This window comes from Bos indicus x Bos taurus, chromosome 25, assembly GCF_003369695.1.
Source record: "Bos indicus x Bos taurus breed Angus x Brahman F1 hybrid chromosome 25, Bos_hybrid_MaternalHap_v2.0, whole genome shotgun sequence".
In the NCBI taxonomy this organism is placed as follows: domain Eukaryota; kingdom Metazoa; phylum Chordata; class Mammalia; order Artiodactyla; family Bovidae; genus Bos; species Bos indicus x Bos taurus.
The window spans coordinates 33,100,714-33,172,489 of record NC_040100.1 but is presented as its reverse complement, the minus strand read 5'-3'; the positions used below and the strand labels follow the sequence as shown (position 1 = coordinate 33,172,489).

General features: G+C 48.7%; 1 protein-coding gene across 1 annotated transcript; it reads right to left on the bottom strand.

Moving 5' to 3' along the window:
- Window positions 1-15,716: 15,716 nt before the first annotated feature.
- On the bottom strand, window positions 15,717-65,235 carry TEKT5 (tektin 5). The gene is made up of 7 exons (XM_027528096.1): window positions 64,581-65,235; window positions 58,859-58,942; window positions 57,740-57,810; window positions 53,968-54,111; window positions 49,182-49,404; window positions 19,470-19,624; window positions 15,717-16,123 (listed from the first exon to the last, which is right to left on the bottom strand). Exons 1-7 carry the CDS (start codon window positions 65,154-65,156, stop codon window positions 15,907-15,909), a joined length of 1,470 nt encoding a protein of 489 aa, XP_027383897.1. The 5' UTR covers window positions 65,157-65,235; the 3' UTR covers window positions 15,717-15,906.
- Between the last annotated feature and the right edge of the window lie 6,541 nt (window positions 65,236-71,776).

Below are 71,776 nucleotides of genomic sequence, written 5' to 3'. Positions count from 1 at the left end.
GTGGGGCTGTCTGGGCTGGCTGGAGCAATAGAGCTCTTACAGGGAGGGCCCCCAGAATGGCTCTTCTGGCCTCCCTCCAAAGGCCATCAGGAGACAGCCTGGGAATCCAGAGATTAGGCTCTTCTGTGAAGAGGTTTTGCAACATAAGCCAGCATGTTGACCTCGGGGAGCTGACGCCCGTATTTCTGCATAAGGTGCCCCAGCCCTCGCACCTCACGCCACAAGGCGGCACTGCAAGCCCCTCCCTCTCACTCTAAGCCTGCGGGGGAGGGGGTGTGACTTGGGGTGGAGTCAACAAGTGAAGCAATGCAGGAGACCCCGGTTCCACTCCTGGGTCCGGAAGATCCGCTAGAGAAGGGACAGGCTACCCACTCCAGTATTCCCTGGTGGCTCAGCAGGTAAAGAATCCGCCTGCAGTGCGGGAGACCTGGGTTCGATCCCTGAGTTGGGAAGATCCCCTGGAGAAGGGAAAGGCTACCCACTCCAGTATTCTGGCCTGGGGAATTCCCTGGACAGTATAGTCCATGGGGTCACAAAGAGTCATGAGGCTGGAACCCCAGTTCCCTTTTGGTGGTTCCCCATCTCAATCAGCCCTTCTAGAGCCCCCAACACACACTGCCCCCATAATAATAATACACTAAAATAAGAGTAAATGCAAACACCACAGCAAAAAAGCACAAACGTCTCTTTAAAAAACTTGGCTCCATTGTTTGACACGGAATAGAACAACTAAAGGAAAGCAAGCTGCTTGCCACACAGAACAAGGAATGGCTGGGTTCAAAGCTCAGTTCTGCCACTCGCTGTGATCTGGGGAACCGTACACATTTTGTGCCTTTGTCAACATCTCTGTAAAATGTGGCTGAGGACGGTCCCCACCACACCCCATAAAATTGTTATGAGGATTCAAGAAACAACATCAATAAATGCCCAATAACAGTAGCAACCAGGTGATGGTGGCAAGTGGCTCTGGGAAATGAGTGGCAGCCACGTTGCAAGTGAGGGGAGGGAGAAATTGGGAAAACTCTCTGAAGTAGCATAGTGCTATTTGAAAGAAGACTTAGGTTAGTTGTCATGGATATTGTAAAACCTCGAGGGCGACCACTAAAAAATTTTTTAGTATATTTGATAGGCTAAGAGGAGAAAAAAATGAAATCATAAAATATTTTAAAACAGATGGCAGAAAAATAGGGGAAGAGTAAAAAAAGAATTAAGTGCACTGAATACATTTACAAACATGGTAGATATCAATCCAATTCTGTCATTATATTAAATGTGAATGGTATAAATATACCAATTAAAAAACAGAGGCTGTCAGAATGGCTGTCAGAAAGACAAGACTCAACCACATGTATACAAGAAACCGACTTTAAATCTGAACAAATGGGAGTTCTAGCAGAAGGTAAAGGGCTGTGGAGTCGAACTGCCCAGGTTTGATTGATAGCTGTTTCTTTAACCTCATTGAGACTCAGTTTTCTCTTCTGTAAAATGGGATCATAATAGTTATGATTGTGTAGAGATGTTTTGAGCATTCGACGAGCTGATTCATATAAAGCATTTAGAGCAGTGACTGATGGGGCTTCCCTGGCAGTCCAGTAGTTGAAACTCTGTGCTTCCACTTGGGGAACATGGGTTTGATCCCTGATCAGGGAACTAGAATCTCACATGTCACATGGTGTGGTCAAATGTTAAAAAAAAAAAAAAAAAGGATAGTGACTGGCACACAGTACTGTTAAGAGCATGGTGGTTTTGCTGCTGCTGTTATTATTATCAAGTGTAGCTTCAGGACAAGTTCCAGCCAGCTTTTCGCTTCCAAGCTTCCCCTAAATAGAAACTCTACAACCATCATTTTTTCCTTGAGTTTTAGGTCAAGATTACCTGCATAATTTCCAGGGTCTAGTGCAAAATGAAAGTGCAGGACCCCCTACTCAAAATATTTAAGAATCCCACATTGGTCCTGGCAGGGCATTAAATCGAGTGCAGGGTCCTTTTGTGTGACAGGCCAGGTCTCATGCCTATGAAGCTGGCTCTGCTGAAGATCCACAGACCGAGGGGGCAAGGTCAGAATCCAGGAGGCCAGCCATGCCTCCCCTCCCGCTCCCGGCCCCAACCTGCTCCACCTGACAGGTCAGAAACTCGGGGACCTCCTGCCTGTGGGCACACCTCACTCCTCCGACCCGACCCATGGAACCTTGGCCCAGATGTGTGCCTTGCCAAAGAAATACCTTGCTGCCTGCTTCCTTTTGAAATCCTGAACCCAGGATTCCGAGGGGGCCTCCTTTCTGTGAACCCACTGGAGCAATTGGGAAGGAGAATATACTGGGGGTAGCTAACACTGATTCAGCTTTGCTCAGGGGTGGGCTGAGCATTCCTGGTTTCAGGGGGATGCCTGCTCCTAGGAGCCCCGGGCAGGAACAAGTCCCAGCCTGTCCACGTGCTCCCCACCTTCCAGTCACCCAGTTGGCCATGTACATTCACCACCCCCTCCCCCAGGGGAGGAGGGAGGCTGGCAGAGACTTCAGGGCTTTTTGCCTCTCAGGGGCTCTGTTTACCTAGCCTGGCAAAGTCCAGGGGCTCCAGCTGTCCCTGGACCCTCTCTCCCCTGTCCTAAAGGTCACCACTCACAAGCCCTTGACCTCTGGGGCCCTTGGAGCTGCTCCCAGGGAGACAGGGTGCAGGCAGGGCAGGGGAGCAGGGAGCCCGGCCGGCTGGCACAGGCAGTGGCGTAAGTGACAGCTCCAGGGTGCCCAGCCGCCCGGGCGATTCCCGGCGAGCGTGGGCAGCCGGCGAACAAGCCTTCAGTGTCCGTGCAGCCCACCCGGCTCCGAAACACGTCCTCTCTGTTTTCTGGGGGGTGGGGCCTGATCGTAACCCCTCAGGGCCCAGTGACTGCAGGATACCCGTCATCTCCCACCTCTATTTTATATCCCCATCCATCCTCTCCTTCATCAAGAGGGAGGGACTCCCTGTAGACCTGGGTGCAAGCCAGCTGGTTTGTTTTTTTTTTTAATCTCAAAGATCTTGTCCATCCCAGCCTGGGCAGGGCCCGGGAAAAGCCTCTGGCTCCATCCGTCCTCTCTTTCCATTCCCTACCCCCTCAGAAATGAACGTCGCAGGCGTTCTGCCAAGCTCAAAATCCTGAAATGCAAGCCACCGCCTCGTGGGTGCCCAAGAAGAGTCGGGGTGGGGCTGGCTCCCTCGGTGGCACCAAACCCCTCCTCCCCTTATACTTTCCACTTTGGCATCAGACATAGGGCCCCTCCCCCGAGACCCACACCCTGACTCTAGGGCGTGCATGCGTGCTAGGTCACTTCAGTCGTGTCTGACTCTTTGCGACCCCATGGACTGTAGCCCACGAGGCTCCTCTGTCCATGGGATTTTTTAGGCAAGAGTACTGGAGTGGGTTGCCATGCCTTCCTCCAAGGGCAGGGGCGGGGGTCCTTCCTGATTCAGGGATCAAACCCACGTCTCCTGTGTCTCCTGCCTTGGCACGCAGGTTCTTTACCATTAGCGCCATCTGGGAAGCCCACTCTAGGGCAGTGAGGAAGTTTTCAGGACCCCAGATCCAGAGAGTGGTATGAGAGGCAGGTGTGCTCGCATGTAGAGATGGGGTGGGGTGGGGGGACAGACTGTTTGAAATCCAGGACCCCCAGGTGGAGTGGAGGTATGGAGGATGGATCTCTTTCAATTCAGACCTTAACACTTGGTGGGAGTTGAGGGGGAGGAAAGGGAGAGCAAATGGGTGCAGGGCAGGAAATCAAGGTGCTATCTCTGCCCAAACAGCTACCAGATTGCATGAGCTAACTTGCGGAATCTCAGAACAGGGATGCCAAAACTGCGTATCTTAATTGTGTTTATTATTATTGCTGCTGTTCCTGTTGTTACCCTGTCTTCTTTCTGGGGCTTCAGTTCCCCACAGGGGTGCACGGTGTCTCTGTCTCTACCTGTGCTGGGGAGGGGAAGTTGCCTTCCCAGAGAAAAGAGTGGGTTTAGCTGCCCCAGGACCGTCCCCAGGACACTTCTGTCCTCTGCTCAGAGCTCACAGGCCAGGCAGGGTTGGGTTTGTTCCCAGCTTGGGTTTGTTCATATCCTGTTCACTCTCTCATCAGGGACACATCAGTCCATCTTGGGATTCTCCTAGTGTTCTGCTCTTGTGTAGGAAGGGTAATAAATACACTTGGAATTGAATTAAATTTAGTCACTGGAACTAATTCTATTCATTCTATCGACATCCATGCATTTAAGAAATATTTCTTGAGGCCTGTCATGTGCCAGATGCTGTGCTGGAGGTAAGGGTGCAAAAATAAAGAGGATGGTGCCCACCTTTGGGGACTCAGAACTGAGTGGGAGTAGGCACAAACCTATCAGCCCCCCACCTACAGTAATGGAAAGGATCCCCCAAGGGGCTCATGCCCAGAACCCCTTGCTGGGCTTTCTGACTCTAAGGCTGAGAAGAGCCCAGGAATCTGCATTTTACAAAAGGAATTCCCTGGTGATCCAGTGGCTAAGACTTCACATTCCCAACTCCGGGGGCCCAGGTTCAATCCCTGGTCAGGGAACTAGATCCTGCATGCCGCAACTAAGAGTTCACATGCCACAACTAAGACCTGGTGTAGCCAAATAAATAAATAAGAACTTCACAAGGGAGTTTGGAAAGGCTGGCCTAAGGAATAGGATGTATACCCAGAGCTGAGAAGGAAAGGAAGCTGCAAGGACCCATCAGGGACAGCAAGCTAGCCCTTCCTGGGGGACTGACTGGGAGCTGTGAACTAAACACCAGGCCATTCACTGGGTGGAGAAGGGACTCATGTTCCTGGAGCCAGAACAGCATGAGCAAAGGTCCTGTGGTGAAAAAGTGAAAGACCAGGGTGGATGGAGCACAGGAGGAAGGGGACCTGGAGAGGCGGATCAGCGTTAAAGTTGGGGTGGGGGATACCCTAGGAGTCTGGGGAGCCCTGGAAGGGTTTTGTGCAAGAGGGGCTGACATGATTGATGCTTTGAAAAAATTTTCATTTTTCAGATGAACTTATGGTTGCCAGAGGAAGGGATAGTTTGGGATGGACAGGTACACACTGCTACTTTTCAAATGGATCACCGTCAAGGACCTTCACTGTACCACAGGGAACTCTGCTCAATGTTCTGTGCCAGCCTGGATGGGAGGGGAGTCTGGGGGAGAATGGATCCATGTATATGTGTTGCTGAGTCCCTTCTCTGTCCACCTGAAACAATCACAACATTGTTAACCAGCTATACCCCTATACCCCAATACAAGGGCTGCCCAGGTGGCGCTTGTTAACCAGCTATACCCCTTATACCCCAATACAAGGGCTGCCCAGGTGGCGCTAATGGTAAAGAACCTGCCTGCCAATGCAGCAGACATAGAGACATGGGTTCGATCCCCTGGGTTGGGAAGATCCCTCGGAGGAGGGCATGGGAACCCACTCCAGGATTCTTGGCTGGAAAATTCCATGGACAGAGAAGCCTGGAGGGTTACAGTCCAGAGGGTCACAAAGAGTCCGACACGACTGAAGGGACTTAGCACGCACCCCAATACAAAATAAAAAGTTCAAAAAAAAAAAAAAAAAAAAAAAACCCCAAGCTTTTTCATTCCCCAGATGCACACACGGAGCCTTGCAGGTCCATCCAGCTACTGGCAAGATCAGGCTTCTCTCCCAGCTGCCACCTCCGTGGGGCCCTGCAGAGGGAGGAGCATGGAGCACACGTAGTCTGGAGTCCCACCTCGTTAGACGGGAGGCTCCGGACTCAGTGTCGGCTTTCATGGGCTGTGCCCACCTCTGTGTCCCCCGGGGGTTGCCCAGCAGCTCCAGAGGGAGAGGGAAGCTGTTTTCCAGTCTCGCTGCCAAGATCCACCTCTGGTTCCCCTGCCCCGCCCTCAGACGGCAGTGCCAGGACCGATTCTCCCCTCGCTGCCATTCCACCCACCTCCTCTGCCTCTGGAGTCACCTGCCAAGGTGCTAACAGATGGGGGGACAAGCCAGTGCCGCAGAACAGACGTTCACGCCCTCAGGAGACTCTCCTCCGAACCCCCAGACTTGAGCGAGCCCCTTCTCCTACCACCCACATGCCCTGAAGTCTGGCTGGCCGAGAGGAAAGGGGGCGTCCTCAGCCCCTCCTCAGACCCTCAGCGTTTGCTGGGTAGGAGGCTGGAGGGGAGGTGGGCAGTGCCCACAGGGGTTGGGCCGCCAAGCACGATTGGCACGGAGTTGACGGGATGCCCGGACATCCACTCAGGGGCGTGGGGGTCAGGGCACGGCTCAGGGGGCGGGGCTACACAGCGGGCCTCATTTGCATACAACCCTGAGGGGCGGGGCCAGGCCGCTGGCGTAATTCTTGACGCCATCTCCCCAACCTCCGCTGCGCCCGGGTGCACTGCCCCCGTTACCCCTGGGGGACGCTCTTACCCACCCACCCAGTGTCTTTATCTCCTCTTTTGCATAGATTTAAAGCTCCTGGACCAGTTCCTGGAATCCAGGGAGGGTGGACGGGAGGGGAGAAAAGACATCCATTCTCCGAACTGATGAAAAAAGCTACTAAGATTTCTGGGAAAAGTTGAAGCCACTGGGGTTTATGAGGAACCAAGATGGGGAAGGGGGTTCCCAAGTGGCGCTAGTGATAAACAACTCGCCTGCCAATGCAGGAGACTAGGAGAGGCGGGTTCCATCCCTGGGTTGGGAAGATCCCCTAGAGAAGGGAATGGCAACCCATTCCAGTATTCTTGTCTGGAGAATCCCATGGACAGAGGAGCCTGGCAGGCTATGGTCCGTAGGATCGCAGAGTCAGACTCGACTGAAGCAACTGAGCACGCACTCAGGATTGGGGAGGTGGAGTGGGACTATACAGGCTTTTTCTGCACTGTTCCTTTCTACAGGTGATCCACGCCTCCTGGGGTCTCAAAAGTTCTCCTTTTGTTCTGGGTCAGCTTCAGGACCCCAGTCACCAAGCTCACAACATGATTTGCTAAGTCGGTGTGTGGATCAGCAAGTCCTGGGCTGGCCAGGCCTCTGAAGAGTCCCCCCTGGCCTGCAATTCTCTGACTGGTGGGGGTCCTTAACAGATACTGAGAAAGCAGGAGTCCCCCTAACTAACCCAACCAGCAAGGCGCCTCTGCTATGCGCCAGTCTCTGTGGCCTGCATTTCATAGACATTACTCCAGACAACTGGCTAAGCCCCCACAAATAGAAACTATTCTTGTTATTCCCATTTTACAGATGAGGAAACTGAGGCTTGGGGCAGTTACATGAGTTGTCCATAATCACCCAGAGAATGAACTGCAGTGCCTGAATATATTTAAAGCTCCTGGACCAGTTCTTGGTGTTCTGTGGTTCCCTGTCAGGATGGTCCTGCTTTGGAACAGGAGGCTGCACACCCATTGGAAAGGTCAGTTCTCTGACTCACATCCTCCCCTGATGGGTCTCACTCATCTGAGACCACCAACAGCTGGGGTTGAGCTGTGGGCACTGCAGAGACGCCCTCCAACACACACACACACACACACAAACACACACACACTCTCTCACACTCTGCCAGGCTCAAACCCACTGGGCTTGTGGCAGAGGAGGGGCTGTTCCAGGAGCCCCTTGGCCACCCTCACCAGGCTGTCCTGGGCTCTGCCCCCTGTGGGTGCCCACACCCTGGCCTGCCCGCGGAGGAGCGCCAGGAATCCCAAGCAGCATATTTGGGTGGGGAGGAGGGAAGGACCAGCCATCCCTGGGACACAGAAAACTCCTCCCAGGAGCCCATTTGTAGTTACAAGGGACCCAAGAAGGTGTAGCCAGAGGCTCAAAGCCCAGCCCAATATAGAGACCAAGAATTTTCTGTGAGTTTTCAAGGGAGGAATTGAAGGACTCCACATAGTTCCTTAGGAATTTTAATCATGTGCCTTGAACCTGCTTCCTTTCCTGCCCCGCCCCGCCTCAGCCTATGTGAGGGGACACTTGTCAAGGGTGCCCCAGGAACCACAGAAGCAAACAGCCAGGACTTTGTGTGTTGGTGACGCACTGACATTTCTGGTCAAGGCAAAAAATGCAGCCGCCTCCCTCCCAGAGCCTAACAGCCTGACGCTGGCTGGGGAAGGATGAAGGGAGGGGAGCCCCCTGGGGCCAGTGCCAGTTCATCCTAACTGTACTGCTGTGGGCACCCCATAACGTGTGGTTGGAAGCCTGGACTCAGCCTGATTGCCTGGTTATGGATCCTGGCTCCACCATCTCTGTAAATTTGGATGACTTCCTAAACTGCCCTGTGCCTCAGTTTTGTTATCTGTAAAATGGGGACAGGCACAGCAGTGACTTTGAAGGATGAATGTGGGATTACCTGAGATAAGAGGGTAGCACTGGGCATCTCACAAGCGTTCAAGATGTTATCTTCAATTATTATTATTATTATTGCTATTTGTTAGCAGAGAACAGATAAATGCTGTCCCACCATGTCAGCTGCTTGGTGAGTAGGGCTCTGGGGTCCTCTGTCCATTAGACTACCCTGCAGTGATTGCCAGTGGCCTTGCCAGACCCCTCTTGGGGTCCCTCCAGGTCCACTTAAAGTAGTAACTTTTCTTTTATTTGGGAGGCTTGGGTCAGCAGTTCAGACCCTAAAGTCACATACCTAGACTCATGTCCTGTCTCAGCCATTTATTCACTGTGTGAGATTCTTAACCTCTCTGGGCCTTGATTTCCACTTCCATAAAATGACAAGGTAAATAGAACCCATGTTCCAGGGCTTAGTTCCCTGACCAGGGACTGAACCCACACCCCCTACAATGGACGTGCAGAGTCTTAACCACTGGATCACCAGGGAAGTCCCTGAAGCTCACTTTTAAAAACCTCATATGACTCTTCAGTGAAACAGAAGTGTTTTCCCCTGGGTTGTTTGACTGAAGACTGTGGCTTGAAGTTCTGTGAAGGCAGGTGGAGTCCCTGCTAGAGCCGCAATGCCCAGCACAGGTGTTGACACATGCCAGGTGTTCCATGAATATGTCAAATGAAGACGTGAATGAATGAATGAAAGCTTACATGGAGTGACCCAGTGTTCAAGGGTAGCCCTTCTATGCGTCTTACTAATCCACAGTCACCTTCAGTCCCAGACCAGATGGCACAACTCTCGGCCCTTCAGTCATCGAGCAAAGACAGGCTCGGTGTACCCTCTTAGCTCTCCCTAACCTGGGGGGAAAAGTGGGTTCTGCAACAGGCCTGGGAGTTCTGAAGAGGACAGAGCACCGGCTCCAGCTCTAACTGACTGTGTGACTATGAGCAAATCACTGTGCCTCTCTGGGCTTTCTCTTCTGAAAAATAAGGGCTTGAAAGTATCACCTCCCGAGGCCCTCGTGAGCCCTATCTATTCCTTCATCCATTCACTCAAGAAACATCTGGTGATTCTAAAGGTTAAGACCAAAACAGAGGGTCGCCTCTGAATCATTCTTGTTAACCAGAAAATGAAAAAACCCCAGGACCTTTGCATTCCTAGAGCATTGCTTTTGAGGTTTTACTTTTTCTGGCTTCGGTTTTGCTGAATCTGTGAAATGAAATTGGGAAAGAGAATACAACAGCATTCAAATTAGTGAGTATCCTGGCCCCCAACAGCTCCAGCCTTGATATCTCAGACCCTATGTCCCTTCTTTTATTTTTTTGTAATTTTAATTTTCTTTTTTTGTTTTTTTTACCCCTTCTTTTGAAGCACCCCTATTGGGAAATAGATAGATAGCAAGGTCAGAGAGTGACTTTTGGTGTCAAACATGATAATAAATTCTGAACAATTCACCCAGGAAGAAACCTGGGGGTGTAGGAAATCAACCAGACAGAAGACAAGCAGCCTGGTCCCCACTGCATATCTGCCTTGTCTGTATCATGTGACCCCCACTTGAAATGTGACCCCCTTCTCCTCTCCAGCCCCTGGGCCTCAGTTTTCTGGATCAGAGGATCTTTCAGGAGCCTCAGCAAAGCAAAATACCAAAATCAGCTGCCTAAAGTGTCAGCGAGCGAGCTGTGTGAGTGAAGCAGGACTGGTGTGAGACAAGAGGGAATGGTAGGGACTGTGGTAGAATGAAGGCTGCAAGCTCCGTATATCAGCTTCAGGGAGAGTGTGCAGACAGGGTAGCCAGATAATCCCCTTTAATACAAGCCAAATGTGTGTGTGCACGTGTGTGTGTGTGTGTGTGTGTGTGTAGAATGTATTATTTAGTCATTGGCAATTAATTCAATACATTTTTGAAAGCTTCCTGATCATTGAGACTCGGGTCCATGCCCATCAGCCTTCCATCTTCAACCCTGTCTCTCTTCTGTGGCTTCTCACGTTGTCCCTGAAGCCTGCTGGATCTCTGCACCACAGGTCTGGTCTCAGAAATGCTAAAATGCTGGGTAAGGCCATGGAGACACAAAAGGCTACAAGTGTGAACCTATACATGCGCACACACACACACATACACACACACATACACATATGCACTGCTTAGGGAGTGGTCTGTTCCTTGGAGCCAGCTGGACAGGATCCTCCTGAACTCACTGGAAAGCAAGTGCACTGAGAGATCCTCCAGTTTCTCCCAGTTTGCTCCCAGGCCTGGCACAGAGCCAGCTCTTGGTCGTGTCTCTAGGATTTCCTGCCTGGGCTGCAGCAGGGAAGACACCCAGTGACCTGTGATCACCATGCCAGCCTCTGAGAGCCACAGTGGGAAACACCTCACGGGTCCCTAAGCTGTAAAAGCAGATAGGAGACTTACCTTCCCACAGCAAAATGCAACTACATCCTTTTTCTTCTAAAATTCAGAAGTCATCCCTTCTGTCCAAGATGAATGTACATGCATTTTTATGTACTTGTTTGGTTATTTACAATTCACCCAATCAAGTACTGCACGTGCATGCGTGCTCAGTCGTGGCCGACTCTGTGCGACCCAGGGAACTCTTGTGTCTCCTGCATTGGTAGGCAGATTCTTCACCACTGTGTAAAAGAATCCGCCTGCCCAGGTGGCGCAGTGGTAAAGAATCTGCCTGCCAATGCAGGAGATGCTGGGTCGGAAAGATCCCCTGGAATAGGAAATGGCTATCCACTCCAGTATTCTTGCCTGTGAAATTCCATGAACAGGGGAGCCTGGTGGGCTGCAGTCCATGTGGTCGCAGAGAGTCAAACATGACTGAGTGACTGAGCACGCAAATACAGTAAACTATTTATGGAACACCCACTTTTACAGCAACTGGGGTGCAGAGCTGACTAAAAGCTCAGGGTGTCCCCAGTTCTCTCCACTTCACTTTCTGACCCAGTTGCTCTGCCAAAACACCTTTTCTCACAGTTCATCCAAAGACCCCTGGGCACTAAACCCAATGATCTTTTTATTTTCTTATTTAAAAAAAATTCCTAATGATGAGCACATCCAGTATCATTAGGGAAATGCAAATCAAACAAATCTCACAGATACCATCTCACTCCCATTAAGATGGCTAAAAAAAAAAAAAAAAAAAAACAGAAAATAAGTTTTGACAAGGATAGTCCCACCAGCCCTTGTTAGTGGGACTAGTATGATGGCTCTTCAAAAAATTAAAAATAGAATTGTGTTATCTAACAATTCCTATTCTGAGTATATACTCAAAATAATTGAAAGTAGAGTCTCAAAGAGATATTTGTATATCTGTGTTCACTGAAGCATTATTCATAAGAGCTAAAACATGGAAGCAAACCAAGGGTCCATTGATAGGTGAATGGATAAGCAAAATTCAGTACAAGGGAATATTGTTTAGATTTAAAAATGGAAGAAGTTTTGCAATATACTACAACCTGGGTGAACCTTGAGGACATTATGCTAAGTGAAATGAGCCAGTCACAAAAAGACAAATACTGTGTAGTTCCACTTATACATAAGAGTTACTTAGAGTAGTCAAAATCATAGAGACAGAAGTAGAATGGGTTGGCAAGGGGAATTAGGGCGAGTTACTGTTTAATGGATACAGACTTTTAGTTTTATAAGATAAAAAGAATTATGGAGATGGATGGTGGTGATAGCTCAGTTTAGTTCAGTTCAGTCGCTCAGCTGTGTCCAACTCTTTGCGACCCCATGGACTGTAGCACGCCAGGCCTCCTTGTCCATCACCAACTCCTGGACTTTACTCAAACTCAAGTCCATTGAGTCAGTGATGCCATCCAACCATCTCATCCTCTGTCATCCCCTTCTTCTCCCACCTTCAACCTTTCCCAGCATCATGGTCTTTTCCAATGAGTCAGTTCTTCACATAAGGTGGCCAAAGTATTAGAGTTTCAGCTTCAGCATCAGTCCTTCCAATGAGTATTCAGGACTGGTTTCCTTTAAGATGGACTGGCTGGCTCTCCTTGCAGTCCAAGGGACTCTCAAAGAGTCTTCTCCAACACCACAGTTCAAAAGAATCGATTCTTCGGTGCTCAGCTTTCTTTATAGTCCAACTCTCACATCCATACATGACTACTGGAAAAACCATAGTTTTGACTAGATGGACCTTTGTTGGCAAAGGTAATGTCTCTGCTTTTTAATATGCTGTCTGCTGCTGCTAAGTCACTTCAGTAGTGTCCGACTCTGTGCGACCCCATAGATGGCAGCCCACCAGGCTCCTCCATTCCTGGGATTCTCCAGACAAGAACACTGGAGTGGGTTGCCATTTCCTTCTCCAATGCATGAAAGTGAAAAGTGAAAGTGAAGTCACTCAGTCGTGTCTGACTCTTAGCGACCCCATGGACTGCAGCCCACCAGGCTCCCCAGTCCATGGGATTTTCCAGGCAAGAGTACTGGAGTGGGGTGCCATTGCCTTCTCCAATATGCTGTCTAGGTTGGTCATAAATTTTCTTCCAAGGAGCAAGAGTCTTTTAATTTCATGGCTGCAGTCACCATCTGCAGTGATTTTGGAGCCCAAAAAATAAAGTCTGTCACCGTTTCCTTTGTTTCCCCATCTATTTACCATGAAGTGATGGGACCAGACGTCATGATCTTAGTTTTCTGAATGTTGAGTTTTAAGCCAAGTTTTTCACTCTCCTCTTTCATCAAGAGGCTCTTTAGTTCTTCTTCACTTTCTGCCATAAGGGTGGTGTCATCTGCATATCTGAGGTTACTGATATTTCTCCCGGCAATCTTGATTCCAGCTTGTGCTTCTTCCAGCCCAGCGTTTCTCATGACGTACTCTGCATATAAGTTAAATAAGCAGGGTGACAATACACAGCCTTGACGTACTCCTTTCCCTATTTGGAACCAGTCTGTTGTTCCATGTCCAGTTCTAACTGTTGCTTCTTGACCTACATGCAGATTTCTCAGGAGGCAGGTCACGTGGTCTGGTATTCCCATCTCTTTAAGAATTTTCCACACAGTATTATGAATGTTATTTGTTACCAATGAATTGTACAACTACTTTTAGGTTATTTTTAGGTTAAGATAAATTTTACATCACATGGATTTTATCATAGTAAGAAAAATTGAAAAAAAAATCCTAATAGCGCACCGAGCACCCCAGACTTTGGGTTTCTAAATACCGTTCTCCAGTAAAAGGAAACAGGGTTCCTTGGAGAAATGGCTGATTCCGGGACTGGAGCAGAAAAATTTGAAATGAGCCTGGAGCATCTTATAGGGCCAGGAAGTAAGGAAGTGCTCAAAAAACAACAGGACGGGGGCTGTCAAAGGGACATAGGAACCACAGGATGTAGGATCCAACCCAAAGAACTCCCAATGCTCAAAGCTGGAACAATTTGAGCAACACAATAAATAATGTAGTATTGGATTATAGCCCAGAGTGTAAAATATATATCCATGAGTAATATTGACATAAATAAATGATAGAATAAATAACAGTGAAGATACTTTTCTTAGAGAAGAATTACAAATAATACATGTACATACATATATTACAAATAATACATGTACATACATACATCTCCCAGAGATGGAGCTTAATCCCACCCCACCTTGGGTGTAAGCTGGACTTAACGACACACTTTTAAAGAGTGGAGTATGGAAAGGGATGAGCAGTAACGGGCATAGAGGAGAAGTTTGGCAGATGCCCCCTTAACCGCATGACCAGTTTAACCTCTACAGGGATGTCACGCAGACATCATGAATGCCTTCACAGGAAGGAATGAGAAAGACACTGCATCCCTGGTCTTCCCTGCCAAATCTGTAACCCCATACTAATCACAAGAAAAGCATCAGACAAACCCACGTTCAGGGACATTTAACAAATACCTTCAAATACCAACAAATAGAAGGACTCTTCAAAACTGTCAAGATCATGGAAAACAAGGAAAGATGGAGATACGGCCATCAACAGAAGAGAGCTGATAACGAAGTACAGTGTAATATACCCTGGATTGGATCTTAGAACAGATAAAGGCAAACAGGAAAAACAAATTCTGGAGTTTAGTTAATAGTAATACACTAATGTTACTTCTTAGTTTTAACAAATGAACCATAACAAACAGTTCCAACAGTTATTAGAGGGCGATGGGTGAAGGGTACATGGAAATTCTCCACCTTGTCTTTGCGACTTTTCTAAGAACCTAAACATATTGCACAATTTAAAAGTCTATTTAAAAAAGCATTTCCTCCTGATTAAAGAGGAACACATGTTCACTGTAGATGATTAAATATAAACAAATAAGAAACCAGCAGTTTCAATGCCATCTTATTCTGCACTTTTTTTTTTGACTTGAAGTATAGTTAGTTGGCTCAGTGGTAAAGAATCTGCCTGCCAAGCAGGAGACCCGGGTTCGATCCCTGGAGAAGGAAATGACAACCCATTCCAGTAATCTTGCCTGGGAAGTCCCATGGACAGGGGAGCCTGGTGGGCTACAGTCCACGGGGTCTCAAAGAGTCAGACACAACTTAGTGACTTTGCAACTCCATGGACTGTAGCCCATCTTCCTCTGTCCAGGGAATTCTCCAGGCAAGAATACTGGAGTGGGTTGCCATTCCCTTCTCCAGGGGATCTTCCTGACCCAGGGCTTGAACCCAGATCTCCTGCACTGCACGTAGATTCTTTACCATCTGAGCCACCAGGGGAGCCCCCAACAACAACAATACTCTATAACAATAATGTAATGGATTATAGATAATTATACGGTGAAAGTGAAGTCGCTCAGTCGTGTCTGACTCTTTGAGACCCCATGGACTGTAGCCTACCAGGCTGCTCCCTCCATGGGATTTTCCAGGCAAGAGTACTGGAGTGGGCTGCCATTTCCTTCTCCAGGAGATCTTCCCAACCCAGGGATTGAATCCAGGCTTCCTGCATTGTAGGCAGATGCTTTACCATCTGAGCCACCAGGGAAGTCAATTATACTGTAACAATACTCTATTACAAAATAAAAGTAAATAAATAAGTAAATTTGTCTATTAAGGGCAGGATTCAAACCCAGGACTTCTGGCTCCAGTTCCTAATTTCTTTTGCACTGCCCCACATGGCTGACAGTCACCTCCACCTTGGACCAACCTTGTTTTATAGAAACAAGCTCAGTCTGGGAACTTGTACAAGGCCCCTCGGCTCCTAAGTCACAGCTGGCCTCAGGACTCCTAGCTCCGATGTCCAGTCTTTGGACACCATGGTCTATGCTGTGCTCCTTAACAGACAAACAGGTTTTTAAAAATGCGGCCTCTTCCGTTCCTGGGGAGGCTGACAACCTCACAACATTCGGTCCCCGACGGGTAACAGCATGTCTCCACCCTGGGATCCATCGAGAGGCCGGTTCCGCAGCAAGGAACAAGCTCCCAGATCTCTGGTTTGGGCACATTTATTTTGGCTCTTTACATATATATATACATATTATTTTTTTTTTTTCATGATAGGAGGAAAGGGAGAAAAATGACACTTTCTTTTATTTTTGTTTTTCTGCCTTTGCAAATTCTGTGTTATGTAAGGAGCGTGCGTGGAGCGGGGCGGGGTGGGGGTGGAGGGAGGGGCAGGCTCAAGGGCAGATGCCCATGCACGGGGTGCTGGGGAAGGTCTTCCTCATCGCCATGCACTTCTCCTTGTCAATGCACAGGGTGTTGGCCTTGATGGCCAGTTCGTGCTCCAGCCGGCACTTGGTCATGACCAACAGCTGCATCGTGTCCCGGGTCTCCCGCAGCCTCAGCTTGAGGGTCTGCAGGGTGTCGTCGATGGTGAACACCTCGTTCACCAGCCTGGGGAGAGAGCAGAGGGGAAGGTGGGTTCGGCCAGCCGGAGGCCATATGTGCCTTTCCCATGTGCCAGGCGCTGGGGAACTCAGAGAACCAGGTGGGTGGGGCTCAGCCAGCAGGAAAGACAGAGGTGGGCAGGCAGGTGGGTGAACACCCTGTAGAGTTGCTGAGGATGGTGAGCACAAAGCGAGACACAGACGGGGTGTTCAGGAAAACAAGCCGGTGTTTCCTCACTTAAGCACAGACTCAAGACAGGACCCACAAGAACCAAAAGTGAAGTGAAGTGCAAGCCGCTCAGTCATGTCCGACTCTTGGCAACCCCATGGACTATACAGTTCATGGAGTTCTCCAGGCCAGAATACTAGAGTGGGTAGCCTTTCCCTTCTCCAGGGGATCTTCCAACCCAGGTCTCCCACATTGCAGGCGGATTCTTTACCAGCTGAGCCACCAGAGAAACCCAAGAATACAGAAGTGGGTAGCCTATCCCTTCTCCAGGGGATCTCCCCAACCCAGGAATCAAACCAGGGTCTCCTGAACAGCAGGCAGATTCTTTACCAGCTAAGCTACCAGGGAAGTATAAACAGACACTCAAATCCTTACACAAATACTCGTGTGGCGCGAATGAAAAGCCAGTGAAAGTGTTAGCTCCTCAGTTGTGTCTGACTCTTGCAACTGCATGGACTATAGCCGGCCAGGCTCCTCTGTCCATGGAATTCTCCAGGCAAGAATACTGGTGTAGGTAGCTATTCCCTTCTTCAGGGTATCTTCCCTACCCAGGGATTGAATCCAGTCTCCTGCATTTCAGGCAAATCCTTTACCGTCTGAGCCATCAGGGAAGCCCGCGGCACAAATAACAAGAGTCAAAAGGTCAAAACAACCCAAATGTCCATCGAAAGATGAATGGATGCACAAAATATGCTCTGTCCCCACATGAGGATATTATTCAGATGTAATGAAAAGGAATGCAAAGAACAGACTTATTGGAAAAGACTCTGATGCTGGGAAGATTGAAGGCAGGAGAAGAAGGGGACAACAGAGGACAAGATGGTTGGAGGGCATCACTGACTTGATGGACGTGAGTTTGAGCAAGCTCCGGGAGCTGGTGATGGACAGGGAAGCCTGGCGTGGTGCAGTTCATGGGGTCGCAAAGAGCTGGGCATGACTGAGTGACTGAACCGAACTGAACTGAACTGAATGAAAAGGAATGAAGTGCTGATATGTACCACAACATGGATGGACCTTGAAGACATGAAGCTGAGTGAAAGATACCAGACACCACGTCTGAACCCCAGTACCTGTGATGTGATGCTTTTTGGAAGAAGGATTTTTGTGGATGGAATTCAGTTAAGCATCTTGAGATGAAATTATCCTCCATTAAGTGTGCTGTGCTCAGTCAGTCAGTCCTGTCTGACTCTGTGTGACCCCATGGACTGTAGCCTGCCAGGCTCCTCTGTCCATGGGATTCTCCCAGAATACTGGAATGGATTTACCTGCCCTCCTCCAGGGGATCTTCCCGGCCCAGAGATCAAACCCGGATCTCCCCCATTACAGGCAGATTATTTACTGTCTAAGCCACCAAGGATGGACCCTAAATCCAATGACTGATCTCCTTATAAGAGAAAGGAGTGGGAGATTTGAAACACAGACACACACAGGGAGGAAGGCCATGTGAAGATGGAGGCAGATGCAATGATGCAGCTACAAGCCAAGGGCTGCCAGCCACCACCAGGAGCCAGGAGAGGGGCCGGGTGAAGATGCACTCTCAGAACCCCCAGAGAGAATCAACCCTGCCGATACTCTGATTTCAGAGGTTTGGCCTTTGCAAGTTTCAGAGGAGAAATCCTATTGTTTTAAGCCACCCAGCTTGTGGTCATTTGTCACAGCAGCCTTGGGTCATGAATACACCTGGTGAGCTGTGATGGTGGGTTGGTTGTGGGGCTGGGACCCACCTGGAGGTTGGGGGAGAGACAGTGCTCAGAACTGGAGGACACGCTGCTGGGAGGACCCAGGTTGATATCAGGGTGCTTCCCAGTGACAAGCCTGAGCTAGAGAGAGGTGACAGCAGCAGCCTGGAGACCCTTCTTTCCTTAGGGCTCTCTCAGCCAGCACTGTCCAGCAGAATTTTCAGCAGCGATGGAGATGGTCCATTGCACGCCTCCAGCCACACATAGCTTCTGACCACTTGATATGCAGTTTGTGCAAATAAGAACCTGAATTTTATTCCCAGGCAGTGACCAAGGCTGTAGAAACCTCAGCGCACGGCACCACTCAGCATTTTCTCTCTGAATATTTTTCTTCCTCCTCTTTCTCCTCCAGCTCTGTTTGCCTCATTATCTCAGCTCAGAAGGAAGACGAGCCACTGAGTTGTGGGGGAAGCCTGTCACATGGCCACAGAGAATGAAGACAGTGTCCTGAGCTTGGAGGGGACAGAGCAGTCAAGCGACCAGCCCCAAGTCACACAGCAGGTCACAGGAAAAACACTCCCCAAGTCCAGTGGCCATTTCCTTCCTTGCCTGATCATCGTGCCATCTCAAACCCCCACCCCTAGACTCCAAAAACCCTGTTTCTGGGCCTGCAGTGAGCTTTGTGCCACTCTCCCGTCAAAAGAAGCAGGTCCTCCTTAGCTAAGTGGGACGGGCAGGATTGGGCTGTTCCAAGGCGATGGCACCCCACTCCAGTACTCTTGCCTGAAAAATCCCATGGACGGAGGAGCCTGGTAGGCTGCAATCCATGGGGTCGCGAAGAGCCGGACAGGACTGAGTGACTTCACTTTCACTTTTCACCTTCATGCATTGGAGAAGGAAATGGCAACCCACTCCAGTGTTCTTGCCTGGAGAATCCCAGGGACGGGGGAGGCTGGTGGGCTGCCGTCTATGAGGTCGCACAGAGTCGGACACGACTGAAGTGACTTAGCAGCAAGGGCTTGCAGGTGAGAATTTCACAGAAAGGGCGCTGGAGGATGGGTGAGGTGTGGGCTGGGCATCTCTTTCACAGGAGCCTGGAGAGACGGGGCGGGGATTGGGGGCGCGGAGGGGCGGGGTGGGGGGCGGTTGGAGCGATCAAAGGGCAAGGACCACGCCTCCAGGCTGGGCGGCAGCTTCTCATGGGCTTGGAGAGTTCCCGCAGCAGAACAGGCCTACAAAACCGTCCTCATTTAGATGAGAAGGCGGCAGCGCAAAGGGGTGGCCTCCATTGGTGGGGAGACTGCCAAGGGCATCCTCAGAGCCCCAGGCCCCCAGTGCGCTGTGGAGTCGTAGACCCCGGTCTCCTGATGGGTGGAGGGTCCATTTCCCAGTTCCTGAGACCTGCCCCTCCCCTGCCGGCCCCTGACCCCCACCCCGCGACTCACTTGAACTGGGGGCTGTCCCTGCACAGCTCCACGTTGGGGCGCCGGGTCCGGCACTCCAGCCTCGTCTGTGCCACCTTCAGCGGGCACTCCTTGGCCATGATGGACCTTTCCAGCAGCATGATGGTGTTCTCCGTCTGGAAGATCTCCTGCAGCGTCTGCGGGGAACATTTGCGGTATCAGAAGGAACCTGAACTTGCATTTGTGTGCTTAGTCGCTCGGTCGTGCCTGACTCTTTGCCACCCCGTAGATCGCAACCCGCCAGGCTCCTCTGTCCATGGGGATTCTCCAGGCAAGAATACTAAAGGGGGTTGCCATGCCCTCCTCCAGGGGAATCTTCCCAACCCAGGGATCGAACCCAGGTCTCCTGCATCACAGGCCAACTTTATCAACTGAGCCACCAGGGAAGAACTTGCACTTAACCAACCATAAGTGCCCCCCAGAACTGAGTGTACTAAAGGTATGACACGCCACCATGTATAAAACGTCCGTTCTCTTCCCTGTCATCTCCGGCAGCTCTAGATCTATGTATGAGCAGTTCTAATTTTCATGGTGCCCCTCACCTGAGAGAAGGTTCTTTAGAGGTGGACTGCGCTGACACCCTTCCCAGACTTGTCAGGGCCCAATGGGGAGGTAATGTCAACCCACTCCAGTATTCTTGACTGGGAAATCCCCTGGACAGAGGAGCCTCGCGGGCTATAGTCCCTGGGGTCGCAAAGGAGTTGGACACGACTCAGCAACTCGGCAACAACAAATAACGAGGTGACGTGTGCTCTGTTCTGGACAAGCCTGGAATGGTACCCTGCCACAGTGTCCCTCAACACCCTTCCTTCGATTAATCTATGGGCTTGTCTGTCTCCCTCCCTAGCATGTGAGCTCCAAGAGGTCAGGTGCTTTGCTTTATCCATTGCTGCATCCCCTCCACCCATCGCCAGGCACAGAGCTTAGTGCAGAGTGAGGGCTGTCAGATAAAATACCGCACACCCAGTTACATGTGAATTTCAGATCAACAACAAAGCATTTTTAGTACAGTAAGTCCAATTTGTTTCTAAATCCAACAAGATTAGCCTAGATACCCAATTAACACAGTTGGTGATACAGTACTGTACTATAATAGGTTTATAATACTTTTCACACAAATAATAGATAAAAAAATAAAATAAAACATTTTTACTCTTACAGTACAGTACCTTGAAACTACAGTACTACAGTACTACAGCTGCCATACAGGGGCTGGCATCAAGTGAACAGGCAAGAAGAATTACTGACTCGAGGAAGCAGAGGAGGTGGGAGATGGTAGAGCCGAAGGACCGTCAGTAATAGGAGACAGTGTGTGCATAGTCGCTTAGTCGTGTCTGATTCTTTTCGACCGTTTGGACTGTAGCCCACCAAGCTTCTCTGTCCATGGGATTTTCCAGGCAAGAATACTGGAGTGGGCTGCCATTTCCTCCTCCAGGGCATCTTCCTGACCCAGGAAGGCAAGCTGCAATTTCACTCACTCCTGATGTTAATGCAATGCACGTTCACATCTTTGAAAGTTCACAACTTGAAGGTTCATATGTAGGGGATTTACTGATATGTCTCAATATTGCATAACACATACTTACACTAGAAAGTTGTTTGCTGTTGATCTGAAATTCAAGTTGAACTGGACATCCTGCATTCTTATTTGCTAAATATGGCAACTCTACTCATAGTAGGAACTCAATAAACATCCATTGAATGAACGAATGAATCACGGTGGGACCTCGAAGTCTAGATTTTTAGTTAGTTGCCCAAGGGTCCTTATGCACACTGAAGTTTTGGACCAGTGTGCCCTGAAATGTATATGGTCCTGTCACAGATTTTAATATGCAGAGAACTGTTACATGTGAGTATACCAGTGCTCCTGAATGCGGTGGGGACTGCAAGTCTAAGACCCTGTCTCACTTTTAGGGACTTTGTAACCATATTGTTTTTCTCTTTGACATGAGAAAGAGAAACAACTGATGCCGAACAACTGATGCTTTTAAACTGTGGTGTTGGAGAAGACTCCTGAGAGTCCCTTGGACTGCAAGGAGATTAAACCAGTCCATCCTAAAGGAAATCAGTCCTGAATATTCATTGGAAGGACTGATGCTGAAGCTGAAACTCCAATACTTTGGCCACCTGATGCAAAGAACTGACTCACTGGAAAAGACCCTGATGCTGGGAAAGATTGAAGGCAGGAGGAGAAGGGAATGACAGAGGATGAGATGGTTGGATGGCATCACCGACTCTTTGGACATGAATCTGAGCAAGCTCCTGGAGTTGCTGATGGACAAGGAAGCCTGGCGTGCTGCAGTCCATGGGGTCGAAAAGAGTCGTACGTGACTGAGCGACTAAACTGAACTGAACTGATGAAATACTCACAAATCATAACATGACTATTTTACCTGGGTTGGGCCCATATTTTATGGACAACAAGAAATTGCTTAAAAGAGATTTTTTTTTCCCAAAGAAGTAAAGTCCTGGCTTCCCTATTACCTTAACACGTTATTGACTGGAGACGTATTAATATATCTTTTATCACCCAAATGTTATTGACTGGAGATGTATCAATACGTTTTTAGACAGTGATACAATTAACATCACTGCGTGAAGTTGTTAGAACTTAAAGTTGATCAAAGATTCATTATCCAACTTCTGTCATTATCATTCACATTTTTCTCCCTCAGGGGTTTTTGATCCAACCTTATTGAGAAACCTATATGCAGGTCAGGAAGCAACAGTTAGAACTGGACATGGAACAACAGACTGGTTCCAAATAGGAAAAGGAGTATGTCAAGGCTGTATATTGTCACCCTGATTATTTAACTTCTATGCAGAGTACATCATGAGAAACACTGGGCTGGAAGAAGCACAAGCTGGAATCAAGATTGCTGGGAGAAATATCAATAACCTCAGACATGCAGATGACACCACCCTTACGGCAGAAAGTGAAGAGGAACTAAAAAGCCTCTTGATGAAAGTGAAAGAGGAGAGTGAAAAAGTTGGCTTAAAGCTCAACATTCAGAAAACGAAGATCATGGCATCTGGTCCCATGACTTCATAGGAAATAGATGGGGAAACAGCGGAAACAGTGTCAGACTTTATTTTTGGGGGCTCCAAAACCACTGCAGATGCTGACTGCAGCCATGAAATTAAAAGATGCTTACTCCTTGGAAGAAAAGTTATGACCGACCTAGATAGCATATTGAAAAGCAGAGACATTACTTTGCCAACAAAGGTCCGTCTAGTCAGGCTATAGTTTTTCCAGTGGTCATGTATGGATGTGAGAATTGGACTGTGAAGAAAGCTGAACGCCGAAGAATTCCTGCTTTTGAACTGTGATGTTGAAGAAGACTCTTGAGGGTCCCTTGGACTGCAAGGAGATGCAACCAGTCCATTCTGAAGGAGATCAGCCCTGGGATTTCTTTGGAAGGAATGATGCTAAAGCTGAAACTCCAGTACTTTGGCTACCTCATGCGAAGAGTTGACTCGTTGGAAAAGACTCTCATGCTGGGAGGGATTGGGGGCAGGAGGAGAAGGGGACGACAGAGGATGAGATGGCTGGATGGCATCACTGACTCGATGGACGTGAGTCTGAGTGAACTCCGGGAGCTGGTGATGGACAGGGAGGCCTGGCGTGCTGCGATTCATGGGGTTGCAAAGAGTCAGACATGACTGAGCGACTGAACTGAACTATGTATATTATAAATGCAAGTTTATTACCAAAAATTTTCAAAAGTGATGTATTACAAAATTTTGAGTAAAGAAGTATTTTTCATTGAATTTTATGCAGATACTTTTTCTGATTGTCTGAGCAACACATATACCAGTATCTTAGAAGATGACAGTTCTTCAGATTATAATTCTGATTCAGATGATGTGAATATTAGACCAAAAAAAAAAAAGACAAAAAATCTTAGTGATGGATTCTGAAATGGAAAGTGAAAATGAAACTCATGGTGCTGGAGAAGACTTTACAGGTGTGGCTTCTCAAGTGGCACAGTGGTAACGAACCCACCTGCCAATGCAGGAGACACAAAAGACACAGATTCAGTCCTTGGGTCAATAAGATCCCCTGGAGGAGGTCATGGCAGCCCACTCCAGTACTCTTGCCTGGGAAATCCCATGGACGGAGGAGCCTGGTGGGCTACATTCCATAGGGTCGTAAAGAGTTGGACACGACTGAAGTGACTTAGCGCGGACACACACAGTGGAAACTACTGAATATAATAACCCACAGAGTGTTAGTGAAATAACAGGAATTAATTTTGGCCAGCCAAAATAAAAATCCCTAGCCACAGGCACTAGTTTCTGGAAAAACCACTCAGCATGCCCTGGTCAATAATGAATTTGCATGAGGCTTAGTCACTCAGTCGCATCCAACTCTTTGTGACCCTATGAGCAGTAGCCTGCCAGGTTCCTCTGTCCATGGATTCTCCAGGCAAGAATACTGGGATGGGTTGCCATGCCTTCCTCCAGGGGATTTTCCCCACCCAGGGATCAAACCCAAGTTTCCTGTATCTCCTGCAATGGCAGGTGGGTTCTTTACTATTGAGCCACCTGGGAAGCCCTATGTTACGGAAGGAAAAAAAAAAAAAAGCCTACAAAAAGAACACGTCTCTGTTTCAAGAGAACAAAAGGATGCCCTTTTCCTACTTGGGCTGAGACAGAGGCAGAGTTATCTGAGGGTGGGGTAGGAGGGGGTGCTACACTGCCTCTTTCAAATCCCAAGGAGGGAGACTGGCCCCTCACCTGGTCCTCAGTGGGCCACCCAGACCAGAGCAATGCCAACCAGAGGCTGGTTAAACGCTATCCCATAAGAATGTTCCGTGCCCAGCATGGGAAGGTAAACACTCCACTGAGCGGGGAGAACAGCTCCTTAGAAGCCCAGGGGATTTTTCTCAGAAACTTACCCTTTGGATATGCAGGTATGCAAAGCTCAGAGAGCATGCCGAACACACTGTAGAAGAAAACTGGGCCTTCCAACCCAGGTGGCTCAGTGGTAAAGGATCCATCTGCCAAGCAGGAGGAGTTTTGGCAGGCAGGTTCTTTACTACTGAGCCACCTGGGAAGCCCCCTTATGCCTCATTACAGGATACTGAACACAGTTCCCTGTGCTGTATAGGAGATCCTTGTTGTTTATTTTATACATAGAAGTGTGTGGACCCTCAACTCACACCACCAAAGTGAAAGTGTTAGTAGCTCAGTGGTGTCCAACTCTTTGTGACCCCATGGACTATAGCCCACCAGGTTCCTCTGTCCACGGAATTCTCCAGGCAAGAATACTGGAGTGGGTAGCCATTCCCTCCTCCAGGGGATCTTCCTGACCCAGAGATCAAACCTGGTCTCCTGCATTGCAGGCAGATGTTTTACTGTCTGCGCCACCAGGGAAGCCTGTATCTGCTCATCCCAAACTCCTCATTTATCCCTCCCACCCCCTTCCCCCTTTGGTAACCATAAGTTTGTTTTCTGTGTCTGTGAGTCAGTTTTGTAAATAAGTTGACTTGTATCATAGTTTAGATTCCATGTATAAGGGCCATCATAGGGTATTTATCTTTCTCTTTCTGATTTACTTCACTTAGTGTGATAATCTTCTCTAGATCCACCCATGTTGCTGCAAATGGCATTCTTTCATTGTTTTTTATGGCTGAGTAGCATTCCATTCACCCCACTCCAGCACTCTTTCCTGGAAAATCCCATGGACGGAGGAGCCTGGTAGGCTGCAGTCCATGGGGTCGCTAAGAGTTGGGCACAACTGAGCGGCTGACTTCCCTTTCACTTTTTACTTTCATGCATTGGAGAAGGAAATGGCAACCCACTCCAGTGTTCTTGCCTAGAGAACCCCAGGGACTGTGGGGCCTGGTGGGCTGCCGTCTATGGGGTCGCACAGAGTTGGACACGACCGAGGCGACTTAGCAGCAGCAGCATTCCATTATATACCACGTGTTCTCCCCATTCATCTACCCATGGCGCTTTAGGTCGTTTCCATGTCTTGGCTTTTGTGAACAGTGCCACTATGAACATTGGAGTATATGTATCTTTTTGAATTAGAGTTTTCTCCAGGAATGGGATTGTTGGATCATATGGTAACTCTATTTTTAGGTTTTTGAAAAGCCTCCATACTGTTTTTCCACAGTGGCCGCACCAATTTACATTCCCACCAATGGTGTAGAAGGGTTCCCTTTTATCTACACCCTCTCCAGCATTTATTTTCTGTAGATTTTCTTTGATGATGAAAGGGCCTATCCCTTGACTCTAGCGAATGGGCGGACATTCATTCACATGCTCATTGATTTCTTCATTCACTCACTAATTTATGGATTCACTGATTCAGTCTTTGACTTAACTGTGGATGAGGCACCTATTGGGTGCTAAGCACTGTTGTAGGTAGTGGACACAGCAGTGCACAGAACAGGTAGAAAACACCATCTTCAAGGAGTTACATTCTAGTACAGCGGTCCCCAACCTTTTGGCACCAGAGAAAAGTTTCATGGAAGACAGGCTTTCCATGGACCAATGAGGCAGGGTATGGTTTCAGGAGGATTCAAGAGCATTACATCTATTGTGCACTTTATTTCTACTATTATTACATCAGTTCCACCTCAGATCATCCAGCATTAGATCCCCCAGAGGTTGGGGACCCCTGTTCTAGTGGATTATTTGCCCACTTCTTTAGGCAAGATTTATTAAGCACCTGGGCTTCCCAGATGGTGCTAGTGGTAAGGGACCTGCCTGCCAATGCAGGAGATGTGGGTTCAATCCTTGGGTCAGGAAGATCCCCTGGAGGAGGGCATGGCAACCCACTCCAGTATTCTTGCCTGGAGAATCCCATGGACAGAGGAGTCTGGTGGGCTGCAGTGCATGGAGTTGCAAAGAGTTGGACACAACTGAAGTGACTAAGCACGCACACACATTTAGCACCCATAAGCCCTTACTACAACTGCAACCGTCTTTGTGCTGTGCTAAGTTGATTCAGTCGTGTTTGACTCTTTGCAACCCTATGGACTGTAGCCCGCCAGGCTCCTCTGTCCATGGGATTCTCCAGGCAAGAATATTGGAGTGAGTTGTCATGCCCTCCTCCAGGGGGTCTTCCTGATCCAAGGATTGAACCCATGTTCAATCCTCTTACGTTTCCTGCATTGGCAGCTGGGTTCTTTACCACTAGTAGCATCACCTGGGAAGTGACCATCTTTGCCATCACAGAAGTTCAAGTTCCTCTCTCCCCGTTAACAACACAAATTTGAATGCCTTTAGTGTGCAGGATATTGGTGGGAGATGCCATCACTAGGAGGCATCCAGTACATTTCAGTTTTCTGGGAACTCTCATGTGAGCCCAGCAGTGAGGCAGGAAGACAGCAGCTCCCAGGGAAAACTAAAGCTTACTAATTGTTTTTCAAACCTGAGGACCACTTCCAGGGGCATGAGGCCAGTCTGTCCTGGCACAGCCTCCCAACACTTGCTCATCTCCCTTGATTGGCAAAGAGCAGCTGGGGGATCCAGAGACTTCTGCAGGCAACAGGCTCCAGTTACATGTTAACAAGCCTGCTCTGCTTTCGTTATATGTATCTTTCTACCGTGTGTGTGTGTGTGTGTGTGTGTGTGTGTGTGTGTCCGTGTGTGTGTGTGTGTGTGTGTGTGTGTGTGTGTCAGAATCTTTGCGACCCTATGGGCTGTAGCCCGCTAGGCTCTGTCTATGGCATTCTCCAGGCAAGAACACTGGAGTGGGTTGCCATGCCCTCTTCCAGGGGATCTTCCTGCCCAGGGATCAAAACCCACATCTCATGTCTCCTGCATTGGCAGGCGGGTTCTTTACCACTTGTGCCACCCGGGAGACTGAGCTACTCTCTACTCCTGGCAAACGCTGTTGGTTTTCCATCCATAGAATAACATAATTACATTTTACCACATGAATGAAACGTAAAGTGAGTAACAGCCCAGGTGGCGGGGCGGGGGTGGGGGAGGGGCAGGCAGGTAAAATCAGGAAGGGTGACGGTGAAGGAGGGTGCTGAGGGGCACTATGAAGCTACTTGCCCCCCGTCTCCTCCTCGGGGCTGGCTTTTGGCGGCGTGGTGGGGCAGCTGGAACCGACTCTTGCTTTTTCCCCATGCCACCACCCCTTCCCACCCCACCCCACCCCCTAGCATTTCTTGAACAGGCCTGCCTGTGGATTTTCCAGAACAGAAGGGGTTTTCCAGAATTGGCTGTTCTAGAACCCACTGATGACTCACACCCAAGGCAAATCTGCCCAGGCGGGTCTAAACTCTGCCGAGAAAATGTTTCTCCAAACCTCCTGTCCAGCCTCCATCACTCACAGCCAGGGTCCTCTTCAATGGAAGGGAGAAAAAAGATACACACACACTCCTTCTTGGGGGCAGCCCCTGATGCCTACCACAGTCCTGCCAACCTGTGCACCTCCAAAAGCCCTGGAGGCAGTGACTCAGCTTCCAGAAGTTTGAGGAATGTGACCCCCAAGGGACAGGAGGCAGAGACCACGTGGGCTGACCAGAGGCAGGGGCTGGAGACAGAACAGCCTTGGCCTTCAGGCTTAGCAGGAAGCTAAGGTGCCAAGACTGAGCTCTGGTCCCAAGACCCCAAATTCCATGATGTCCCCCAAGGAGAAGAACTTGGAGTCCAAGAGGGTAATCCACATATCCCAGCATGTCCACTCCTGGTCTATACTATATACACTGAAGGAGCCCAAGACCATTCTGGAACATACGTGTCAAGGAGGTTCAGTGAGCTGGCAGCACCCAGCTGCCTGTGACCAGAGACAGACATGTAAAAAACAGTAAATGAGCAGGTGGAGGATTTTGGCAGCCCATAGATGGATTAACCTCACATCCATAGGAACGATGCAAGGTGAGGAAACTGGGAAACAGATTGAGCTATTTGATACAATCCCTTTTGAGAAAAGTAAAGATCCATGCACAAGCAATGGCAATCCACATTTTTTATAAGAACACATTTAAACGGGTGGCAGAGGAGGAGTGGTTAGGTTGCATCACCGACTCAATGGACATGAATTTGAGCAAACTTTGGGAGATAGTGAAGAACAGAGGAGCCTGGTGTGCTGCAGTCCATGGGGCTGCAAAGAATCAAACACCACTGAGAGACTGAACAACATTTAAATCAACAGGTCAACATTCTTTAAAGAGGTCATATTCATTCATTCATTCAAATAGTCCCTGAGGGCAAGGTCATCTATGAGAGAATAGGAGTTACCTTGAAGTTTAGGGATAAAAGGGTATAAACAAGGAAATGAGGGGCTTTGTACAAACATATGTGCCAGGAGCCAAGACGTATGATAAACTTACCTCTCTTCCCCAGGATCAAAAGAGGAGAAAAAAATCCCCATAATCCTATCAGAGCTAAGGTTTCCTTTTAAAGTAACTTTTCTAAGGGAGAAATTCTATTAAAGACAAAATGCTATCTAATTGTAATGGGTGTTAATTCTTGCATTTGTTTGCCCATTAGCATTATCTGGACAGTTTTTTAAACTGCAGCTGTCTGCCCCCTCCACCAGAGGTTCAGATTTCATTGGCCCGGGATGCAGTGGGTGTCAAAAGGTTTTAGGAACTCCCTACAGGTGCAGCCAGAGTCACGAAACACTGATGCAGGTGATAGAGATGTGCAAATGCTAAAGAGTCCCAAGGGGAAGGAGATGGATTGAGGACTTGGATGTGCAACTCAAGACTGTCCATCTTGGCAGGAAAACTCCAAGTGGAGTCACTGGAGTAATTTCATCCCTTGAAGATATTTTTGGAGCTGTGCATGTGGGTGACCTGAGCACCATGGGCTTGGGTTTCCAGCAAGGGGCCTGGGGGAAAGGAGGCTGCTTCATCACAGGGTTTTCAAGTTTCTGGGGGAAATTTGATGTCAGCAATTGGAAATCCTGGTGCTCAGCCCAGAGCTGTGCCCTTGTCCCGCACTGTGGTCACCTAGGCGATCCAGACCCCAGCCCAGGCAGGCAGGAAGCTCAGAGCACAGGCAGCCTTGCCGGGCAAGTCTGTACATGATCTGCAGCTCAGAATCGCTCAGACCCAAGGCGCCTGTAATATGCATGTGGGCACGCACGCGCGCACACACACACGGAATGAGTGTCTCGAACACCTTCACCACCCTTTGCAGGGGGAAGAAGATAGAGGTGTTTGAGGCATTCAATTACCCACTCACCCACCACCTGCCCATGGAGCTGCTGCATCTCACAATCCACATCCAACCCAGCATGCTCCCACCACAGGGCCTTTGCATAGACTGTTCCCGCTGCCAGGGACGCTCCTTCCCCAGATCTCCACATGGCTCATGCCCTCATGCCCTTCTGGTTATGGCTAAAATGCCCAGAAGACCTCTCTCTGATCATTTCCTTTAAACTTACAACCCCCAAACCGGCCAGCACTCCCAATTGTTCAAATTCTGCTTTCTTTTCTCTATAGTCGTTATACCTTCTGACATACTGTGCTTTATTCATTAAAGAGCCTCTTGATGAGGGTAAAAGAGGAGAGTGAAAGAGCTGGCTTAAAAGTCAACATTCGAAACACAAAGATCATGGCATCCTGTCCCATCACTTCATGGCAAATAGATGGGGAAACAATGGAAACAGTCTTTATTTTATTAACCCAAGTTTATTTTCTTGGGCTCCAAAATCACTGTGGATGGTGACTGCAGCCATGAAATTAAAAGATGCTTGCTCCTCGGAAGAAAAGCTATGACAGACCTAGACAGCGTATTAAAAAGCAGAAATAACGCTTTGCCGACAAAGGTCCATATAGTCAAAGCTGTGGTTTTCCCAGTAGTCATGTACGTATTTAGACCATGAGTCATGTGAGAGTTGGACCACAAAGAAGGCTAAGAGCCAAAGAGTTGATTCTTTTGAACTATGGTGTTGGAGAAGACTCTTGAGGATCCCTTGGACAGCAAGGAGATCAAACCAGTCAATCCTAAAGGAAATCAACCCTGAATATTTATTGGAAGGACTGATAATGAAGCTGAAGCTCCAGTTCTTTGGCCACTTGATCCAAAGAGCCTACTCACTGGAAAAGACCCTAATGCTGGGAAAGATTGAAGGTGGGAGGAAAAGGGGGCAACAGAGGATGAGATGGTTGAATGGCATCACCGATTCAATGCACATGAGTTTGAGCAAACTCTGGGAGATAGTGAAGGACAGGGAAGCCTGGCATGCTGCAGTCCATGGGGTTGCAAAGAGTCGGGCACGACTGAGCAACTGAACAACAATTCATTAATGTTGTCCATCATCCTCTACCAGGGAGTAAGCTCCATGTGGGGAGGGATTTTTGTTTTGCTCTCTGCTGAATTCCCACTGCCTAAACCAATCAGTGCCCGGGACATAGTAATAATATCACCTAACACTTAAAATAGTGCTGACAGGGTGCCAGGCATTTTGCTAAAAGCTGTATGTATTGCCCAATTGTTCAGTCGTTCAATGGCATCCAACTATTTGCGACCCTGTGGACTACAGCCTGCCAGGCTCCTCTGCCCATGGAATTTTCCAGATAAGAATACTGGAGTGGGTTGCACTTCCTATTCCAGGGGATCTCAGGGATAGAACCCAAGTATCCTGACTCAGGGATAGAACCCAAGTCTCCTGCATTGGTAGGCAGATTCTTTACCACTGTGCCACCTGGGAAGCCCACCGACTAATTAGTAGATGCTTAATGAACACTTCCTCCCTGGATGGACCAATGCACACCATGAGGTGTTTGCTTAAGTAGAAAGCAGAGACATTGGCACCAGACAACCTGAATCTCTCCAAATCCCAGCCCCAGCACATCCAAGCTGGGTGACCTTAGGCAAGTGTCCTAGGCTCTCTGAGCCTTTCTAGTAAAATGGGGATCACAGCCACTCCACAGAGTGGAGGTGAGGCCATTGTGCCAGGCCTGGGAGAAGGAGCTCTTGGAAACCTTAGCAAGTATATAAAGCCCTTCACTGCTGGCACACGAAGCCAGTGACACTCCTTTGTGGTAACTTGAAAAGCCTTGGCACCAAGTCCTGCTCTTCCCAAAGCAAGCCCGTGCCTGTGTGTGCGTGTTCCTCCCACAAACACGCCCTGGGAAAAGCCATCGTGCCCCTCCTTCCATCTTCCCTTGGCCAGCTAGAGAGCTCTCGCCCTCCTTCCCTGTCTGCCTTTCTCCCCAGTCCCTGAGCTGGGGAAACCTCCTGGGGCAGGGCGAAGGGCTGCCTGCTGTGGTATTGGCCCAGGGGCTCACCCCATGGGAGGAGTCTCTGCAGCCTTGGCCCAAAGCTGGAACTCAGTTGGGAAGGAGGGTCCCCAGGCCCTAGACTGAGAAAGGGGTAGTTCTAAGCCTCCCGTGTGCCAGGCACAGGGGGCAAGGAAGGCAGGTCCCTTCAGCTCACTGAGTCCCTCTGCAGTCACACAGATCTAGGTTCAAATACCAGCTCCGGCTCTTCCCCACTGTGTGCCCTTCAACCGGTCGCTTACCCTATCTGTGCCGTATATATTCGTGTATTCGATATCCACTGAGCCTCTTCACTCAGTAGCCCCATCTATGGGGCCAGACATTATACAGGACACTTGTTCTTTTTGTTGGTGTTGTTGTTTGGTTGCTAAGTCATGTCCGACACCTTGCCACCCCATGGACTATACACCCACAGGGCTCCTCTGTCCATGGGATTTCCCAGGCAAGAATACTGTGAACGTGAAGTGAAAGTGAAAGTTGCTCAGTCGTGTCCGACTCTTTGAGACCAGGCCAGAAAGCTGGAGTAGGTAGTCAGTCCCCTTCTCTGGGAGATCTTCCCAACCCAGGGATTGAACCCAGGTCTCCCACATTGCAGGCGGATTCTTTACCAACTGAGCCACCAGGGAAGCCCAGAATACTGTAGTGGGTTGTCATTTCCTTCTCCAGGGGATCTTCCCAACCCAGGGACAGAACCCCCATCTTCTGCTTGGCAGGCAGATTCTTTACCATGGAGTCACCTGGGAAACCCATGCTTTTATTATCATGCTATAAAGTTCGCATAATAATAATAACAAATCACCCACCAGGTTACCATGCAGATTAAATGAGATACTGTATATAAAATGCTTAGTCCAGTGCAGGCACGTGCCATGAGGCTGTCCCTCCTGCCCACCCTATACCCAGCTCCCATCCTGCAGTGTTCAGTCCCTTAGGAGGTTTTTCCTTTGGGATAATTGTTGTTGTTGTTTAATGTCAGACAATAGGAACCTTAGAGTTTATCTCTGCAGGTGACTTCAGTCCCCTCAGATGTCCAGTCCAGGGCTCAACTTCCATCAACCCACTTATTAGGGTGTAAGGGGTCAAGGCAGGGGTTGCCTGTGCAGCAGAGGAGGAGTGTCCTCTTTCTCAGCTTCTAGAATGCGGCTCAGGGAGGGTCAGCTCAAGGTAGAAGGTGGGTCAGTCCCCCAAACCCCAACCCCCCAGCCCCCCAGCCCTGCCTGAGGAACCAAAGAGCATTTTGTTCACCACACCCCTCTACCTTCCCAACTCCCCACTCTCCTCCCCACCCCTTTCCCCCCTCCGCCCCCCGCCCCTGCCCCAGGCAGATTCCCAGCCACGGGGGCCTCCTTGCAGGGTGTCTTGGAGGTAAGAGTCCTGGGCAGGAAGTCAGGAGACTGGGGTCCCATCCAAGCCCTAACACAAACCAGCTGTGGAACTCATACCTCACTCAGAGCCCCGGGCTGTGGGGGCCCCAATTTCCTTATCCAGCAAATGGGGACTCAAGACCTGTCTCCCTTACTGGTTAGGGCACTGAAAGTGCTCCTGGACCAAGTTCAAGCTCTAATCCATCACCATCACCTCCGTATGCCCGGAGCCACGTCCTCTGAGATGCAGTCTGAGAGCTGTTGTTAAGAGCTGCAGGTGTGGCTGTGTGTGTGCACATGTGTGTATGTGCAGGTATGCGTCTGTGATTTTAAGTCTTCGAGTCAACCCCCCTCAGATGGCTGGGAGTCCCAGTACATAGCCTTCTGGAGCACCTTGAAGATGCTGTAGACAGTGGACACATTTTTCTCTAAGTAGATATTTTCGGTTTTAGACGTATAGTTTCTGTCACATATAGTTTCTGAGTTTCTGAGCTCAACTCAGCCAAAGTAGTGCACAAGTAACCCCGGACAATACGGAAATGTATGGGGGAATCTGTGTTCCAATAAAACTTTATTTACAAAAACAGTCGGGGGAGGGGCAGATTTGGCCCCAGGGCTGATAGTTTGATGGGCTTCCCAGGTGGCTCAATGGGTAAGGAATCCACCTGCCAATACAGGAGATGCAGGATGGATCCTTGGGTCAGGAAGATCCCCTGGAGAAGGGAATGGCAACCCACTCCAGTATTCTTGCCTGGAGAATCCCATGAACAAGGAGCCTGGCGGGCTACAGACCAATGGGGGTCACAAAGAGTCGGACATGACAGAGCGTGCACGCAGGCTGTAGCTCATCACAGAGGAAGTCCTGATCCCTCTAAGCCTCCCATCACGCACCAGGCTGCTGCTTCTTCGAGGTTTCCCACGTTCAGAGAGTAATTTCTCCAACAGCTTTGCTACTCAAGGGGTGGTCTGCAGACCAGCATGGCTGGACTCTGAGTGCTCGTCATACACGCAGAGTCTCGGGCCCCAGCCCAGACCTCCCAAAGTGCTGCGCCATTTTAACAAAATGCTGAGGTGACCACATGCACGGTTAAAGTTTTAAAGCAGAAGGACATGGTCGGGTTTGTTGTTTGAGGCAGATCTCTCCGGCTGCCATTAGGAGGGTGGGCAGAGGGCACAAAGCTGGGAAGAAGATGGCCAGTGAGGAACTGAGAGGCAGGAGGGCCCACACCGAGTCCAGATGGAGAGACGCAGAGGGAACAAGGTCACGAGAGGACACGAAGGGCAAAATGTGGCGCGCTGTAATGGTCTGAGTGAGCTGAGGGAGGAAGTGCCAGCCCCTAAAATCAGAAGGCTGCTGTTCAAAGGCCAGCACCACACCACTGAGCACATGGGCTTGGCAAATGGCCAAACCTCTCTGGGCCTGTTTCCCCATCTGTATAATGGAGATAGTAACAATGTCTACCTCAGAGGGTGACTGTGAGGGTTAATTTAGGTACCCTTTGCTAAGCACAATGGCTGCCACCTAACAAGCACTCTGTAGACCTCAGCACTTTCTATCTAGCCACCCATCCATTCATATATCCACCTACGTACCCATCCATCCATCCACCCATCCATTCATATATCCACCTATGTACCCATCCATCCATCCATCCATATATCCACCTATGTACCCATCCATCCATCCATCCATATATACACCTACGTATCCATCCATCCATCCATGTATCCATCCATGTCTACCTATCTTCTACCTTTTATCCTTTCTTTTAAAAAATATTTATTTGGCCGCGCCAGGTCTTATTTGTGGCACACAGCATGTGGGATCTGGTTCCCTTACTAAGGATCAAACCAGGCCCTCTGCATTGGGAGCGCAGAGTCTTAGCCACTGGACCACCAGGGAATTCCCTCCTTTCTTCTTTTTAAAAAGTCAAACCTTAATGCCGGGAGACCGAGTCTGCTCGGTCTTGGCGCTATTGATATTTGGGGCAGGGTTATTCTGTTATTCTGTGGTGCTTCCCTGTGCGCTGCAGGGTGTTCAGCTGCATCCCTGGTCTCTACCCACTGGGTGCCAATAGCAGCCCCTCCCAAGTCGTAACGACCAAAAGTGTCTCCAAACACTGTCAGATGTTCCCTGGTGTAAAATCGTCCCATTGGAGGGCACTGATCTAGACATTATTGTTGTTGTTGTTGTTGTTGTTAGGCTGTGTTGGTGGGAGCAGGGAAGATGCTCACACTGACTTAAAGAATACACTCTGGAGCAGAACACGTAGATTCAAATCCTGACTCTGCCATTTACTAGCTGCACTGGGTAAGGGCTTTAGGAAAATATTTGTCCTTGGTTTCCTCATCTGTAAAATGGGGCTAAAAGTAATCCCTTCTTCACAGGGTTGTTGGCAACCCACTCCAGTATTCTTGTCTGGGAAATTTCATGGACAGGAGACCCTGGTGGGCTCTAGTCCATGGGGTTGCAAAGAGCTAGACATGACTGAGCGTGCACACACACAAACACACACACCACACACACACACACACACCACACACACACGGGGTTGTAGGAGGGAAAATGAGTTAACGTTAGAAAAGCACTTAGAACTCTAGCTGCACGGAGTGAGGTTAATATGCCTCTTGTGATGGAGAGTTTTTTCTTTCACCTTCTACTTGCAATAGGATGACAAACTAGATGGTGATCATCCACATTCAGACCTTGTGACGGCAAGCCCCAGTCCCAGGCTTGGGGAAACGATTAAGTCCTGGCTGGAAATGGTCTTTGGCCCCAAATGGCAAGGTACGTCCTTGCTAGGCGTGCCTAGGACGAAACCAACCTCAGCTCAGTGGAAAAGTGCTCTGATGTTCCCGGCTGGAACAGAAATCCACCCAAGGGCTTTGAAAGGGGGGACGCTTTTGGCAGTGGTGTTGGTCATTTCAAAACATCTGCCTGCATCTTGTGACAGCAGACAAAGCCTCCAGGGCCGGGAAATTATTTTTGATGTGAAGGGAAAAAAGGGGGATTTAGCAGTTCCAGCCAGCTTTGGGCTTCTGCATGCTTTGTGCAACCTTGCAAATTTATTGTTTTCAAATTGCGTGCAGCCAAGGGGTTTCCAAGGAGATGCCTGACTCAGTGCAGTTTCCCCAGCTTCGGAAGGCAGAAAGCAGCTTGGAATCCTTTTTCTGGTCAAATGGTGGAAGATTTTCAACGGCAGCTGAGCCCAGGGGCAAGAGCTAGTGGAGGAGGGCTCCAGAGGGACTTGGCCAGAAATGCAAGTCATGAAAGAGCCAGAGCAGCGAGTCTCAAACTCGGCCCACTTGATGTCTGGGGCCCCGGCTTCGTTGTCGGGAGGGTGGACTGCTTTGTGCATCGACATGTTTAGCAGCATCCCTGGATTCCACCCACTGTTTGTGTCTGTCAGGAGCACGCTGCCCCCTTCCCCCTCCACACGGCAAGTTGTAACAACCAAAATATCTCCAGACGTTGGCAAATGCCGCTGGGGAGTAAATTCAGCCAGGGTGAGAATTACTACTCCGAGGAGAGATGTTGAGTCAACCCGAGTCACAGTTGTTTCTGTCCAGAGGCTGCCTTCAGACAATGCCAGGCCAGTACACATCCCAGCTGCTCAGAGGTCATCTGGGTTCAGGTGTCCTGAAAGTCCTGGAGGGGTGGAGGCTCCCTGCTACAGAGGACACTTGTACGACTCTGAAAATTCACAGGCATCCAGTATCTCAGGCCCTCAGGCATCTTCTTAACACTTATCACAATTTTCATTAATGAGGTTTTCGCTTATTTAAAAAAGTATTTATCTATTTATTTGGCCTCACTGTGTCTTAGTTGCAGTACTCAAATTCTTAGTTTTGGCATGTGGGATCTAGTTCCCGGAGTGAACCCAGGCCCCCTGCATTGGGAACCCTGAGTCTTAGCCACTGGACCACCATGAAAGTTCCTACTTTAAAAAAAAAATGGTCTGTCCCACTGGAACATAGGGCTTCGCTGGGGGGACAGTGGTAAAGAATCCACTTGCCAATGCAGGAAATGCAGGAGACACAGGTTCAATCCCTAGGTCTGGAAGATTCCCCTGGAGAAGGAAATGACAACTTATGCCAGTATTCTTGCCTGGGAAATTCCATGGATGGAGGAGCCCAGCAGGCTACAATTTCTGGGGTAGCAAAAGAGTTGGACATGACTTAGTGGCTAAACAACAAACTAGAACATAAGCCCATAGGCAGGGCCCCTTGGACCCCATGCTCCTAACTCAGAGTCTAGCACACCGGGTGTGCTTTTAGTAAATACTGGGTCAGCCAAAGAGTTTATCCGGGATTTTCTGCAAGATGCTAATGAACTTTTTGGCTAAACCAATACCTCTCAGGGAGAGAGGATTGGATTAGCAAACACTTATTGCACATTTGCACCTGGCAGGCACACTTGGGAGCACTGGTGAAAACTTGGATGTCTGGACCCGAGTTTCTGAGTCAGGATGTCCAGGATGGGACCCAAGGATGTGCACTTCCTTCTAACAAGTTCCCAGATGATACTGATGCAGTTGGTTCAGGATCACACCTTGAGAACCACTGGTCTGAATGCTGATCCTGTCATTCTCAACCTTGGCTGGGGAGTTTAAAAGGCTGGATACCCAGGCTACATCCCAACCAATCAAGTCACAATCCCTAGAGATGCAGGTAATTCCAACGTGTGAGTGTTGAGAATTGCTCAGCTGTATCTTTTCCTGGGCAAACTCGCGGAGACAGTGAGGGACAGGGAAGCCTGGTGTGCTGCAGTCCATGGGGTCGCAAAGAGCTGGACACGACTTAGCAACTGAACAACAACAATCTTTTGTTTTCATTCTCGCAGGATTATTCCTCTCTCAGAGATTAGGAAACTGAGACTCAGAGGAGTTAGTTAGTTTACCAGATGCAACTCTGGTCTTTGGATCCCAGAGGCCATATCCTTTCAGTTTGCTTGTCCCTCTCTGTCAGCACAGGTTATAAATCAGACCACAGGGTGGTTTGTTTGTTTTATCATTTTCACAGTTAATAGTCACTGAGCACTTATGAAGTGACCAGCGTGGATGCTCTTATTCCCAGAGCAAACATTTGCCAACCATTATTCCTCCCATTTGACTGAGACACGGAGAGGTAGGGCAACCTGACCTTGGCCACGTAGTTAGGAAGTGCTGGAGCCAGAAGTGAACCCAACCATCTTCACGGCACTGTGTGGGCTCACGTGTGGGAGAAGCATGGGGAGATGGAAGGGGAGACTGGACCAGGAGGCAAGCCCATGTGAAAGCCAGGAGTGGAGGTGAGGCTGGGCAGTGGGTCTCAAGAAGGCAAGGAGCTGAGGACCCAAAGAGGGAGATGTCACAACTTGGAAGAAACTCAGAGACTGTTGGCACACACCCATACCCAGAAGGCGCCCAGGCAGCCCTCTGCCTCCTCTGGGCTGCATCTTACTGTCTTCTTGTCTCAGCAGTAACCAATCTCAGGGATTGCCCTGCCCATGGCTTCCAGTCAAAGCATATGATTGGCTAATACCAACTGCAAAGTGCAGTCCTAGCTTCCCTGAGCATCAGTGAGCTCAAAACACCCTCATTAGTAGCGTCCCCAGCTCCAGCCCTGGCCGAGCTGACCTTGCTCATTTTCTCCCTACTCTCCTGTCTGGTCCCTCCAGCTTTCTGCATTTGTTGGCTACCTTCCCAGTTCTGGACCTTGGCTCTGTTTTCCTGATTCCAGCAGCATGTCTCTCACTTGGCACAGTGTCACCATGAACAGATAACTGGTAGACATGGCACCCCCTCCATCACCTCACCATTTGGCACAGCCCTCAGAGCCACCTATATCTGAGCTCTCATGGACCCCCTCATGCTGGGTGTCCTCAGGCACACCCCCCCCAACCCCACAAAAAAACAGTGATGAGACCTGAGCCCACATGACACCAGGGAACCGTTGATTCCTGCTGGTACTAAAGCGAGCATCAGGCAGAGACCTACTGCACACGGGGCTTTTCCTGACAGTTACCCTGCCATATCTACATACCCACAAGGGCTCAATGGCTCAGTAGTGTCCGACTCTGTGCCACCCCATGGGCTGTAGCCCACCAGGCTCCTCTGTCCAGGGGATTCTCCAGGCAAGAATAATGGAGTGGGTTGCCATTCCCTCCTCCAGGGGATCTTCCCGACCCAGGGATCCAACCTGCATCTCTTGTGTCTCTTGCATTGGCAAGTGGATTCTTTACCACTGCACCACCTGGAAAACCCCTAGTTATTTAATCTATTTCTTCAAATCAATGCCCTTTTCAGCTTTGAACAAATGTATTTGAAATGGCTTCTTTATAGTATTGCCATATGTAGAAAGGGATTCCTTGGTAATTCAGCTGGTAAAGAATTCACCTACAATGCAAGAGACCCTGGTTCATTTCCTGGGTCAGGAAGATTCACTGCAGAAGGGATAGGCTACCCACTCCAGTATTCTTGGGCTTCCTTGGTGGCTCAGTTGATAAAGAATCCACCTGCAATGAGGGAGACCTGGGTTCGATCCCTGGGTTGGGAAGATTCCACAGAGAAGGGAATGGCTACCCAGTCCAGTACTGTGGCCTGGAGAATTCCATAGACTCTATAGTCCATGGGGTCACAAAGAGTCAGACACAACTGAGCAATTTTCACATATGTAGAAAGCGAGTATCTCCTGCCATAGATAGAGGGTCCCATCATGGTAGAGAAGATGGGAAAAGACCTTAATTTCAAAGGGTCAGCGCAGCCTGAGACTTGAAGTCTGCCTGGAAAGGGAGATTCCCAAACAAAAGAGAGATGGCAGAGACAGACTAGCGTCACATCAGGCCTCATTGCTCGACACTATTGGAAGGACTGACAGAGGGAACCTGAAACAAGAACGTGCTCAGTAGACACGATGGTCTTTAAGGCCTGGCCCATCCACTCCTCACCAGCCTATCCGTCAAGGCACAGGGGCAGGCAGCCCGGCTCCTCAGCACTTGTGCTTGGCTGGTTTTGGAAACGAGCTGTCAGGAGCTTGGCTGCCGGCTCTGGTGCTGGAAGGGATCCGACTGCTTGCGAAGCACAAAAGCGTTTCCCACTCCACCACGGGGTCCAAGCCTCGTTGGACAAATAGAGGGGCTGGCAGCAGGCACTGGGGCCCTCAGATGGTGACTGCAGGTCCTCACCCCCATAGATAGCGCACACCCTACTGCCCCACACCCTCCCAGGGGAGGAGAGGTTCTGCTGGTGCTAATGACCCCTTGGAAGTCAAAACCCCAAAGAAACTTCAGAGTGAAAGCAGAAACCTTACAAGGTGAAAATTCAGAGCCCCTGTGTTCTCTACAGTCCTTTCCAGGCCTGGCTGCTTTCTTGCATTTCCTCCAATGTACAGAGCAGATGTGGAAAAAGATGGGAAAAATGGAAAGAGTTGCAGATTTTATTTTCTTGGGCTCCAAAATCACTTCAGACAGTGACTGCAGCCATGAAATTCAAAAACGCTTGCTACTTGGAAGAAAAGTTATGACAAACCTAGATGGCATATTAAAAAGCAGAGACATCACTTTGCTGACAAAGGTCTGTATAGTCAAAGCTATGGTTTTTCCAGTAGTCATGTACAGATGTGAGAATTGGACCATAAGAAAGGCTGAACGCTAAAGAATTAATGCTTTGGAAGTGTGGTGTTGGAGAAGATTCTTGAGAGTCCCTTGGACAGCAAGGAGATCAAACCAATCAACCCTAAAGGTAATCAACCCTGAATATTCATTTGAAAGACTGACTCTGAAGCTGCAGCTCCAGTACTTTGGCCACCTGATGCGAAGAGCCTACTCAGTGGAAAAGACCCTGATGCTGGGGAAGACTGAGGGCAAGAGGAGAAGAGAGCTGTTGATGAATATCAGGGTTGTTGTGGTGTATCAATATATACCAGGGATAGTACCTATCAGTACAACACAGTATCCATTCAAGACATGTAAGACTCAGGAATAAGAAGGAACAAACTAGGGATCTCAACTATGCTGAATGGAAAAAAGCCTAATGAAAAAGAGTGGCTAGAGTATGGTGCCCTTTATGTAATTATTCTGGAAAATGCAAACTAATCTGTAGTGACAGAAAGCAGATCAGTGGTTGTGTTGGGAATGGGGGGGGGGCGGGTCAGGAGGAAGAGATGACAAGGGACACAAGGAAATCTTTTTGTATGTTCACTACTTTGCTTGAGGTGGCAGCTTCATGACATATGTGTGTCAACGCTTCTTACAGTCTACACTTGAAATATAAACAGTTAATTACATGTCAAGTAAAAATAGAGCTGTTAAAAGAAAAACGTGAGGGTCCAAATAATATGTGGGCCAAGTTTGTTTAACCCCTGGACTACAAGTATTTATCCTCTGATTTAAAATCCCCTCCATAAAAGCAAAAATAAACAAATGGGACCTAATTAACCTTAAAAGCTTCTGCACATCAAAGGAAACTATTAGCAAGGTGAAAAGACAGCCTTCAGAATGGGAGAAAATAATAGCAAATGAAGCAACTGACAAACAACTAATCTCAAAAATATACAAGCAACTCCTACAGCTTAACTCCAGAAAAATAAACGACCCAATCAAAAAATGGGCCAAAGAACTAAATAGACATTTCTCCAAAGAAGACATATAGATGGCTAACAAACACATGAAAAGATGCTCAACATCACTCATTATCAGAGAAATGCAAATCAAAACCACTATGAGGTACCATTTCACACCAGTCAGAATGGCTGCGATCCAAAAGTCTACAAATAATAAATGCTGGAGAGGGTGTGCAGAAAAGGGAACCCTCTTACACTGTTGGTGGGAATGCAAACTAGTACAGCCACTATGGAGAACAGTGTGGAGATTCCTTAAAAAACTGGAAATAGAACTGCCTTATGATCCAGCAATCCCACTGCTGGGCATACACACTGCGGAAACCAGAAGGGAAAGAGACACGTGTACCCCAATGTTCATCGCAGCACTGTGTATAATAGCCAAGACATGGAAGCAACCTAGATGTCCATCAGCAGATGAATGGATAAGAAAGCAGTGGTACATATACACAATGGAGTATTACTCAGCCATTAAAAAGAATACATTTGAATCAGTTCTAATGAGGTGGATGAAACTGGAGCCTATTATACAGAGTGAAGTAAGCCAGAAGGAAAAACATAAATACAGTATACTAACGCATATATATGGTATTTAGAAAGATGGTAACAATAACCCAGTGTACGAGACAGCAAAAGAGACACTGATGTATAGAACAGTCTTATGGACTCTGTGGGAGAGGGAGAGGGTGGGAAGATTTGGGAGAATGGCAATGAAACATGTAAAATATCATGTAGGAAACAAGTTGCCAGTCCAGGTTCGATGCACGATGCTGGATGCTTGGAGCTGGTGCACTGGGAGGGCCCAGAGGGATGGTATGGGGAGGGAGGAGGGAGGAGGGTTCGGGATGGGGAACACATGTATACCTGTGGCGGATTCATTTTGATATTTGGCAAAACTAATACAATTATGTAAAGTTTAAAAATAAAATAAAATTAGAAAAAAAATAAAAAAAAAAAAAATAAAATCCCCTCCAGGGACTTCCCTGGTAGTCCAGTGGTTAAGATTTCACTTTCTCTTGCAGGGGATGAGGGTTCGATCCTTGGTCAGGGAGCTAAGATTCCATATGCCTCATGACCAAAAAATCAAAACGTAAAACAGAAGCAATATTGTAACACATTCAGTGAAGACTTTAAAAGTGGTCTACATTTTTTTTTTTTAAATCTTAAAAAAAAAAAAGAAAAACCACTTCATCCTCATTTACTTAGACTTCATCAGGCACCGTGCATTTTGGGAGGCACTGAGGTTGCAAAGGCATGGTGAGAAATTCCCATGACAGCAGTGGTGCAGAGGGGCCTGGCCAAGGTGAAGATGGTGGCAGAGACAGCCTGTTACCTGTATTCTCCAGTTAAACTCTCAAGGTTTCCTGAAGAATCTAAAGCAATTGAACTTTTTCTCTCTGTAAATCTAGTCGGCCTATTGAAGAACCGAATGCCCTCTCAACAAGCTGCCAGCCCATTAGTTGGCAACATCAAAAGCAAGCAGTGCACTTAGGAGGCCTCAGCAATGGTCCAGGCAAGAAATGATGGAGGCTCAGGTCAGAGCGGAAGCAGAGGAGGAGGGGTAGTGATGAGCTTCTGAAATTTGAACCAACAGGATTTACTGATGGAGAGGATGGGGGCGTGGGAGAGAAAGAGCGGCATCCAGGTGGACTCTGAGATTCAGGATTGAGCCCTGGAAGCTTCTGGAAGCATCTGGAAGTGAGAGCTACTAACTGAGATGGGGGAAGGGGCTCCAGGTGAAGGAGAGCCAACAGGAAAGTTCCCAGCTTGAAAGCTGGCTCATTCTGTTTGCTACAGGAAAGCCTTCAGCCGGGGGGTGGGGGGGGGGCAGGGGGGGGTGCAGTGAGGGTGGGGGGAAGGGAGGTAGAGGGGGGAGGCTGTTGAGCAGAAGCAGAGAAATCCGATTCCTCTCTCTGACAGCCAGTCAACGCTAAGCTTCTGCCTCATCCTGACTCCCCAGCTCCTAACATCATTCGCTCCCACCACATTAGTAATCAAGATGGAAAATGAGATTTTGATTCAAGGGCATGCATCTCAGAGGGGCGGCAGAAGCCCCAGAGGGACATATACATCTGCATAAACCTGGGAAGATCTGTGTGGCGGGCTGAGCCGGCCTGAGCCAGCCGGATCCCTCCAGGGAAGAACGGCTGGGCTTGGTTCAGAAGCTTGGAAGTAAAATGCAATTAGAGAAAATCTGATTAGAATGGGATGACTGTGCCTTGCCTCTTGGAAAGATTTGGTTCTCCCAATATTTTTGAGTCTGGAAGACAGAGGGAGGAGGAAGGGGTGAGAGAAGAGCAGACAGCTTAAAATTGTCAAGATCAACTTGCTCTACAACCTGCACGCTTGCCTGCTTTTTACCAGCAGCACTGGGGACCCCGGAGGTTGTTCACAGTGCAGATTCTCAGGCTCGACTGCAGACCTTCTCGGTCAGGATCTGCATCTCGATGCAATCCCCAGGTAACATGGGTGATTTCAGCACAGAAAATAATAGTTGAGACCCAAGTCTATTTTGCTGTTCTCCAAGAGTCAGGGGCTTCACAGGTAGCACTAGCGGTAAAGAACCCGCCTGCCAATACAGGAGACATAAGAGACATGGGTTCGATCCCTGGGTTGAAAAGATCCCGTGGAGGAGGGCAAGGCAGCCCACTCCAGTATTCTTGCCTGGAAAACCCAATGGACAGAGGAGTCTGGTGGGCTACAATCTATGAGGTTGCAAAGAGTTGGACACAACTGAAGCGACTTACGCACACAAGAGTCAGGCTTTCACCCACCATCTTTACCACTATAGGCATGTCCCTTCACACCATTTGTAACATGGTTAATAATCTTTTAAAATCAATTGTCTTTTTAACAATTAAAAAAAATGTATCTGTTTAAAAATAAAACGTTATATCACTATTATCAGTGGAAAACTGGCATCATCTGCCATAAGGGAAATAACCATTAAAATGTACGAACAAGATGAGAGTAAAAGCGTGTGATTTAAACTCTGGGTACAGCTGCCAGCCCAAAGGTCTCAGCCTGAGGTCCACATCCTCTGCTTCAAAGGGAGATCAGTTGGAGTTAAAGAGCTGAGGAAGGCATTCTAGCATCCGATGGAGAATTTCCCCTTGAGAGCATCACAAGGGTTGAAGGGGACTTCACTGATGGTCCAGTGGTTAGGAATCTGCCTTCTAATGGAGGGGACATGGGTTCCATCCCTGGTCTGGGAACTAAGATCCCACGTGCTGAGGCAGAGCAACAAAGCCCTGTGCCACAACTAGAGAAGCCTGTGCACCCCAGTGAAGAGCCCACATGCTGCAGTGAAAATCCAGCACAGCCAAAATGTTAAGAAGGAGGAAATACCTTCTCACCATGTGATTGCATGCTATTAATGCTGCGTCCTTGCTTACACACCCAGTCATTTCCCCTGCCGGGACCTCACGCCCACAACTGCAGAACAAGCGCTGTGGGACCGCAGCGCCTCTCCCCCACTGCCTCCCCTCCCCCCTCCTCCCTCCCCCGAGGTCCTTGTATCTTCCACCCTCCCCACCACCCCCTCTCGCCCCACAACGTTGAGTCTCCCTGTAAAGGGCACCTTGGACTGGGTAATCCAGAGACAAGCCCCTCCTCTGGCCACGCCCCTTCCCTAGCCACGCCCCCCACTGGGAGCCTGGTTTTCAGGAGCTATCAGTTCTCAAAGGCAGCAACTCACTCTGTGACCATCAACTGCTTCAGCTCAAAAAGGCCACCCACCGTTCTTTAAGCAGTGGTCAGTACGACTGGGTGACATCCCAAGGCCCCAGAGTGTGAGGACCCAGGATAAGTTACAAGGCTTGGGGTTTGGCCTAGGGGATAGACCCCCATGATCATGGTAGACAGCTAAGGCTGTCTACACAGCCCTGAACCACTGGGACATTCAAAATCTGCTTAGGGAACTGTGTAGACCTGGTCTTTCAAAGTGAATTCCTATGACCACCGGGTCAATAATTGCTGTGCAGCACAGAAAAAGATAGTTGTGTGCTTAGTTGCTCAGTCATGTCTGAGACTCTTTGCAGCCCCGTGGACTGTAGCCCACCAGGCTCCTCCGTCCATGGGATTTTCCAGGCAAGAATGAGTACTGGCTTGTTTGCAAAGGAACTGGTAATTAAATAATGATGATTAATAAAAATCCACTTGGTGGCAAAAACTGATCAGCAGTGATGAGGCTGTTAGTAATCCTTGAAAACTTCCCTGGAGATACACGGAAAGGGGAAATGTTTGCTCCCTACCCTCACCCAAAAGATCCCTTTTTCTTTATCACTAATGTATTGATTTTATTAATTAAATAGATTAATAAACACCTCTATTGAGAGTTTACTGTGTACCAAGCACATTCTAAGGGATCCATAAAGATCAACTCACTAATCCTCATGCTGTCGGCATCAGACAGGAATCCTGACCCCCAGTTTCACAGGTGAGAAACCAGCCGCTGTGACCCAACTTAATCCCAAGTCACCTCCAGGCCTCAGACTCATGTGGTAAAACCTGATGATGAACTGTATTTGATCCGCTACAGGAAACACCAAATTAAAGAAATCGCTTGCACAAACGGCCCAAAAGTAGAAGCCATTCAAGCATCCATCGAGGGATGAATCGTATATACATCCATGCAATATCATTCAGCTTTATGAAGGATACTCTGATGCAATCTACAGCACGGATGAACCTTAAAGACATTGTGCTAAGTGAAATAAGCCAGATACAAAAGGACAAATACCGTATGATTCTACTTAGCTAAAGTACCTAGTCAATTCATAGAGACAGAAAGTGGAATTGGTGGTCACCAGGGGAGAGGGAGGGGGATGGGGAGTCATGGTTTAATGGACACAGAGTTTAAACACAGGGTTCTTCATACTTTGGGAAGATGACAAATGTTCTAGAGATGGACAGTGGTGATGTTTGCATCATGTGAAGATACATAACATGACGGAAAGCATTAGTCGCTGAGTCATGTCTGACTCTGCAACCCTATGGACTGTAGCCCACCAGGCTTCTCTGTCCATGGGGATTATCCAGGCAAGAATACTGGAGTGGGTTGTCATGCCCTCCTCCAGGGAATCTTCCTGACCCAGGGATTGAACCCGGGTCTCCGGCATGGCAGGCAGATTCTTTACCATCTGAGCCACCAGGAAAGCCGGACTTGATGGAACTATACACTTAATAATGGTTGCTATGAACCGAATGTCTGTGTCCCCCCAGATTCAGATGTTGACACCTAACCCTCATTGTGACAGTATTGGGAAGTGGAGTAGTCTGTGGGAGGTGATTAGGTCAGCAGTAGCCTCATGAATACCCACTCCAGTACTCTTGCCTGGAAAATCCCATGGACGGAGGAGCCTGGTAGGCTGCAGTCCATGGGATCGCTAAGAGTCGGACACAACTGAAGTAACTTAGCAGCAGCAGCAGCCTGATGAATGGGAGTAGGGCCCTTCTGAAAGAGGTCAGGGAGCTCCACACCTCTCTGCCATGTGAGGACACAGGCAGAGGACAGTATCCAAGAACCAAGAAGCGAGTTCCCACCAGACACCATGCCTTCTGGGGCCTCGATCCTGGACTTCTCAGTCCTCAGAAGGCTGAGATACAAATTTCTGTTGTTTATAAGTCACCCAGGCTATGGTATTTTTGTTATAGCAGCGCAAAGCAACTAAGACAATGGCAAATACTTTGTTATGTATATTTTATCACAATAATAGACTGATTTTTCAAGGAAGGAAGGAAGAAGGAAGAAAGGAAGGGAGGAAAGAAAGAATCTGCATGACCTCCTGTGTCTTCCCCTCCCTCCAAACTCATCCCACCTGCATCATCTTGAGAACACTCGCCCCCACCCCAGTCCTTCGGCTGCCTAACTCCCTATCCACCTGCTCTTGATGTAACTGCGACAACTGCCTGTCTGATCTACCTGAAGTAAGGACCCCAGGAGATCTCTGGCAAATCTCCTTGCTTCTTCTCTCACTAACACTTATTACAACCTTGCAATTATTTAGAGGAACTTCTGTTTTATGGGCTTCCCTGGTGGCTCAAACTAAAGAATCTGCCTCCAATGCCAGAGACCTGGGTTCAATCCCTGGGTCAGGAAGATTCCCTGGAGAAGGGAATGGCTACCCACTCCAGTAGTCTTGTCTGGAGAATCCCATGGATAGAGGAGCTGGAAGGCTGCAGTCCATGAGGTCACAAAGAGTCAGCTAACACTGAGCAACTCTTTGTGACCCCACGACTGAGCGACCAACACTGGGCTTTCCTGGTAGCTCAGTTGGTAAAGACTCTGCCTGCAAGGCAGGAGAACCTGGTTCGATTCCTGGGTCAGGAAGATCCCCTGGAGAAGGGATAGACTATCCAGTCCAGAATGCTTGGGCTTTCCCTGGTGGCTCAGACAGTAAAGAATCCACTTGCAATTCAGGAGTCCTGGGTTTGATCCCCTGGAGGAGGGCATGACAACCCACTCGAGTATTCTTGCCTGGAGAATTCCATGGACAGAGGAGCCTGGCAGGCTACAGTCCATGGGGTCACAAAGTGTCAGACATGACTTAGTGACTAAGCATAGCACTCCATACTCCACGCCAAAGGGTGGCCTATGTGGGTGGCCTTAGAGTGCCCCCATAATATCCATTAAACCCTGGCTGCAGCCCACTAAACCTCACCAAACATATATACAATAAAAGGGGGTAGTGTTTGCAAGTTCAGGTTCAATGCTAGTCCCCTGCCTCCCCCGCACCCGAACCAGATTGTCATCCCTAAGTCCTTACTGTGTATAAATTTGGCAGCCACCACTGCTTCCCACCACAGCTACCATAAGCCCCCTGAAGATGGGTACCAGGAGACTGTTCGTGTGGCTCCTCTTCTCATTCCAGTCCCTAGCCCAGCATCTGGTACCCAGTAGGTGCTCTAAATTTAGCAGAGAGGATAGATTCCATGCAGCAGAGCTTCCCCCAGGGTTGGGAAACAGCATGATGGTTCAGATGCAGCAGTAAGGAAAGGGGCTTGTCGGTGAGGGAATAGCAGAGGATTCTGGCAGGATTAGGCTATCCTTGTGGCTCCTCCAATTCAAAAAGCATCCCACCCCTCCACGGGGGTGCCCTTGAAACCTTTGAAGGTCAAAGAGGTTACATTTCTTAAGATGTTGATGTGACATTTCTTAAGATCTTAAGATCGGCTCAGACCTGTTTCCTGGGGGTCTGGCATTGACAACCATTCTCACTGGTCACGCTCAGCCACGTGGCCCTCAGGTAGACTGAAGGACCCTGGGGGCCATCAGCAGCCTCTTTGGGTGCTGCTATGCCAGCTAGGCCAAGCTCCATCATCTAGTGAGCAAGGAAGATTTACCCACAGGATGCTGGAGTCTCCCCAGGAAGCTCACAGCCTCCACCCCCTTTTGGGTGAACAGGCTCATAAACCGTGGACCATTGCAGCAGCAACCAGAAGCCGCGGAGATCCAGGAGCGGGGGAGGGGAGGCACGTGGTGAGGTCCTGGCAGCGTGGACGACGGTCCTCCCGGGCATCTCGCTTACCTTAGCCAACTGCGTCTGCAGCTTGTTTTTCACGTCCGTCTCCTCCGCGATGCGAGCGTTGAAGGCCAGGTTGGTGTTGGTGAACTGCCTCCACAGCTGGTCTGCCAACACATCGAAGAGGTTCTGCGCCTCCTCCCGCAGCCGGATGGAATTGGCCCTCATGTTCTGCGAGTGCCGGATGTTGTCGTTACTGAACTTCGCCCACGTCTCGGGTACGGAGATCCTAGGAGAGGCAGGAGAGAGAATTTACCGGGCGAGGAGGATGGGGGATCTGCGGCAGGCTTGGAGATCTCTGCATCCGGGGTTTCTCAGCCTTGGCGCTTCTGACGTTCGGGTCAGGATAATTCTCTGCTGGGGCTTCCCTCGTGGCGCTAGTGGTAAAGAACCCACCTGCCAGTGCAGGTAGACATAAGAGACTCGGGTTCAATCCCTGAGTCGGGAAGATCCCCTGGAGGAGGGCATGGCAGTCCAATCCAGTATCTTTGCCCGAAGAATCCCATGGACCCAGGAGCCTGGCGGGCTACGGTTCATAGGGTCATACAGAGTTGGACACAGCGACTTAGTACACACGCAGGCAATTCTTTGTTGGAGTGGGGATGATGGGCTGTCTTCTGTAGGATGTTTAATAGCATCTCTGGCCTCTAACCACTAGACAGATGCCGGGAGTAATGCTTCTCTCCCTGTTACAGTCAAAAATATCTCTGCTGCTGCTGCTGCTAAGTCGCGACAGTCGTGTCCGACTCTGTGCAACCCATAGTCGGCAGCACACCAGGCTCCCCCGTCCCTGGGATTCTCCAGGCAAGAACACTGGAGTGGGTTGCCATTTCCTTCTCCAATACATGAAAGTAAAAAGTGAAAGTGAAGTCGCTCAGTCGTGTCTGACTCTTCGCAACCCCATGGACTGCAGCCTACCAGGCTCCTCTATCCATGGGATTTTCCAGGCAAGAGTACTGGAGTGGGGTGCCAAAATGTCTCTAGACACTAACTACCAAATGTTCCTTGGAGGAGGAGGAACAATGACCCCTAGCTGAGCCACTGAGCTGATCCAAACCCTTCATTTACAGATAAGGCAACTGCAGCCTTCCTCAAAGGACACTTGGTGAATTGCAAGAGGGGAGAGATCCCCTGGACGGGTTCTTTTCTTTAGCCTTCCCTCCTTCTCCACCAAAAACATAGATTCAAGAAGGGGACATCAGGCATGTTGCTGGCTGCAGGGCCCCTTCCATTCAGGGATGAGCCTGTGGCCACCCTACTTGCACTGACTTATTCACTCAGCAAATGTTCTCTGAACACCTACCACACGCCAAGACTTTTTCCAGTCACCTGGGATAGAGCGGGTGACATCCTCGTCCTCATGGTGATGAATTTCCAGGGGAGGGAGATAGACAATAAATTAATAAGATGTTTACACCTGGTGTTACGTTCTGGGAAGGAGTTTAGAAGCAGAATGAGGAAGAGAGACAAGTAGAGTGGGTCATTATGTGTCAGTCTAGGTCATAAAAGGAAATAGATGGAATTTATACTCAGAGAACACTGAGGGGCTCATAGATTAGCGAGTGCACAAAGTTGTCACCACCCCAGCTGTGAAAGGAAAAGAGAGGAAGCCATGGAGAATAAATCCTCAACATCCTTCTCCTTCATCTCCTTCTGGTGACCCTCTTATTGGCTGAACCCTGCTGGGAACCAGATGGCAAACACCCAGGAAAGGCAGTTTGTAGAGGGCAAACTCCTCTATCGGACTCACACCAGGGCAGCTAGAGAATGGATCTGGAAGGATGAAGAGAGCTCAGGCTACATTAGAAAAGGCAGGCTGGGAAGGCTTCTTGGAGGCGGTGACACATAAGGGATTCAGTTTAGGGAAGAGAAAGTTCTTCCCAGTTGAGTATGTAAATCCGTGCAATAAGAGTTTTCTCCTCCAGGAAGCCTTTGAGAAAGAGAGACACATACACATGTTCCTTTGAGCTGACTTCAGTCCCCAGGTAAACCAGATTAGATACATTTTTGAGGTCTTTTCTAGCCGGGAAGTCTCCAGTTCTTAAAGCAGATTTTTATTCTCAGACAGCAGGAAAAAAGAGATTCAGTCATCTGAAATAGAAGGCTCTTTCAGGACATTTTAAAGCACTTAGACTGCATGGTGACTAGAAATATTTTAAAAAGCATACAACATGTGCTTGTTTTGTCTGGCTTTTGCAGGAGTTAAAATCAAACTTCTGGAGAGGTCTTGGCTTCTAGAGATGTGAGAGGCCACTGAGTCTGATCCAGAGCTTTCATCCAACACTGACTTGAGGCTCAGAGAGGTGAAGTGTCTTCCCCAAGGTCACACAGCTACTCACCATCAATCGAGGAAGGAGGAGGCACCAAAGAGAGCAAAGAACCACCCACAGATGGACTCTGAGGGTACCTGCTGCTGCGCAGTGGGATGCTATCAAAGTCAAGGGCAGCAGCTGCAAAGCCCCCCTCCCCAGGAGCAGACAGCTGAGCTCCGCAGGGAAAATAGCCCACTTATTCACACTCTCCCTGGGGAGGTTTGCCACGGCAGCCTGTCTCCTCACGGGTGGCGTGCCTCAGGAGGGGGGGACATGCTTTCTGGAGCCTGTGTCCTCTAAAAACAGGAGGACACAGCAGGCTTTGCTGGGAAGGCAGGAAGGCACGGTGGTAAAACAGGGTCCCAGTGTCCCACGTGACTCAGACTGAGGCTCTGCCACTTGCTGTGTGAGCTTGGACCAGTCACTATACGTCTCTGAGTCTCAGTTTCCTCATTGTGAAATGGGGATAAAAATGGTGCCTTCCCTGGAGGCTGCTGACTGACTAAATGTGAGACCCCCTATCATGGCACCTGACAATAGAAAGCACTTGATAAATGTTTATTTTTCACGAAATGCTCTGGAGGGGCTCAGCACAGTGCCCAGCCTATAGCAAACAGCGGGTAAAAGGCAACGGCTAGCATCTTCATCCACATCATCCAAGGTGATGAGAAATTCCATGAACAGAGTTACAGCAATGCAAACTCCAAATGTGCTGTGACCTACCGAGACATGGCCTCGCCTTAAGAAACCCCACTGGGACTTCCCTGGTGGGCCAGTGGTTAAGACTCCATGCTACCAATGCAGGGGGGCCTGGGTTTGATCCCTGGTTGGGTAACTAGGATCCCACGTGCAGCCAGGTGCGGCAAAAAAAAAAAAAAAAAAAAACCATATACAAAGCCTCGAGTTAGCACATCTAGGGAGCAGTTAGTCATCCCAAATGGCAGCTCTGGCTTTCCAGCTGGAGTCACTGGAATAGCAGACTCCTTGAAATAGCAGACCCCTCGTGGGCATGGAAATCAGTCTCCACCAACCAGCCTGGCCACCCAGCTTCCAGGAAGACATTTACTTGGGAAGGGAACCTTCCAGATTCCCTGTCCAAATGGGCAGCTGTGGCTGAGGGGACTGGGCCCCCCTCAAGGCCTTGTTCACCTTGCCACCACCGTGGGGAAGTCAAATTTGCCCAGACAAGGAGAAGGGCCCCTGGAAGTTGTTATTGCAGGAAACCCCAAAGGGTTCTTTCAATAGCCGCATGTTTAATACAATCCAGAAAGCGACCCCAGCATGAGCCAAGGGTCCCTTCCTTCTCTCCCCTCCCTCCCTCCTCCCTTTCATTCATTTTCTCAGTCAACAGACATTTATTGCACACTGACTATGTGAAAAGCACAATTCTATGTGCTAGAGGGTTTTTTTCTTGAAGGAAATCCGAGACCCCATCCTCTGCGTGTACCCAGAGTATCTCTCTCCATCCGTCGTTATCCCAGGCCTCAAACTACCAATGGGGAAAGCTCGCTTTCATTTTCAAGCAATTCCGTGATGCTGGGACATGCCCACAGCAATCCAGGCAGACAGGAGGCACCTATTTTATGGTTGTTGTGACAAGAAAATCAGGTCACACAGCAAGCGCTCAATAAATGTTAGCCATCATCATTCCCGACGCAAAAATCTGTGCTCGGTGCCTCAGACGCCCACGTTTCCACTCTCACAGAAACTCTGGGAGGTGGATGTTATTTTTATTCCAGTGGTAGAGGCGGGGAAATGGAGCCCGGAGAGATTAAGTCCTTTGTCCTGAGGGTTAATTGAAGCCTGGATCTGAAACCAGGCAACCTGGCTCCAGAATCCACTCTTTTTTTTAAGCTTTTTATATTATTTTTGGCTACACAGTGAGGCATGTGGGATCTTAGTTCCCCATCCAGGGACTGAACCCTCACCCCCTGCATTGAAAGTATGGAATTTTAGGCCCTGGAAGTCCCAGAACTCACATTTAACCAGAGTGGGCAGGCATCAATCGGCTCTCCCAACCAAGCTTTTGTTCCTCCTCCTCCTGGTTAAAGCCATCTTGTCTTGTAATTTGTTCAATGCACCTGCCAACCCAGGTACCCCAAGAGCAGCGGCTGTGGGACCCTCACAAGCCAATCAGCTGTGCTCCCTTCCTGGAACTTGGGTCTTGGTGAAGTGGGCAAGACAGTGGTGCTCCAACACCAAAGCCGATTAGCTCATTCAGGCTTCCAGAACTTCCCCCTACAGCCTTCCCCTGGAGCCTCAGGCTCCCTGACAGCCTTCCAGTAAATTCCATCATAGCTTAGCCAGAATCGGATTCTGTGGTATGCAACTGAATTCAACCCACGACCCATTCAGCCCACGGCTCCACACTTGACTGGGGCCTGATGCCCCTTTTCCATTCCTAGGCAGGAGTGGACCCAAAGCCCCCTCGTGGCTCCCCTCGGGCACAGCCAGGTGGGGACTGAGAGCCCGGTACTTACGTGCCATCAATTTTCTCCACCCCGTGGAAGAAGCTGATGCAGTCTGACGTGTTCCGTAGGTTAAGGCACTTCTCATCAATGAACTCGGCCGAGTTTTTGTCCTCGAGGTCCCTCTCCAGGGCATGCTGAGCATCTCGGTTATCACTAGGAGGCAAGGACGTGTCCCTAGATTGTGCTTCCACCCAGAGTCCCTCACCCAGGGTCACAGGGGAGGTCAGTGCAGAGCCACTGCTGGAAACCGAGTCTCTGGACCCCAGGAGGATGTTCTGTCCACCCCCAGTAACTTCCAGCCCTCTTCCCACCTTAAGACCTCACCACACACCCAGGGCCTCCTCCCACTCTCCCTCCCATCCCCCCAGTCCAAACAGACCTGTTGTCACTTAGAACAGGAGAGAGTAAACATTTATTGTAAAGGGTCAAATACTATATATTTTAGGTTTTGCGGGTCATGTGGTCTCTGTTGCAACTAACTGCTCAACTATGTAGGAAAACAGTCATAGCTAATCTGTAAATGAATGGTCATGGCTGGGTTCCAATAAAACTTTATTGACAAAAACAGATGGTGGGCCAGTTCTGGCCCTCCGACTGTAGTTTGCTGACCTAAGGCTTCAAAAACAGGTCAGGAGCAAAGAAATTAAATCCTCATGCTGGGTCCCCCCCCATCAGGATGCACAGAGAGTCATGTTGGGGCAGGAAGAGCCCTACTGGGGCCCTTGGGGCCATTGGAATTGGCAAAGCCATGGAGAAATGGGGCCCCATCCTACCCTATGAACCAGAATGTGAAGACAGACCAGAATGGGATACTTCTTTGGTGGTCCAGTGGTTAAAACCCATACTTGCACTGCAGAAGGCATGGGTTCCGATCCCCAGTCTGGGAAATAAGATCCCACATGCACCTTTGTGACCCCATGGACTATAGCCCACCAGGCTCCTCTGTCCATGGAATTCGCCAGGCAAAAATACTGGAATTGGTAGCCATTCCCTTCTCCAGGGGATCTTCCCGACCCAGGGATCGAACCCAGGTCTCCTACATTATGGGCAGATTCTTTACCATCTGCATCACGAGAGAAGCCCCTTTCACTTTCATGCCACGTGGCAAGGCCAAAAGATTAAAAAAACAAAAACAAAAAAAAGACCAGAATGTAGGAGAGACGCATACCAGAGCATCAGAGGAGGACCTGGGGCCTCAGACTCATGGGTTAGTCGGTCCAGCTCCTGGCCCCAGCTAATGAGGCCCAGGGAAGGAGGGCGCAGCCCGTCACCCCCAGTAGGAGATTCTGGCCAGTGCCAAAGCTTGTCCTACCATCGGCCCACCGGGAAAAGCCTGAACTTGGCTCCTGCCCAGTCAGGAAAGCCTTTTCTGCTTTGCTGGGGCATCTGGCAAGGTGAGGACTCAACCCTGCCCAGATGCAGGCCTCAGGCCTCGTTTAGAAAACCTTGAGTCCACAGCCCAGCACCTGCTCAGGGCCAGGGTGGCCCCAGGTGGGTCAGCGATAGAGCCTTCCCACGGGGTCAGGGCATACTGAGTTCTGAACCTCTGATGAGGCTGCGGCCAGTTCTTGGTTAGCCGGGCTGCCCTGGCCGCTCGAGCCACCACCCTCCGAGATGACAGGCATCCTCTGACACACGGGCCGCTGCCCAAGGTCACTCTCTCCAGGGTGAGCAGACCTATGATCCTGGCAAAGAGCAGAGTCCTGTCCACCTGCTCTCATCTCCCCCAGACTTGCGCTGCCTCGACGGCTTCCCTCCCAGCCTCTCCTGTTCTCTTTTGCTCTTTCTCCATGTCTGTCTTTTCCAGCTCTCTCAGTCTTGATTTTTCTGTTTGTCCAGCATGTCTATGTCCCTCTCTGGCCCTCTGTCTCTCTGCTCCTCATCTCTCTCTGTTTACAGCTTCATGTCTTTCTCTTTCTGTCTCTCTCTCCCTCTGACACCATCTCTCGCTCTGTCTCTCATCCTGTGTCTCCCAGTCAAGGAGACCACACTGGTCATTCTAGTTTTCCTGCACAAGCAGCCCTCTGCTCACTCCAGTTTCAAGATTTCTCTTCCAGGGTCCAGTTCTCCAATTTCAAGTCTTGGATTTTGTTCACTTTTTCAGCTCAAACTGTCCCATTTCCCAAACTACAGGCTTCCTGTCACTCCGACACAGAATTTTGTCACAGCCCCAAGACAACCACAAATGCAAAAGCATGCTCCTTTGCTGGGGAAAAAAAAAAAAGGCAATCATAAACATAAGGGCAGGGCTTCCCAGGTGACTCTGTGGTAAAGTATCTGCTTGCCAATGCAAGAGATGTATGAGACTCGGGTTCAATCCCTGGGTCAGGAAGATCCCCTGGAGAAGGAAATGGCAACCCACTCCAGAATTCTTACCTGGGAAATTCCATGGACAGAGGAGCCTGGTGGGCTACAGTCCAGTGGGATCTCATAAGAGTTGGATACAACGTACCGACTCAACAACATCAACAAACATAAAGGTAAGAAAAATCCAATAAAGACATTTGCTGCCCAGAGAATTCTCTTTGTTAAAACTTTCCTGTTCTAAATACAACTGCTGAAGCCTTTTTTAAAAGTTAGTTAATTTATAGATGAATATTAAGCAAATTTAGTCCAAGCAGTAGATGAACTGCCAGAAATCAGGACAGAAGCACAAATATGGTATTCAACTCTCCTTTCATCCATTCAACTGCCACCTCAGTCACCACTGTATTTGCATCTCATTTTGACGTTTCTCCACCTCTGAGGTCTCCCTGAGTCTTCCCAACTCCTCTGTCCCTGACTACACCCTTAGATCTGCAGGTAGCTTTTCGACGTTGCCCTGGATGACATTTTATCCTGGACAATTCTCTCCAACCCTGCCACCCTTTTTACAGCCTCAGTGGGGTCAGGGAGCTGCTGTGTTTATCAGGTGGGGGTGACTGCTGTTTCTGGGGATACAGCGGACCAGGGTACCAAGCTCCCAGAGCCTGAGTATAAGCTCCCAGACCCTTTAGCATCCCATACAGGCTGCCCACTTGCCCTACACAGCAGGAAGGGGCAGTCCTGGTAAGGTTGCCAGCCCATCTAAATGAAGAATGGAGAAACCAGTAGAACAGCCTGCCCTGCAAATGCCCAGCTCAAGAACCAGGCTGCTACCTCCAGGCGATCTGAGTGCCAAGGGCTCAGCTATGAATCTCACAAGTCCTGTAAAACTCAAGCCTCCCCTTCAATTATAGGGGGGCTGGGGGGGTTCGGGGTGGGGTGGTTCCTGGCTTGTCATGACACCAGGTGCATAATCTTCCAACAAAAAAAAGCTGATTCCTTTGAAGACTCAAAGGAATGATGGCTCAAGACGTCCATCAGCTCCCTTCTGGAGATTCCCAGGCCCCCTCACCTTGATGGCCAATGCCACTCACTCTTGGATGTATCCCAAAGTTCACGAGTCACACGGGGAAGCCACAGGCTAAGAGGACCCTCAGGGAGCCTAATTTCTTTTGCCAAAGGACTCACACTGCCAACAAGAACCACCAGTGATGTGCTGACTCATGAAAATCAATCAGTAGCATCCTATCGGTAGACTGAGATCAGCCATGGGGGTAGTATTTACATCCCTGAAATTGACAAACGTGACAAATCAGGATTTCTCTCTTTTCCTGAGGAGAGCTGATTGTTAAACTCTTACCAACACACCACTGATCAAAAGAACCACGTGGAGATGGGGGACCCTTCCGTCTTGCCCCCTAGAAACCTGGGATACCCCAAACAAACTCCAAGAGGAGGAGGAGAAAACAGCTCTTACCGCATCTGGATATCAATCCTTTGAGCTAGTTTTCTCATCTGTTCTTGGCAACATTTTATCATATCTACTTCCTGCAATGAAAGATGTCAGAAAGAGCTCAGAAACTCAGCACCCTGTCTCCCAGGCCAGCGCCCTACCCACCACCTCTCACTGCCCACTCTCCATCCCATGAGGTGAAATGTCAGGGTGGAGTCCATTTCCAGCCTCAACCCGCATGATCCCCTGACCAGGCAACTGACAGTCGATTGTGGAAGCTGTACGTTCTATGTCCCTCCTGTCCTTTCCTTTATATACCTCCAGAATAAAAGAAGATGCAGCACCTACTATGTGCCACGGGTCCATGCATAGAACATCTTATCATTGAATTAAATAATGCGTATGAAACGATATGTGACAGTGTGTGACATGCAATAGGTGTTCAATAAACACTGGCTATTGGCTCAGACGGTAAAGCGTCTGTCTGCAATGCTGGAGACCCAGGTTCGATCCCTGGGTCAGGAAGATCCCCTGGAGAAGGAAATGGCAACCCACTCCAGTACTCTTGCCTGGAAAAATCCCATGGACAGAGGAGCCTGGTAGGCTATAGTCCATGGGGTCGCGAAGAGTCGGACACGACTGAGCAACTTTACTTTACTTTGTACTTTACTTTACTATCATGATAGGTGCAGCTAGTGGCAAAGAACCCACCTGCCAGTGCAGGAGATGCAAGAGACTCAGGTTTGACCCCAGGGTCAGGAAGATCCCCTGGAGGAGGGCATGGCAACCCTCTCCAATATTCTTGCCTGGAGAATCCCATGGACAGAGGAGCCTGGTGGGCTACCGGGTCCCAAAGAGTCAGACACGACTGAAGTGACACCACAGCACACACTATTATAATGCCCATTTTGGAGATGAAAAGACTGAGGGTCAAATGACCTCATCTCTCACTATTTCTAAATTGCAACCTAACCCCTGCCCCACTTTCTGAGTCCTAACTTTGCATGGCGTGTGGGGGGCTGGGTGGGGGTGGGGGCGGGGACTCATGTGGCTTCTACTCTTGACTGGCAGCTCAGAAACCTCTCTGACCAGCTGATCTTCCACTTCCCTTAGGGAGTTGGCCAGACCCAGGGGGCACTTTACCCGGATAAGATTTTTCTCCACGTTGTCATGGACCAAATCAATCCCGATCCTTTTCTCTCTCTGGTACAGACACTCCAGGGCCACCTGCAGGGAATGATGAGAAATCGTGTGTTCTCCCTGCAGCTGTTTGTAGACCCTGAGTGGAAGTGACTCGCTTATACCTTTGCCATGATGTGTTTCATTCCTGGGAAACCTGGATGTTTCATGGGGCCCCATTACTGTGTGTTTGGCTGGGCTTCTGCCTCCCCTTCTCCATCAGGGGGGGCTTCGAGATGCTGAGGGAGATGGGGGCTGTGGGATGCTGAGATGGTACACAGGTGTAAAATTAGTGCACACCTCAAGTAGGTCGTGCTGGTTAAGTCAGCTCGACAAGTATAAAGCACTTAAAATATTGTCTGAAAGTATCACTGATGAATAAGTATATGTGAAAACCCCTCTTTGGAGATCTCTAAATGGGGGGAGAGCTTTGGAAAGTGGCTGAGGCCAAGTGAGACCCAGGCAACCCTGCCACATGGCCCTTACGAGCCATGAAAGATGTGACATGAGCAGAATGGAACAGAAGTCATAGGAGCAGATGCTCAGAGCAGCTCCTGCAGCAGCAGACTGAGAAAGAATGGTCACAGGCCATGGGCTTGTGGTGTCACAAAGAGCATGGGAGGAGAAGGGGTCAGGGAGCATAGCAGGACATCTGGCATCGGGATGCAAAAACATCTGGGAACTCAGGAAGGAGGGGGAGGAGCCCTTGATTTCAGAATTGACTGCCCCCTCTTCTCTGTGTCACCATCCATCAAGGTACTGGGGGCACTGCGTGAACTAAACAGACAGCCCTTGCTCATGTGGAGTTCGAATAGAAAAGCAAGAACACAAACACACGTGAACACAGAAAGGAATCTCAGTTGTTTCTGACTGTGATGTGGGCTGGGATGAAAATAAGGGACTGTGAGTGGGTGGTGAAGGAATGACCGGGTGGTTAGGGAGGACTTCCCTAAGGAGGTGGCAGATCATGACTGAATTATGAGAAGCAGCAGAAATGAATGGGGATACTGTGCCAGGAAGCAGGAACAGCTGGTGCAAAGACCCTGGGGTAGGAGGCGCAGCAGACAGGAAGCACTGGGGCTGTGACAAGAAACTCGGATGTTAACCCCTCCAATGCATGAGGAAACCATTGTGGGGTTTTAGTGGGCAGGAGCAGAGATCTAGTTTAATGTTTAAAACCATCCCTCTGGCTACTGTCTGGAATGGGTTGAAGGGAGCAGAAGTCAGGAGGCCAGGAAGGAGGCTGTCATCACGGTTCACTGAGAAGCACCTGGAACAAGGTGGTCAGCTTGGACTTGGAAACAAGTGCATAGAAGTAATATGTCTCTGGTCCCTGTGCCTCCATCTGGCTGTCACAGGGGGCCGTACATAATGAGGCAGAGCTGGGCTTTCCAGACAGGCTCGATGAGTGAGGAGGGTTGGAGGCAGTGGGGGGAGCTCTGGATTTCGGATGCTACCCTGGATCTCTGAGTGGCAGTCCTTGCCCACTGTCCTTCCAGGTGGGCAACCTGGGGGTGTAGGGAAACAGCTGGGACCCCCACCACCCCATAGTGGTCAGAACCTGTTCCATGTCTCCAAGGGATCTGGAGGCAGAACCCCTCAGGTGTCCCCATGCCTGACAAAGAGCAGATGCAGATGCAGGAGGTCGGCAGGCAGGATGTCTGCGTCCCCACGTGCTCCAGGAAGCAGCAGGACACTGTCTCGTGTGGCCACAATAATCTTCCACAGCCCAAGGCGGATAATGCCAGTCCCTCTGCCCAAAATGTCTGGGCCAGGACCCAGGGACAAATTCTCAGTTACTCAGACTCCTCTGCAGCCAGGAAGCCTATAAGAGTTCTAGCAAATGGGCTAAACTCCAGGAGATGGTGAAGGACAGGGAAGCCTGACGTGCTGCAGTCCATGAGGTTGCAAAGAGTGGGACATGACACTTTCATTTCACTTTTCATAGACATACTGGTCCCTCGCAGCTGAACAGCAGTCTTTGCTGGAAAAGTGGACGGAAATCCCTGCCCTCGAGGAGCCTATATTCTAGTGCATGGAGCAAAACAGTAAATAAGAAAAAAATGTAAATTATCTAGTATATTAGCAGGGTCTCAAGGGCTACGGAGAAAAATAAAGCAGTTAATTGAAACACGTCTTCTAAAAACCATCACGTACATATACATACATGTGTGCTTGTGATGTCTTTATGAAGCACCTGTGATTCTGCTGTAACCTCAGGAGAAAGGAAATTCCATTCAGTTTGAGGAACCCTGATTGCACTGGGATTATTGTCAACTGACTAAGTTATATATATAACTTATATGTATATAATATGCATGTATATATACATAATATATGTATGCATACATAATATATATGCACAACAATATATATTATGTATATATGCATATGTATAAATGGGCTTCTCTCATAGCTTAGTAGTTAAGAATCCACCTGCAAAACAGGAGACCCCAGTTCAATTCCTGGGTCAGGAAGATCCCCTGGAGAAGGGATTGGCTTCCCACTCCAGTGCTCATAGGCTTCCCTCGTGGCTCAGACAGTAAAGAATCTGCCTGCAATGTGGGAGACCTGGGTTCAATCTCTGGGTTGGGAAGATCCCTTGGAGGAGGGCATGGTAACCCACTCCAGTATTCTTGCCTGAAGAATCCCATGGACAGAGGAGCCTGGCAGGCTACCGTCCATGGGGTTGCAAAGAGTTGGACATGACTGAGCAACTAAGCACACACGCACACACACACACACACATATGTAAATATATATATGTACATACATATATATTTAACTTAAAGCTGACTATAGATGAGGATAGGAATCAGAGGAGTAAAATCAGCAAACTAAAATGGACTAGAATGGGTGAATTTAACTCAGATGACCATTATATCTACTACTGTGGGCAAGAATCCCTTAGAAGAAATGGAGGAGCCATCATAGTCAACAAAAGAGTCTGAAATGCAGTACTTAGATGTGGTCTCAAAAATGACAGAATGATCTCTGTTCATTTCCAAGGCAAACCATTCAATATCAGAGTAATCCAAGTCTATGCCCCAAACAGTAATGCTGAAGAAGCTGAAAAGACCTATGAAAACCTACAAGACCTTCTAGAACTAACACCCCAAAACGATGTCCTTTTCATTATAGGGGACTGGAATGCAAAACTAGGAAGTCAAAAAATACCTGGAATAGCAAGCAAATTTGGCCTTGGAGTACAGAATGAAGCAGGGCAAAGGCTCATAGAGTTTGCCAACAGAATGTACTGGTCATAGCAAACACCCTCTTCTAACAACACAAGAGAAGACTCTACACATGGACATCACCAGATGGTCAATACTAAAATCAGATTGATTATATTCTTTGCAGCCAAAGATGGAGAAGCTCTATGCAGTCAGCAAAAACAAGACCGGGAGCTGACTGTGGCTCAGATCATGAACTCCTTATTGCCAAATTCAGACTGAAATAGAAGAAAGTAGGGAAAACCACTATCCCTTATGATTATACAGTGGAAGTGAGAAATAGATTCAAGAGATTAGATCTAATAGACAGAGTACCTGAAGAACTATGAACGGAGGTTCGTGACGTTGTACAGGAGGCAGGGATCAAGACCATCCCCAAGAAAAAGAAATGAAGAAAGGCAAAATGGTTGTCTGAGAAGGACTTACAAATAGCTGTGAAAAGAAGAGAAGCAAAAGGCAAAGGAGAAAAGGAAAGATATAACCATTTGAATGCAGAGTTCCAAAGAACAGCAAGGAGAGATAAGCCTTCCTCAGCGATCAATGCAAAGAAATAGAGGAAAACAATAGAATGGGAAAAACTAGAGATCTCTTCAAAAAAATTAGATATACCAAGGGAACATGTCATGCAAAGATGGGCACAATAAAAGACAGAAATGGTATGGACCTAACAGAAGCAGAAGATATAAAGAAGAGGTGGCAAGAATACACAGAAGTGTACAAAAAAGACCTTCATGACCCAGATAATTATGATGGTGTGATCACTCACCTAGAGCCAGACATTCTGGAATGCAAAGTCAAGTAGGCCTTAGGAAACATCACTATGAACAAAGCTAGTGGAGGTGATAGAATTCCAGTTGAGCTATTTCAAATCCTATTTCAAAAGATGATGCTGTGAAAGTGCTGCACTTAATGTGCCAGCAAATTTGGAAAACTCAGCAGTGGCCACAGGACTGGAAAAGGTCAGTTTTCATTCTGATCCCTAAGAAAGGCAATGCCAAAGAATGCTCAAACTACCACACAATTGCACTCATTTCACATGCTAGTTAAAGTAATGCTCAAAATTCTCCAAGCTAGGCTTCGAACTTCCAGATGTTCAAGCTGGTTTTAGAAAAGGCAGAGGAACCAGAGATCAAATTGCCAACATCCACTGGATCATCGAAAAAGCAAGAGAGTTCCAGAAAAACATCTATTTCTGCAATATTGACTATGCTAAAGCCTTTGACTGTGTGGATCACAACAAACTGTGGAAAAATCTTAAAGAGATGGGAATACCAGACCACCTGACCTGCCTCCTGAGAAACCTGTATGGAGGTCAGGAAGCAACAGTTAGAACTGGACATGGAACAACAGACTGGTTCCAAATCGGGAAAGGAGTACATCAAAGCTGTATATTGTCACCCTGTTTATTTAACTTATATGCAGAGTTAACTTATCATGAGAAACTTATCATGAGTTAACTTATCATGAGAAACGCTGAGCTGGATGAAGCACAAGCTGGAATCAAGATTGCCAGGAGAAATATCAATAACCTCAGATATGCAGATGACACCACGCTTAGGACAGAAAGCAAAGAAGAACTAAAAAGCCTCTTGATGAAAATGAGAGAGGAGAGTGAAAAAGTTGGCTTAAAACTCAACATTCAGAAAACTAAGATCACAGCATCTGGTCCCATCACTTCATGGCAAATAGAGGGGAAAACAGTGGAAACAGTGTCAAACTTTATTTTGGGGGGCTCCAAAATCACTGCAGATGGTGATTGCAGCCATGAAATTAAAAGACGCTTGCTCCTTGGAAGAAAAGCTATGACCAACCTAGACAGCATATTAAAAAGCAGAAACATTCCTTTGCCAACAAAGTTCCATCTAGTCGATAAGCTATGGTTTTTCCAGTAGTCATGTATGGATGTGAGAGTTGGACTATAAAGAAAGCTGAGCACCAAAGAATTGATGTTTTTGAACTGTGGTGCTGGAGAAGATTCTTGAGAGACCCTTGGACAGTGAGGAGATCCAGCTAGTCCATCCTAAGGGAAATCAGTCCTGAATGTTCATTGAAAGGACTGATGTTGAAGCTGAAACTCCCATACTTTGGCCACCTGATGTGAAGAACTGACTCACTGGAAAAGACCCTCATGCTGGGAAAGATTGAAGGCAGAAGGAGAAGGGGACGACAGAGGATGAAATGGTTGGATGGCATCACCGACTTGATGGACATGAGTTTGAGTAAATACCGGGAGTTGGTGATGGACAGGGAGGTCTGGGGTACCACAGTCCATGGGGTCACAAAGAGTTGGACATGACTGAGCGACTAAATTGAACTGATAGATGATGATGCAGCTCAAACTGAGCTTCAAGATGCCTGTCACCTTGACCTTCACTCAAGGGAGGTGTGTGGGACTGTACTGCAGGGCTGACATCCCAGTCACCCCCAGGACCCCCTCCCTGCCGCATGCTCACTTGCAATGGACACCTCAGCTCCTCAGCCGCACACTCCAGCCGCCTCTTAATGGCATCCAAGCTGTGGTTCTCGTTCAGAAGCCTCTCCAGCTCGTAGTTCAGCTCCGACTTCCAGAAGCCGATGTCCGACAGCCTCTGGCCCAGGTTCCGGCAGGTCCCCTCCTGCATCTGGCGCGTCAGCTGATCCTTGTCCTGCATGAGCCTCATGGAGTCACCCGTCATCCGGCCGGCCCAGAGCCGCGACGCCTCAGCCCCACATAACTGCAGCCGGTTGGACTGGTCCCAGTCCTGGGGGCTGTAGCGACAGAAGAGGGCGGAGCGGCCGGCCGGCAGGATGGTGGGCGGCCGCAGGGCGCTGCGGCAGGTGGCCCCCTCGTCCAGGCAGGTCTGGGCATTGGCCACCTTGTAGAAGAGGCTGGGTCTCCAAGCGTTGAGGTAGCGGTACCCTGGCAAGTAGTAGGGCTGGTAGCACTCCTGGACGGTCGGGCCGGACGCCACCGAGGGCAGCGCGCTCCCGCCACAGGGTTTCTTGGGACCACAGTAAGTGGCGGTCTGAGTCGTTCCAAGAAACTCCATCTTCCCCCATCAGCCCCGCTAGGGCAAAAGTCTACCCTGGGGAGGCCAGGGCACCACAGGAAGGGGAAGGGGCTTCTCTTAGGGATGGGCAGGGCCTCTATGACTCGGTGCTGTTGTCATAAAGCCTGGGAGTGGTGCCCTCCTGGGCGGCCCCCTGGCCGCCCCCACCCTGCACCGGCTCACTTACCCCCTGCTGGGACCGTAGCAGCCCAGTGGAAACCCAAACAAAACAACCAACAACATGAATGAGTTTTTCAGTCGACAAGAGTTGGAGGTGCAAGAAATGGCATTTGTATATTTTCAGTAAATAATCAAATCTGCCTTTCCACACTTAACTCTGCCTATGGGAGAATGTGGTCCACTCCAGTACATCCAATCAACTCAGGGTCAAGGTGGTCAAGGCTAGTTGTTTCCCTTCTCTCTCTGTCCCCAGGATGGCACCAGAGTGGTCCATGCACATCATGGGATACCACTCAGGGGTAAAAAATCAGAATGAGTTCTTGGCACACACAAGAGCAAGAATGAATCTCAGATGGATTAAGCTCAGTGGAAGCAGCTAGACTCACATCCTGTATGATTCCATCTACATGACATTCTGGTAAAGGTAGATCTATATGGACAGAAGACAGATCGATGGGGCTGGCGGTGAGAGGGAGATTGACCGGAGGGGAAGGAGAAAATTTGGGAATGATGGCAGCACTGTCCTGTATCTTGATGGTGATGGGGTTATGCAACTATCTGTCAAAACTCATAGAACCATCCACTAAAAAGGGTGAAGCTCCAATACTTTGGCCACCTGATGTGAAAACCTGACTCACTGGAAAAAGACCCTGATGCTGGGAAAGATTGAAGGCAGGAGGAGAAAGGGACAACAGAGGATGAGACGGTTGGATGGCATCACCGATTCAATGGACATGAGTTTGAGCAGACTCTGGGAGATAGTGCAGGACAGCCTGGGGTCACTGCAGTCCATGGGGTCACAAAGAGTCAGACACAACGGAGCAACTGAGCAACAAAAAAAGGGGTGGTTTTTACTGTATGTAAATTATACTTCAACAAACCTGAACTTAAGAAGGAAGGTGAGGGATGTGAGCTCATTGGCAGGGCTCTGCCACGTCTGTTTGGCTTCGCCGTTAACTCCCAGCACCTGACACAGGACTAAATGGATGAATGGGAGTCTAGGTTGAGGGTTTTGTTACTCCAGAAAAAGCATTCAACCTTCCATTCTATACCAATACTTTCATTCCATCAAGAAACTTCCTCCCCTCCTTGGTTGGTGGGAGTGGCAATAAAGTCTCAAGATATTCGACAAGAGGGGTGCTTGATTTGTGGGGTCCCCTCTCCCTTTTGAGGGCTTCCCAGGTGGTACCAGTGGTAAAGGACCCCCTGACAATTCAGGAGATGTAAGAGATGTGGGTTCAATCCTTGGGTCGGGAAGATCCCCTGGAGGAGGGCATGGCAACCCTCTCCAGTATTCTTGCCTGGGAAATTCCATGGACAGAGGAGCCTGGCCGGCTGCAGTCCATGAGGTTGCAGAGAGTTGGACACGACTGAAGCGACTTAGCACACACACACCTAACCCTATTCTACTGATTGTATTCTTCCGTCTTTTGAAATGAGAAAGACAATACAGTCAACCCTCAAATGGCCCTTGTTAGTGGAGTGTGATGGTTAACGTGAATTTTCTCCCCAGTCACCTAAAACCTGGACTGAAAAATGCAGTGGGTACTAGATGATTAAGGCAGAGAGAAATGTATTAAGCACCTCTGTATACATAGGGCTTTACATAAACTCATTTGTTTCATTTCCACAGTGAGACTGTAAGAAAGCTTGAGATTCCCATCTTATAGGGTGGGCTTTGGGCCCCCTCTGGACCTAGAGTGCTTGCAGGATCATTAGAGATGGGACATCCCACCCAGGAAGTGTTTTTGTATTGAAGAATTCCAAGAAATAGTCCAGAAAGCCTCAGGGTATTTATAAAGCACTAAATGTTAATGGCAATAATATCAATGTGATCACATATCTAAAAACATGTATATATATATATACATTACACATATATACAATGGAATATTACTCAGCCATTAAAAAGAATGAAATAATACCATTTGCAGCAACATGGACGGACCTAGAGATGATCAGACCAAGTGAAGTGAGTCAGAGAAAGACAAATATCAGATCAGTTCAGTTCAGTCGCTGAGTCGTGTCCAACTCTTTTCGACCCCGTGAACCGAAGCACACCAGGCCTCCCTGTCCATCACCAACTCCCGGAGTTCACCCAAACCCATGTCTATTGAGTCAGTGATGCTATCCAATCATCTCATCCTCTGTCATCCCCTTCTCCTGCCCGCAATCATTCCCAGCATCAGGGTCTTTTCTAATGAGTCAGCTCTTTGCATCAGGTGGCCAAAGTATTGGAGTTTCAGCTTCAGCATCAGTCCTTTCAATGAATATTCAGGACTGATTTCCTTTAGGATGGAAAATATCATATGATATCACTTATATGTAGAATCTAAAATATGACACAGATGAAATTATTTACAAAATAGAAATAGACTCATAGAAAACAAACTTATAGTTATCAAAGAGGAAAGAAGGTGGGGAGAAAGATAAATTAGGCATTTGGCAGTAACAGATATACACTACTATAAATAGAAAATAAACAACAAGGCCCTACAGTATAGCACAGGGAACTATATTCAGTATCTCATAATAACCCATGATGGAAAAAAATCTAAAAATGGAAAAGAATCTCAAAAAAGAATCTATGTGGGCTTCCCTGATGGCTCAGACAGTAAAAAATCTGCCTGCAATTCGGGAAATTGGGGTTCAATCCCTAGTTGGGAAGATCCCCTGGAGAAGGGAGTGACTACCCACTCTGGTATTCTTGCTAGAGAATTTCATGGACAAGAAGCCTGGCGAGCTACAGTCCATGGGATCTCAGAGAGTCGGACAAGACTGAGAGACTAACACTTTCATATATATACACATACCCAAAACAGAATGACTTTGCTGTACGCCTGAAACCAACATGACATTGCAAATCAACTATACTTCAACAAAAATAAATAAATAAAAATTAATGTAAGCAATATCTATGAGTGTAAAGTTTAGATTTTCTCACCACTCAGCTACTTTCAGTTTTTTCAGATAAAATCCAGTTATCAGATCTTTGCATTTTTCTAGAGATATCTTATGCACATACAAGCTTGCTGCTGCTGCTGCTAAGTCGCTTCAGTCGTGTCCGACTCTGTGCGACCCCGTAGACGGCAGCCCACCAGGCTCCCCCGTCCCTGGGATTCTCCAGGCAAGAACACTGGAGTGGGTTGCCATTTCCTTCTCCAATGCATGAAAGTGAAAAGTCAAAGAGAAGTCGATCAGTCGTGTCCGACTCTTAGCGACCCCATGGACTGTAGCCCACCAGGCTCCTCCATCCATAGGATTTTCCAGGCAAGAGTGCTGGAGCGGGGTGCCATTGCCTTCTCCAACATACAAGCTTATATCAATCTATATCTTTTTTACATAGATGATAAACACCATACCCACTGTTTTCCACATAATTGTAACTCTTGGAGATCATCTCATTTTGGTCCATAAACCTCTCTTTCTACCATTTAGTAGCTGCGCATCCCTCCATTATACAGAGGTGGTATGATTTGTTTGATCATTCTCTACAATGGGGCATTTAAAGGTATTTCCTCTAAACATTGCTGCAATAAATGTCTTACCTCTTGCATTTCTTTTTTTTTTTTTAAGAAAACCTTTTTACTTTTTATTGGATTATAGCCAGTTAACTATGTTGTGATAGCTTCAAGTGGACAGTGAAGGACTCAGCCCTATATACCCACTCTCCCCAAAACTCCTGTCACATCCAGGCTGCCACATAACATTGATCAGAGTTCCCTGTGCTGTACAGCAGGTCCTTGCTGGTTATCCATTTAAAATATATCAGTGCCATTCACATTTCTTTATGTCGGGTTTTCGGAGGTACAATTTCCACACAGTGGATCACCTGGTGCATGCAGGCTTTTGAAGGTACACAGGCCCTCGGTCACCACCGGGATGAAATTGTCCCCACCACCCGGGCAGATCGTGCTCTTCCTTCTGCTTCTAACTCAGCAACCACTGACGTGTCCTCTATCCCTACAGTGCGTGTGTGAATGTGCGCTCAGTCTTGTCTGACCCTTTGCAATCCCATAGCCTGCCAGGCTCCTCTGTCCATATTTCCCAGGCAAGAATACTGGAATGGGTTGTCATTTCCTTCTCCAGGGGATCTTCCAGACCCGGGAATCAAACCCCGATCTCCTGCCTTGCAGGCCGTTTGTTGACCTCTGAGCCACCCAGGTAGCCCCACAGAATGCCATATAAACAGAATCGTGTAGAATACAGTCCTTTAAGCTTGGCCTCTTTCCCTTAGTAGTTCTTTTCCTTTTTTAAAAATTTATTTATTTGGCTGCACCGAGTCTTTAGTTGCAGCATATGGGATCTAGTTCCCTGACTAGGGATCAAACCCAAGCTCCCTGCATTGGGAGCACAGAGTCCCAGCCACGGGGCCACCAGGAACGTCCCACTTTAGTAGTTCTGCCTGAAAGCGATAAGCATCCTTGCACATACATTTCTGGGCATGTCTGAGCATAACTTCCAGAAGAAGTCACAGGATAGAAAAGCATGCATTTTTTTTAACATGAATATGTATTATCTTGAAGGCTTTCTGCCTTTGGGCCTCTGGGTATATATGTTCTATATATTATTTATATGCCTGTTTATTGTCCTGAAGATTTTCCCACCCGTGGGGCTCTGGGGCGATGGCTTCTAATTTAGACTGTCAGAGGTGGCAGTTCCTGCCTGTTTCCCTTGGCCAGGAGCCTGGTGCTGTACATGTGAGGGACCAGGCACGAACACCACAGCCTCCTGCCTGGCACCACTTACAGGACTGCTGGGGAAGAAGGGGCGGGGACTTAAAGAAACCCAGATAGGCTAGACAGCTCGCCCCAGGCTGGGATCTATTTGGGGTCCTGCTCACCTGGGTTCCAGGTTGCTTGCTTGAAAGCTCTGGGGAGGTGTTCAGGACAAACCCCACGAAAACCCACAAAGTTAAACTGTCATCAGAGAAACTGACCTGGCTGCCTTTCAGCCATGGGGGGGCGTCTGGCATGATTTTCCTAGGCAAGGTGGGGCCCCCTGAAGAGAAGAATTCAGCTCAAAATCCTGATACAGAACTTCATCTGTAATATACATAGTATCTATATGACCCAAGTGCATCTTTTCTCTGCTGTAAAGAGAGACAGGAATCTATGCAAGGGTATAACCGACCAGGATTTCTCCATCTCCTCAGCCTTAGCTCCTCTCGGATGCAAGTTTCTAAAACTCCTCCCTCCCTCCAACAAAAAGAAGACGTTAACTACATGATGACCAGATGAGTGCAGCCCCAGGCCTCCTGGAATCTAATGTTAACCCTTGTGACACCTCACCATCAGCCAATCAGAAACTTGTGCACGAGCTGATCACATACCCTGTGAACTCCTCCATCACCTGACTTTTTAAAAACTCTTTGCCAAAAGCTGAGCTGGCAGTGTTTTGGGGCCTAAGCCATCTATCTTTGCCTGGCCCTGCAATCAACCTTTCTCTGCTCCAAACTCCAACGTTTCGGTCTGTTTGGCCGCCCTGTGCATGGGGCACACGAACTTGCACTCACAGGGGTGGAGAGTAGGGGAGAGGCTGATCTCAATGAATCATGTTTTCGGATCCACAGATCACTGTCCTGGCCTCCACTCCAACCTGCTTACAAACCGTCGGTTGCTGAGTCAGTGACAGCGGTTGAGGGGCCGTGTGGCCAGGAAATTTTCACACAGGGGAATCCGCTCAGTGCTGTCCTGACTGAGGAGGCCATTCTGTCGAGTGGAATCCTAGCCCCCTCTTCCAGCCTGGAAAAATGCCGGGAACCATGCCTTGCGGAGGGAAGTTATGAGAATCAAGTAAAGACCTAGCAAGGTACTCAGCATGGTGGGTGATCAACAGCTGATGTTACTATTATTATTATACTATGCTTTGCCACATCATTGCATTAATCCTTTTGATCATGGCATTATTCCTGCCCTCATTTTACAGGGGGCAAACTGAGAGTTGCCTTTATTTACCCAAGGGCACACAGCGAGTCTTCAGAAATGGCTCAGGTAGTGTCCTCTGTTTCTCTCAAGGTAGAGGGCAGGGAGGAGAGTCAGCTAAAAACCCTAAATGTGCCTATAGTGGGGCTGAGAGGGAGCTCAGAGAACATATCAGTGATATTGGGTTTCTATTTCTCCCCCATTTTACTGTAAAAAAAAATTTTTTTTTTGGCCATGCTACATGAGATCTCAGTTCCCCGACCAGGGATTGAAGCCTTGCCCTTGGCAGTGAAAGCATGGAATCCTAACCACTGGACTGCCAGGGAATTCCCTATTATAAACAATTTTTTAAATGCAGCAGTTTTAACAAGGACCTATTGTATCACACATCGAACTCTGCTCAATGTCATGTGACAGCCTGGAAGGGAGGGGAGTTGGGGGAGAATGGATACATGTATATGTGTAGCTGAGTTGCTCTGCTGTTCACCTGAAATTATCACATGGTTAATTGGCCAT

What these genes read in the sequence shown, in the direction of transcription:
- TEKT5 (XM_027528096.1), bottom strand. Translation starts at nt 65,156, where the DNA reads ATGGAGTTTCTTGGAACGACTCAGACCGCCACTTACTGTGGTCCCAAG. An exon ending in AGGATTGATATCCAGATGCG is followed by an intron (nt 54,112 to 57,739) that starts GTAAGAGCTGTT and finishes CTTGCCTCCTAG; the next exon opens with TGATAACCGAGATGCTCAGC. An exon ending in TGCAGACGCAGTTGGCTAAG is followed by an intron (nt 19,625 to 49,181) that starts GTAAGCGAGATG and finishes TGTTCCCCGCAG; the next exon opens with ACGCTGCAGGAGATCTTCCA.